The following is a 72,089-nucleotide window of genomic DNA, read 5'->3' on the forward strand; positions in this document are numbered from 1 at the left end:
GGGCCCAAGACTTCATCCAGTAAGTGTTATTTCTACCTTCCAACTCATTGCTGCTCACTATCACATTTTGATGCGACCTTCCTTTGGTGCTAGATCGGCGAGCTTCCAAAAAGGCGAAGGATCCTGTGCTTGCATTTCGCCAGGCGGTGGCCTCGGCCGGGATGCAATTTGCTCTAGTCGAGTCTCCTCGAGGAGGTTAGACTCGAGTTCTGCCAAGGAGGGACTCCACCCCTTAAATTATTACCATGCAGGATGAGATCTCTTCTCATCCTATCTTTCACCTTGTGGACGAGTCATCTTACGGCGAGGCGACATCGTCGAGGAAAAGACGAAGGGTGGAGACCGAGAAGGCCATTGTCGCTGATGTTGAGCCAGAAAGATTCGTTGCTTTGGAAGCGGAATCAGTGCTTACAACAGACGTCGAGCCTATTTCTGCGGTGGGTGCCTCCATAGAGAAGAGGCCCTCTGAGGTTAAGGGGGTTCGTGGTAGCGGAGAGCTTACGTGGGTTGCTGAAGGTGGCTCATCTTCGGTGGCTGGGAGAGGTAGAGTTGTCCCTGCGGGGGACGATGACTCTGGCTCAGACATCGACCCTGAGGTGATACGAACCTTCGTGGATAGGGCTACTCGCGTGAAGATTAGGACGGGGGGTCCTAATCGGCATATAGTCATTCCCGTAAATTATGACATTCTGGCCAACTTAGAACGAGCGGTGCCGGCCTTCGCTCCCTGCGCGAATTCTAAGAATAAGACGCTGCAGACTCTGAAAGATGGAAATCTGTCGTTGGGTATATCTGGCATGGCCTTGCGAGTAAGTTTGCTTTTCCCATGTTAGGTTAAGTTCATTTTGTTTGTGTAACTTCTTTCCACTAACCTCTTCTATTTTTTTTTCATGTCAGACCCTTATCATGGGGATTGAGCGGGATCGGCGGGAAGAGCGGAGGACGGTCATTTTCAAGAAAATGACATCTAAGTACAGAGAGTACCGTTCTAAGCACCAAACACTCGCCGACTTACTCAGCCAGGACGGCCAATTTCAGTCGCTCCGTGATGGGCACCATCAGAAAGATGAGGAGCTGAAGAAGAAAGACGAAGAACTGAAGAAGAAGGACGAGGAGCTTTTGAGGGCCATCAGTAGATTCAGCGTGCTTGAGGGAGCGCTAAAGGCTAAGGAGGATGAGCTCGAGGTGAGCAAGGGAGTGGTGGCTGAGAGTGTAGATCTTCAGGCGCAAGTGGCATCCCTAAAGGTCAAGTTTGAACAAAGCGAGGCCAGGGGCATCGACTTGAGGGCAGAATTGAGCACTAGGGTTGCAGAGCTGAATCTAACTGAAAGGACCTGTTACACCCTGTAAGTTTAACAACCTTGATACCGCTATATATATATATATTTGATATGTCATTGAGTAGAATATTTTTGTAAAGAAATAACCTATATGATATGCTTACAAAAAAATATAAAGTAACAGACCTATGACTTCAAATTCATCCGATTTAATTATTAAAAAAATGGTTGATATTGTTTATGTTGACTTTTCTTACTGAAAATGTTTATTACAAGCAAGTTATATCCATAAGAGTATAAGTATAGGTCCCGTATTACGTCATTAGTGGAGTTGTTCAAGTTATAATAATCCAGTACTTTTGTGGATATAATATCTTTTTCCCAAAATAGTAACTTCTTAGTGTGGATACAAGTATTTTTCTTTTTACAAAAAAGGAGGTTATTTTTTTATCATTTTAAGAATTAAGTGTACTAAAATTTGTACTCTTTATATGAGATTAGAAAAATTTGAAGTTAAGAAAATATATGTATTTTGACATGAATATTTTAATAAAAGAATAGTGTGTGTATTGATTTTATATGGTACCATAATTTATAAATATTTTAATATTTAATAGTAGTACTTTAGGATGAGGACAAGATTATTTTCGAGATTATAAGTATTTATGGTATTACAAATAAGTGATAAGTAAATTCGGTGGAGGTGAGAGGGTAAGCAAATTGGAGAGAATGAGTTTTGTCGAACTTTGACAATTTGAAATAAAATACGATTCAAGCTATAATACCTCGTATTTATGGGCCAATTATATACCATATGACTATGTTAGTAAGATGTATAAAGTATGTTAAAAGTGAGTAGCATTTTAAGCAATTTGAAATATTTTTTAATTGTGTGAATAATAATTATGGTATTAAGTAAGATTAAATAGATAAGGATCTTTTTGGGCTGCCACATGGCATTAAGGCAAGCCAAAGTGGCACCAAATTAAAAAGATGAGTCATAAGATTTATGCTGCCTTGATTACACGTAAGGTATTACAAATAAGGATAGAAATAAACCATTGAGGTTTGGATCAGTTATTGGTAACATACATCCTAACACACTACTTCTGCGCCTAATGCCTATACACTTCAAAACCATAATCTCTTCATTTTTTTCAATTCCACCCGATCATGACCCAGCACCATTCTTATTAATTCTTCAAAAAGTTTTTCTCCATTTGATAATCTTCAATGGCTGAGTCTAATTCTAAAAGTTACCCTTCACTCCCCTCCAATTACGTCTCCATAGCCCAACTCCAAGAACGATGACTCAAGGAGAAACAAAGAAAACAACAAGAAGAGAAAAAAAATAAGGTAGATAATGAACATGAGAAGAGAAAGGGCTATTTCGGAAAAAGGGAACCAAGGGTTGAAAGAGATAGAACGGGAGATATGGCTAAAATTTCAAGAATTAATGTGGCCAAGGAAGAAATCATGACAGTGGATAGTGAGAAAATTGGTGGAAGAGAATTATCTAAGGGTAAATATAAGTGGAATGGTGAGTATAAGGAATTTAAAGAAGTGGCTATTGTTTGTATGGTGGAGGTGGTATGTGAAAATAAGATAGAAAAGAAACACGAGAAATAATCAGTTGGGTTGCATATAATGTTAAAGCAAAGCTGTTATCCAAGGATGTCCGTACCTGGGACCTTAACGTATATGCTTTTGCTAAATTACTAGAATATAGGAGAAAAATACATACCCCTTACCGAGCATCAATATCAGATGTAGTAATTCATGAAAAGAATTGATTACCACACCAAGTTATTGCAAATCCACTTTTAAAAAATTTTAGGTGGCAAAGTCAAGTAAAATATCTCCTCCTGCTTGTAGTGTATTACCACCTTTTCTTATTTGATGTGTTGAGTTGTAGTTGGCAAATGGACAAGGTAGACATTATGTGGGTATATTGCTCCCCCATTTTTTCAAGCGGCCTGACCTCATGTTCTTAAAAACTGCGTTCTTTTTCTCCAACCAGGTATGTTAAGGCTAATCCTTCCTTCTTTTTGGCATGATCCAAGAAACGATACGTAAATGTAATGTTATTCCATAAGTGATTCTACTCTTAGAAGTTAAGGATATCTACATTATTCATTCCTATAAAGTGATATTCAAGCATATCTAATGTCATGGACTGCTTCCAGACATGCCCCATGACCCCTTGGTCGTGCCCCATGGCGGCCTAGCAAGCCTCACAATGCCTAGCGCCATGGTCGGCCCCGTGGTCTTGGCTGCGCCAAGTGACAAGCGCGCATGCGCCTCTGTCACCCCACCGATGCCTCTCGCCAGCGGCCAAGGGCTGGCCAATGACAACAGCGCCGCGCGCCCTGACAATGCCGCGCGCGCAGATCCTGATGCCTCGCCAGCGCCCAGCTGCAGGCCCATTCCAGCAGCGCCTCGCGCACAGACCCTGATGCCAAGCACCAGCGCCCAGCCTCAGGCCAGCACATCAAGTGTCGCGCGCGCCCATAGCAACGCGCGCGCAGACCCTGACCCGCAAGACAAAGTTGCTGCCATCGGACTTAGTTTTACCTTGTAATAATCTAAGTCCTTTTCATTGTAATCATAGGTTAGTTTACATCATTTTCATTTCAGTGTGCTTCTACAGCTTTATTAAGACTAGTCATGTAATGTTGGTTTATTTTTTTAAGCATTATTAAGGGGGACCAAACAATCAAACATTTTCAAGCAAGCATTTTCTGGTGTCTCTCCCCTCGACACCGCATCATTGTAATCATCATTTTCAGTCATCAATAAAATCATCATCATCATTCAAAACCCAATTCTCTCTCAGCTTCCGCAATTGCTCACGACATTGGTTTTCCCGCACGGCACTGACAATCTAGTCTAGCGTGCGGAGGGGACCTCATTGGCGGACAGCAACCGCACTGACATCGGTTGCTTAGCCTTACGTTGCCCTTCCAAAGAACATCAGGAAGGCGTTGCGTAATAGTTGGTATCAGAGCCTAGGCTCGACATCGGACGAGGGAACACATTTGCATCATCACCATTTCTGACCATGGTGAATCATGGGGAGCGTCTAGCATCCCTAGAAGAGACAGTTGACCGATTACGACCCATCGTGGATACGGTGCCTGATCAAAACAACAACCTAGTGCAAAGGTTGGACGACCTGGACCGCCGAATGCGGCAGGCCGAAAATGACATTGCAAACATCAGTCGTGACTCTGACGACGACCGACAAGCGGCAGCCATCGAAACTGCCAATATTCATGGCAAATTTGAGGACCTCCAACAGGAGCGTGCCGACGATTTAGCCCATCAGCAACAAGAGGCAGACAGACTAACTGCCATGCAGCAAACCATAAACGACTTGACAGACAAGCTCAACGTTGTCAATGCTGCCTTACAGAGCCTACTTCGAGAAGGCGACAACCACATCAGGGGTGCAGCAAATCTCACCCCCATTCCACAAAAACTTAAGATACCGGAGCCAAAGCCATACGACAGATCCCGTGATGCTAAAGAAGTGGAAAATTTCATCTTCGACATCGAACAATACTTCGATGCCGTGGGCCATTTGGAGGAATCCAAAAAGGTAGCGACTGCTGCCATGTATCTTCAGGGCGATGCCAAACTTTGGTGGCGGATCAAATACGAAGCCATCAAGGCCGGTGAAGATACTCTCCAGACATGAGATGAATTGAAGGTAGCCATACGCCTGCAGTTCTTCCCCGAAAATGTGGAATACAATGCAAGGAGAAAGCTACGGGACCTCCGCCACACCAAATCAGTGAGGGAGTACGTGCGCGAATTCTCCGCACATGCTAAACATATGCGACATGGGGGACAAAGACAAACTCTTCGCATTCATAGAAGGTTTGAAACCTCATGCCCGTATGGAACTACAAAGACAACGGGTAGACACCCTGCCCAAGGCCATTCAAGCTGCAGAATGCCTTGGCGATTATCATTTGGGAACTCAGAAGGACAGGACCCAGCCGTCTGTCTGAGGGGGATTCAACGGGCACCATCCCAGCAATGGTGGCCCAAGCAAAAGTGGGGGAGATCGGAGTGCATCCAAAACTAAGACTCCTCCCTCCAACAGCAACAGTGTTGCATCCATCAACAACAATCAGGGGAGAAAGCCTCCCTCAGAATGCCGTCATTGCGGCGGGGCACATTGGAACAATGAATGCCCAAACATAAAGGTCAATGCTCATCAGACTGTCGAGGATGAGTCAGATGCATCAGACACATCAGAAGACAACCAGGTAGGCGCCTTCAATGCAATTGTTGGCTCTATCCCACATGCCTTAGCGGGGACCAGTGCATGTCCTCCTAAGAAAACATCAGTCCCGATCACCAAGAAAGGGAAAGAAAAGATGGACGAGAGGCCTCCTAAACAAGCGAGGACCCTAATGTTCGTCGAATTGAAAGTGAATGGCAAGCCCCTTCACGCATTGATAGACACGGGTGCCACCCACAACTACTTGTCATCAACGCAAGTAGAGCGCCTAGGTCTTGTTGTACAAAATAGCAAAGGCCGCGTCAAGGCTATCAACTCACCACCCCAGACATTGGGTGGAACAGCTAAAAATGTCCCAGTGAAACTTGGCCCATATAAAAGAAGCATCGACCTGCGCATCGCAATCATAGATGACTTCGACATCATAGTGGGTTTGGAGTTCATGAGGCAAACCAACACCATACCGGTACCATATGCCAACATGCTCCTGATGTTGGGAGAAAACGGGGCCAAGCCCTGCACCATACCATGTTTTCCCATAAAGATGGCCGCTGAAAACATCTCGGCCATGCATTTGGAGAAGGTAGTCGACAGACATGAACCCCTGGTTCCGGCTACCCTTCGCAGTAACAATCAGCCATCATGTCATCGGCCTCAAAAGACTGGTGATGCTCCTCATCGTGTGAAGACTTGTCAGTCATGCCACAAGGACAAGTCGGATCACTCATCACAGACGGGACCCTCGCAGCCATTACATGTCCCTCAGAGACCATGGGAAAGTGTTTCCCTCAGATTCATCACGGGATTGCCCCAAGTCGGTAATCTTGCATCCATCATGGTTGTCATAGATCAATTTTCAAACTATGCAACCTTCATAGCAGCCCCGCAAAATGCATCAGCAGAAGATACAGCTCGACTCTTCTTCTCGCACATTGTCAAACATTGGGGCCTGCCCAAAGACATTGTTAGTAGGCGCGACTCACGCTTCACTAGCAACTTTTGGACCCATCTCTTCAGGTGCTTTGGGTCAACATTGAGTCACAACTCAGACATCCATCCACCATCGGATGGCCAGACAGACCGGTTCGATGACATGCTGGAGGAATATCTCCGCAACTTCGCAACCAGATCACAGAAGCATTGGGTGAAGCTCTTGGATGCTGCTCAACTGTGTTTCAATTCTCAAAAGAGCCATCATACAAACAAAAGCCCTTTTGAAATTGTTACCGGACAGCAACCGCTTCTCCCGCAAACGGTGAATGCATCAACCATGCCGAAATCTCCTCGAGATGTCAACTTCTCGAGAAAATGGGAGCGCAACATGGGGATAGTGCGGAGCTATCTCGTCAAATCCCAAGAGCAGGCAAAAAGGTTCACCGAACAAAAGCTTTGCTTTGCCCAACATCAACCAGGGGAAAAAGTAATGCTATGCATCCCAAAGCGGTACTTGTTTGCAGAAAGGACCCATGACCCTCGGCTGCAACAAAAATACATCGGGCCCCTGCCCATTGAAAAATGCATTGGGAAGTCCACATACCAGGTAAAAACTCCATCCTGGTGGAAGATCCATCCAGTCTTCCATGTCAGCCGCATGAAATCATTGCGTCGCCACAACATCAAGCTCACAGAACAGGGGGGCGCAGACCTCCCATCTAACAACCATCAGAAACATCATCATCATCATCATCATCATCATAAGGCTCCGAGGACGGTGCCAACTCAGGTGGGGGAGAATGTCATGGGCTGCTTTCCAGACACGCCCCATGACCCCTTGGTCGCGCCCCATGGCGGCCTAGCAAGCCTCACAATGCCTAGCGCCATGGTCGGCCCCGTGGTCTTGGCTGCGCCAAGTGACAAGCGCGCATGTGCCTCTGTTGCCCCACCAATGCCTCTCGCTAGCGCCCAAAGGCTGGCCAATGACAACAGCGCCGCGCGCCCTGACAATGCCGCGCGCGCAGATCCTGATGCCTCGCCAGCGCCCAGCTGCAGGCCCATTCCAGCAGCGCCTCGCGCACAGACCCTGATGCCAAGCATCAGCGCCCAGCCTCAGGCCAGCACATCAAGTGTCGCGCGCGCCCACAGCAACGCGCGCGCAGACCCTGACCCGCAAGACAAAGTTGCTGCCATCGGACTTAGTTTTACCTTGTAATAATCTAAGTCCTTTTCATTGTAATCATAGGCTAGTTTACATCATTTTCATTTCAGTGTGCTTCTACAGCTTTATTAGGACTAGTCATGTAATGTTGGTTTATTTTTTTTAAGCATTATTAAGGGGGACCAAACAATCAAACATTTTCAAGCAAGCATTTTCTGGTGTCTCTCCCCTCGACACCGCATCATTGTAATCATCATTTTCAGTCATCAATAAAATCATCATCATCATTCAAAACCCAATTCTCTCTCAGCTTCCGCAATTGCTCACGACATTGGTTTTCCCGCACGGCACTGACAATCTAGTCTAGCGTGCGGAGGGGACCTCATTGGCGGACAGCAACCGCACTGACATCGGTTGCTTAGCCTTACGTTGCCCTTCCAAAGAACATCAGGAAGGCGTTGTGTAACAGTTGGTATCAGAGCCTCCCATATGTCCTACTACCATATTGTCTATTCATATGTCTCATAACATTCAAAGAGATCATATTGTCTTACTTCATTATGCGTTGCATTCATTTATACATGTGCATTTACCCACGACTCAGACGACGTTATATATGTATATATATATATATATATATATATATATATATATATATATATATATATGTGTGTGTGTGTGTGTGTGTGTGTGTGTGTGTATATATATATATATATTATATACACATATATTATATGTATATGGGATATGGGAAAAGGTTACTGCGTTATATACGCACCACCACCTGATCAGCTGGTATACGATGATGATGTTGCCCACAGTGGCTGAAATATGACCCAGATGGCGTTATATACGTGTATATATGTATATATAAGTATATGGGATATGGAAAAATATGAAAAAAGGTTACGACGTTATATACGCATCACCACCTGATCAGCTAGTATACGTTGATGATTTTGCGCACAGTGGCCAAGATGATATGATGGGATGCCCTCAGAGGCTTGATGATGGGATGAACACATGTACCTATGTACGACATGCCATTCATGCGCATATGCATGGCATTATAAATATTTCATGATTTACAGAGCTATCCAGACTTACAGGTTGAGTCCTTTACTCCATGTTCCTTCCAGGTTCTTTATATACTAATTTACATACCTTACATACTCAGTACATTATTCGTACTGACGTCCTTTTGTTAGGGATTCTGCATTCATGCCTGCAGGTATAGACAATCAATTTGAACAACCCTCATAGTAGATGAGATTGGCATCCAGCGAAGGGTCGGTAAGACTCCATCCCATTCGGAGTGCAGCCGAGTCCATGAGTCATCGTGTCAGAGTTTTACTACCGACTTATGGGTAGGCCAGTACCCTGTCCCATTTTATGTCAAATAATCTTAGAGGCTTTGTATACACAGGTTTATTATATACAGTATGTTAGAGGCCTTGACAACCCACATGTATTCATGTTTTATGAACGAAGGTTCATTGATATAACATTTGCCCACTTACAATTGTATGTTATGAGTTGTGGTCATATTGACCCATGATAGTTACATAAAGATTGAATGAGTTACAGAGTCATTCGCTCGGGCCAGTGCGACGCCGAGTGCCAGCCACGCCTCCCCAGGTTCGTGGCATGACAGGACCAGGATGGCCGTCGTGGCAGAGGTAGCAGCTTTAGAGGTTACCCTAAGTGTTTGTAGGTTTGAGCAGGCTAACGAGGTGGAGACGTCGGCGCTCAAGGTGGCAAGGTTAGAGGAGTGGGTCGAAAGTTTGGAGGTAGAGTTATCTGGGCTGAATGAACAGGTCGTCACCTTAAAGGCTGAGAAGGAGCAATAGCACGCCCAGCAGTCTACTTCCCATACTTCTGCTGATCCTAGTGTATCACGGGAGTTGTACGAGATGTGGGTTCACGCTGAGGCTCAACTTGGCGTATATAAGTCTTTGAAGGCTACTGGGAAGGTTTTCGAGGTGGAGCTTGAGGGCGTCTGTGTCAAGGCACGTGCAGCTCGTGAAGCTTGTGGTTACGACCCTGGTACACCTGGCGGGGATGATGATGACGACGCCGTGGATGGGCTTGCCTCTAATCCTTGGTATGATGATGAGTATGTTGATAGGGATGATGTTGCGTGAAACTTTTGTACTTAGTTTCTTTTTTCTTTGCTATTTTTGTGAGAGCGTCCTTGAGCCCTTTGTAAAAAGTACTATAATGCGACAATTGAAATGGAACAATTGCCTTTTTGCTATGTATTTTTGTATTTCCATTCTCTTTTTTTGCTATGTGGGAAAGTCCCTAATTTTTTGGCCGTTCGCATGTAATGTTGATTTTTGCGGAGTCGAACATAGACCGACTTGAGGTCGAATATTAGTTAGTTCGAATGAGGACAAGGTTTGATTGATTCGAACGAGGTCGAACGTAAAATAATTCGAGCGAGTCGAATGTAAAATAGTTCGAGCGAGGTCGAATGTCAAATAATTCGAGCAAAGTCGAATGTCGAATAATTTGAGCGATTCGAGTGTAAAGTAATTCAAGCGAGGTCGAATGTCAAATAATTCGAGCAATGTCGAATGTCGAATAATTCGAGCGAGTCGAGTGTAAAGTAATTCTAGTGAGGTCAAATGTAAAATGATTCGAGTGAGGTCGAATGTCAAATAATTTGAGCGAGGTCGAATATAAACTAATTCGAGCTAGTCGAATGTAGGATGTAAAATGATTTGGTGGAGTTGTGCAAAAATGTTGCATGTTGCTTTGTTTATTTCATTCATTGGAGAATATTACATGTTTCTATTTTGTTCCATACATACATTTGAGAAGTTCCAGTCTACCTAGTCCCTTCATCGCTCGTCTTGGAGAAGTAGTCGATAGGCGGGGTGATGAGTTACACTTGAACTTCGAGATGTCCCCTTCGTCGCCTCATTAAAAACCTCCCCGATAAAACCCAATTGGGATAAAACCCGGGTGAGGGAAAAAAGAGTACGACTTGGAGGGCGTCCATTCTCAGAAGTTGCAGTATTTGAGGTGGGCGACGTTCCAGTTGTTTGGTAGTAGCTTTCCCTCCATTGTTTCTAGTTGGAACGATCCTTTGTTTGCTGCTGCCATGATTTTATATGGCCCGTCTCAATTGGTTCCTAGTTTACCTTCTCTTGGGTCTTTGCTCGCATGTGTTTTGGCCTTGAGTACATAGTCCCCGACTTTGAGTGGTCTTACTTTGACCTTTTTGTTGTAATACCATTCTGTTTGCTGTTTTTGGGCTATTATTCGTATATGAGCCATGTCTCTTCGCTCTTCCGCTTTGTCGAGATCTTGCGTTCTGTTCTCGTCATTGCTTAGTTCGCTCTTATTGGAGTATCTCAAACTTGGTTCTCCGACCTCGACTGGTATCACTACGTCAGTCCCATAGACTAGTGAATATGGTGTTTCTCTTGTGCTTGTTTTTGGCATGGTGCAGTATACCCATAGCACTTTTGGTAGTAGTTCCGTCCATAGTCTTTTGGAGTCTTCTAGTTTCTTCTTCATGATATTTAGTATTGTTTTGTTATAGTACGCGTCTTGGCCGTTGCCTGCAGGGTGATATGGCATGGAGAGTATTCGCTTGATATGCTATTTCTCGAAGAATTCGGCAGTATTATTCCTGTTGAACTAGGGTCCATTGTCACAGCTGATTTCTTTGGTGATGCCGAAGCAGCATGTGATGTTCCTCCATATGAATGTAATAGCTTCTTGTTCGCGTATTTAGGCGAATGAAACTACTTCTACCCACTTGGAAAAATAGTTAGTTAAAACCAAAAGAAATCGTATATTACCTCGTCCTGCTGGAAGGGGTCCGACGATATCCATCCCCCATTTGATGAACGGCCAAGGCGAGGTGACCGAGTGCAGGTGCTTGCTCGCTTGGTGTATCATAGGAGCGTATTTCTAGCATTACTTGCACTTCTTGACGAAGTCGGCAACTTCCTTCTTCATGGTGGTCCAATAATAGCCATCTCATATGAGGCATCTGACGAGGGCTCGGTTGCCGGTATAGGCACTGTAGTGGCCTTTGTGTACTTCCTTGAGGATGCATCTTGCTGGTTTGGCCCTAGGCATTTCGCCAAAGGACTGCCAAACGTTTTTTGTATAGGTCGTGATTTATAATGTTGTATCTGGCCTGCATTCGAAGCTTTTTGGCTTCTTTTTTGTCTGATGGGAGTATTCCCTCCTGCAAATATGTTATAATACAGTTGCGCCAGTCCCAAGTTAAATTTACAGAGTGTACCTCAAGTTGGTCTATAAACGAGTGGAGGAGGGTAACCACGTTTTCTTTTCTGCTCATGTTTTTGGTGGCTGCTGCTAACTTGGCGAGGCCATCTGCCTCGATGTTTCACGCTCGAGGTATCTGGTCGAGCTGACATTCATCGAATTTCGGTAGTAGTTTATGAATTTCTGCCTAGTACTTTTGTAGCCTCTGCTCTTTGATTTGGAAAGTCTCCGTGACTTGGTTGACAACGAGTTGTGAGTCGCATCAGAGGATGACTCGTCGTGCTCCATACTTGAGAGCTAGCTTTAGTCTTGCAATTACGGCCTCATACTCGGGCTCATTGTTAGTCATATCGGGGCACTATATGGACTGACGGATGACTTCGCCTATTGGGACCTCAAGTACGAGTCCCAGTCCAGATCCTGATGCATTGGAAGCGCCATCAGTGTATAGGACCCATAGGTCAGGTAACCTGGAGAGGTACGAGAAATTTCCTGCTCGACCTCAGGCATTATTTTGGCACTGAAATCGGCGACGAAATCGGTTAGTACCTATGATTTTATTGTTGTTCGCGGTTAATATATTATATCGTGCTAGCTCAATTCTATGGCCCACTTGGCCAATCTCCCCGACAGCTCAGGTTTATGTAGGATGCTCCTCAGGGGGAAGGTTGTGACCACCGATATGAGGTGACATTGAAAATATAGTCTAAGATTTCGTGAAGCTATGACTAATGGCAAGGCCAACTTTTAGAGGTGGGGGTACCTTGTTTCGGCATCAACCAGGGGTTTGCTAATGTAATAGATTAGAGATTGCGTACCTTTGTTTTCACGGACCAGCATTGCACTTACTGCGACCTCTAATACGGCCAAGTATATCAGGAGGCGCTTGCCGGGTTCTGCTTTGGCGAGTAGCGGGGGCGAGGACAAGTATGCCTTTAGTTCTCTTAAGGCCTCGATGCATTCTGAATTCCACTGGAGTCCATTGTCCTCTTTAAGCACGTTGAAGAATTTGTGGCATCTATCAGAGGATCGTGAGATGAACCTTGACAGGGCAGCTATACGGCCGGTCAATTTTTGTACCTGTTTCTTGCTGGTCAATACTTCGGTATTCCCTCGATGGCTTTGATCCTGTCGGGGTTGACCTCGATGCCTCTTTGTGACACCAAAAAACCGAGGAACTTGCCCGAGGTTACACCGAAGGCATACTTTTCGGGGTTCAGCTTCATGCCGTATCGCCTTAGTATATCGCTGAGTCCATGTATGTGGCCTGGACGTCCCTTCTATATGGAGAAGAGATGGTGGGATGGTAGTTCTGACATATGGTTGGTGCATATCCCGGTTGAGGCGTGACCTGGATGGTCTCTTCGACCATCATTATGGCGGTCTTTTCTCGACTCTGTTTAGACTAACGTTAGCCATTGGGTTGGACCGTTAAGGTCATCCTCATCTGCTCTCACCTCGGCGCAATAGGCATTGTGAATTTCTTCCCAAGTGGTGGGAGGGTATTTCATGAGTCTGTTTAACAACTTTCTGGTCGCCCTCGACCCATTCCTGTTCAACCCATTTTAAAAAGCTGCCACCGCCATCCCTTCTGATACGTTTGGCAAGCTCATTCTAACTCTGTTGAACTGGGCGAGGAAGTCCCTAAGTCCCTCGCCAGGCGATTTTCTGACGACGAATATGTCATTCACCCTGGCCTTTGCCTTCTTAGCCCCGGCGTGAGCGGTGACAAACTTGTCGGCCATTTCCTTGAATGTTGTTATTGAACGTGCTGGTAATTGTGAGTACCATGTTAAGGCTCCCCCTGTTAGGGTTTCACCGAACTTCTTCAGCAACACAGATGATACCTGCTCTTTTGAGAGGTCGTTGCCTTTTACTGTTGTGACGTAATGGATGATGTGATCTTCGGGGTCTGGTGTGCTGTCGTATATCTTCAGATATGGTGGCATTTTAAAGGTCTTGGGTATGGCATGTGGGGCTGGCTCCTCGCTGTACGGTTGTTCGATAAACCGGCCGACGTCCCATTTTAGTAGCAGTTTCGGGGCGCCCGGTATCTTATCAACCCTTTTTTTATGCTCCCTCATTTGGCCGCGGAGCACTTTATTCTCGTTCTCCATTTCTTCCATTTTCTCCAGAATAGATGCAAGTGCGCCATTACCTGCATCAATAGCGGTGTGAGTGTTACCTGTTGGGAGAGGAGTGGGAGCAGGTTGCTCGTTGGCGGTTGTTGTGGTATCCGCTCGTGCGGCGCTTCTACTCGCCCCTTGATCGAGTTTATCGAGTATGTTGTTTAGAGTACTTTTCAACCACGTCTCCAGTAGTTTTTTCACTGTTGGTGGCGCTTCCTCAGTTGTGGACGTGGAGGCTCCCCTTTCGCGTGAAGCGGTTACACTTCCATGAGGGGGAGGTGAGTCACTCCGCCTGGGTGTAGCGCTCGGCATCACATTCTCCTCGTCTTCTCTGTCAGCCTCGTTGATGGTGTTCAAGAGGTTGGCAGTTATGTCCACTACTAATTTCAGTCTTTCATCTCCTTTTCGTGCCATTGTTAGTTCGTGCAAACCAGAAAAAGATGGTTGTTGTCGTATTTTTTTTTTATCTAGAAGAAACTAAAAACTCCCCACAGACGACGCCAAATTGTTTTACCAAAAAAGTGCTAAACTTTTTCTTAAAACGAATTAATGAGAGATAATAGAGGGTGAATCCTAGTTAAATATAATAACAGCTAGATCTAACGTTTAGATGTATTAATGATGTAGGGCTGAATCCAAAAATGTTGTATACCAACTACAAATGCTCAATGATTGTCAATGAATGTAGTAATAAAAGCAAGCAATAAATGTAGCTAATGCCAATAAAGGTAATAAGGAGGAATTTATCACCCAAATGTTAGATGACTTGGATGATTCTCCTTCTTGACGATAACGTGGAGTAAAAGAAAATGAAGATGGACAAGGAATCTTTAGATTTTGTGAATAAAAAGCGTGTATCGAACAATGTAATCAGTGGACAAGACAAGCTTTTGTATATTTTTTGTAATCAACCCTTTACAATATGTTCTTATCTGAAAAGTGAAGAAGATCCCGTTTTTGTTCTTTGTCTCTTCCTAAGAAACCCTAAAAAGTACTACAAAAAGAATATCCAATGGAATATTCCTTCTTTCTATTCTAAACTTATTCTACTGTTGCCTTCGTTCATTCTTTACTTGACCTCGGCACTAATCCTTCTTAAGACGACTCCTCGCCATTATGTTGTGGTCGACTTAATCCTCGATCAATTGCAATTATTAAGTTTAGTCCAAATTTTGATCAATTCAGCTAGTGCATCCTTAATACTTCTGGGGCTTGATATTTCGTTTAAGGTATGGTCGAATCATGAATCAATTGTTCGATATTAAACAAGAAAAAAAATTAGGTTTATTAATCTATAAAAATAATAAAAAATGGGTGAAATCACCAAATTCACATTAGTATTAGGCCCGTTTTAAGCCATATGAAACCAACAGAATAATCAATCTGCACAAGATGTGGGATATGTCCAATAGGAAATTTCCTTTCTTTCTACGTGTGCTTCTATTTGTCCAAATTCAAACCCAATTTGGTTTTACGAAATCAACAAGCACAAAATAATGACAAAAAAAGTAAAGACAAACAAGAATGTACATAGAAATGTGTCGGAATAGCATTATCCAGACTGCAAAAAGAAGCGTAGTAGTTAGTTAGTTAAGTCTGCCCACATGTACGAGTAATAACAGGCCGAATGTATATAGAGAAAAGCCTAATGGCACAAAACATCTTAAAGACCAATTTTGAAACTTGCAATATAATAACTGTAATTGGTCATTTTAATATGACAATAGAAAATATCTGCCGACAAAAATGGAGGAAGTATTTCATATTCTTTTCCATGCTCCTTAAGAAATAAATATTAATTAAGAAAGTGATTGGATCATTCAACCCTTATATATGTGTCAAGATTAGATATTTATTCTATTTATGTGTTATCTTCATCTTCAAGAACAATTATTATTAAGGGTAAAAAAGAAAAAAAATATTAATTTTGTCTTGAACTTCTAAAATGACAAATAATTTGAGACAACTATTTTTAGTAACCACGACTATTTATAGCGTGAATAATTCACTATTTATGACACTCATGATGGAGGACGAACTGACTAAAGGGATAAAGAACTTTAGCAAACTTGTAAAAAAAAAAAAAAGATACACATAACACGTTAGGTGAATTTCACATAATGATAAAAGGAAAGTGCTAAGATTTATCACAAATTTACATGATATGCACGTTTTTGAACGGAATGGCGTAGCTAAGGAACAAATTTGTAAGATATATTTGGCAAAGCGGACAATACGTGACATAAACTTGTGTTAAAATTTAACACAACACAAATTATATCACTATTAATTTAACTTGTTGTACCATATTTATTCTTATATAACGATCAGAAATTTAATTATTATAATTAATTAGCCATAAGTTACTTTAAATTTGATTCAGCATCAAAGTTAAACTAAAAAATATATAGTAGTATATAAACGGCTTTCAAATTTTAAATTCAGTGATGATGCATAAGCTAATTTGACAACCCAAAAAGGCAACAGAAAAGCGTGGGTCAATGTTCCCCCGCCTAAGATCCAGCTTTCAATCAATCATCTCTTCTTCTGTACACATACATATACCCCACTCATCACATTTTAATACGTCAATTAATTCATTTTAATCTTAACTATTTCCAATTTCAACTCTTTGATAGCGATTGATCCAATCAGATATATACAAGTACAATCGTACACAGATTTTTTCACAAAATTATTTCTATAATTCAGAGGAAGAGCAATAGATAGAGAAAAGGAGAAATGGCGATTCTGTATGCCCTGGTAGCGAGGGGATCGGTTGTATTGGCGGAGTACAGTGCTACGTCGACAAACGCGAGCGCAATTGCGAGGCAGATATTGGAGAAAATACCAGGGAATAATGATTCTAATGCTTCGTATTCTCAGGATCGCTATATTTTCCATGTTAAACGTACCGATGGACTCACTGTTCTCTGTATGGCCGATGAGGTTGCCGGAAGTAAGTTGACCTTTTCTTTAAAAAAATGTCTTTTTCGTATTTTTAGGTTGTGATGTTTGATTTTGGAGTTTAATAACTTGGGATTATTGAATTTGATGTTTTATATACTTTTCAAGTGCCTATTTTTGGTCAATTTAATTATGAAAAAGTGAAGAGTGGTAACCAACAAAAAGTTAAAAAAAACTTGCAGTTTTGAGGGCGTAATTGACTTAGAAATTCAGGAATGTTTTAATTTTGGATTTATTTCCAGAAATTTGAATCCAAAATATAGGATCGTTCTGTTTGCTAGATTTTGGATTGTACTGAGACCTTGCCTAGGATAACAGGGCACTATTGTATTTTGGGGGGTTTAAACAGTTCTTTTCTGTGATTTTGAAATGTTTTAAACCAAACTTAGATTTATAACATTTTATATGTAGTTTCTAAATATCTAAATTTTATTTCAATAAAGAAACTTGTACCAAAATCACAACGAAAATTAGAAATGCTTACTCTTGTGTGATCAGTTGTTTCATTCTTTTTGTGACTGATGGACTATTAAACATTGTTGAGGACTTTTGGTGTGGAATCTGCAGTGTGCACTAGAGATTAATAAAGAATTTTGTGGTAGTTTATAGTTATTGGTCCTTCTCATTACCTCAGTCACTAGCTTCCAACAACATTAGATACTGTTAGATTATTTACTTTGTTCTCCCTCTGGACATCTTGAACTTCAGCATTGTACTCATTCTCTAGAATATGCATTTTTAACTTCGGGTACTTGTTATTTTCTAAGAAAAAGATTTAAACATTATCAGAATTCAGACATCTAATTGAGTTTAGTTAAAACGTTTTAAATTGTGAAGTTGATCTTGTCAATGAATCAACTGCCTCAAGTCCAAATTAGTTGGGAGCTATATGAATCTTCTGTTTTTGTTCAGCTCTATTCTGGTCTATTTCTATTCAACACTAAATAATCAGTCTTTTAAGGCACATTATGGATTTTGAAAATTGAAGTTTTCTAAATCTTACACAGACTGATCTACTGTAATATTACTGCACTAGGAGAAACTTCATTTTATATTCTTGACTGTTAGCTCAGAAGACTGTCATCTTCCATGGATATTTTACTGTATTGAAACTCCTTACAGGAAGAATCCCTTTTGCATTCCTGGAAGAAATTCACCAAAGATTTGTGAGAACCTATGGTCGGGCAGTTCTCTCTGCACAAGCTTATGCCATGAATGATGAATTCTCAAGGGTCCTTAGCCAGCAAATCGAGTATTACTCTAGTGATCCAAATGCAGACAGAATAAACAGGCTAAAGGGTGAAATGAGCCAGGTCAGTTCCCATATATTGTTCAGGAAGCTAATGTGCTAGATGAATGCACATCAGCAATTTTCTCAATTTGAAGAGGGATGCCGCATATATAGTTGGTTACCTCTAAATGACTCAACAAAATTGTTACTGGTACCTCATCAATACCATGGAAAACATACCACTCGCCAACCCCAATTTGTTTGACACTCTTTCCTTTTTTGTCCATCCCAAAAAGGTTGGCACCTTTGTATAGTTAGACATTCTCATTTTACCATTGACATGTCTTGATGTAAGTTGGATAGATAAAAATTATGTGTGACATAATGGTACTTGGGGCCTTTTATATATATTTAGCTTATTTGTCAAAAGTCTTTCTTACCTTTTTATACTCTATTTTATAGTCAAAGAATGCCAGACAAATTGGGATAGGAATGAGTTATAGACCAAATAAAATAATGGTGTATTGATGCAGTTCTTCAATTCCCTCAGATTATCTGTCAGTATTAAGACATTCCTCGTAATCCATGTAGTAGTGACTTACTGATTTAATGATTTTTGTAATGTCATACATCTTTTCTGTAATGTTATACATCTTTTCATACAAGCTAGAAATTGCATTCAATCACATGATAACAGCCTTATTTTGTCATTTACTGAGAAGTTTGAGGATATCCCATGCCTTTAACAGGTGCGTAATGTCATGATTGAAAATATCGATAAAGTTCTGGAGAGAGGTGATCGCCTGGAGTTGCTGGTTGATAAAACTGCTAATATGCAAGGAAATACATTCCGATTCAGGAAGCAAGCTCGGCGTTTCAGAAGCACTGTGTGGTGGAGAAATGTCAAGCTCACGTATGCAGCTTAAACAAGAGCTCTTTTCTTTTCTTGTCTTGTCTTTTTCATTCTTTCTTTCTTTCCTTTTTATTTTTTTTTTGGGTGGGGTGGGGTGGGGTGTGGGGGGGGGGGGGTGATGGTGTCATTTATCTAAAATGAAGTCATGCCTTTTCTTGGATAGGAGTTTAAACTCAACTTCAAACATTTAGGGTTGCATGTCTGACGCACTTAATTCCCTTTAAGAAATAGGAAACGAAAAGAAAAAGGAAATGCACTTAATCCCTAGTTACATCGGGGAAGCTATAGTGCTACTGACTACCTAAATGACTTGAAACTGTGTGCATCTCAAAGGATCAATCTAGAGAAATATTCTTTAAAACGTCAATAAACCCCATTCTTGTAGTATGATAAAATGTCTAGTATTTTATTAGCATGACACATTGACACCTTGTTATATGTCCCAGTGTGTTTTGTCTGTTTGCTGCTTTAGTTGACTTCGGAGTTGGTGACAAATTCTTCTTTGACATTTCAATATAGCTAGTGCCACTTGTTGTTATATTATTATATAGCTGCTACCTTTTGCTACTTTAATTTGGATTTTGAGATTGTTCCAAGGGTGTGTGGTTTGTGAAGTAGTTCTAATGCATATGGCTGATTGCATATACTTATTACTATAGTCATTCTCTTGAAAATTCATATTGCTCTATCCTTAAGTGGCTAATGATTTGCTAGCATGATTACGATATTATGTACTACTCCAGCTTCAAGTATTCCTTTTTATTTTTGCTTATCTTTCTTTGTGATCTTGACAGGATACTTATACATGATGTTTGATTTTTTGCAGGGTTGCACTAATATTCCTTCTCCTTGTGATAATATATGTTATTTTGGCTTTCATCTGTCATGGGCTCACACTTCCAACTTGTTTGAAGTGAGCATCACTGGATCAACATCTACTGGGATTTGGTTGTTGTTTTCTCGCTCTCTATTGTGGTTCTCATACGTGCAATTCTTTGATCTTAGTTCTCTAGAGGTAAAGCTTGAATTCATGCTTTGACATTGATCTTGTGCTTGCAATGTAGTATCTGTACGACTGTACCAATTGCTAGAAGTTATTCAGGTTATAAGTTTGCTTAAACTCTTGCTTGAGAAACGTGGAGAGAGTTTACTTTTGGAATTGAGCTCATGTAACCTATTCAGATTTCAACGTTTTGTGAAACTGATTATGTAGTATAATGATACACCATTGACTCTCGGCTTAACTCTGGTGGAATATATATTGCTGATTGTATTTTGGAATGTATTCTGTGGTGAATGGTGATGTATATTTTGATATTTTTTTCATCGATCATGTATATATTCTAGTAGGAGGGAGAATATGGATCAGAAGGTTTCAAATCTAGGAATGTTCCGTCTCAATGTGTTGGTGCAGTCTCCTTTGGTGTCACAATGGGGGCATTTGCATCTATACACGCTTTTTGTGTCACGTTTTAACTTGTGCCCGCTTTGCAAAAAAAGTGCAAGCGTACCCGCTTTTTCGCATAACTTCAGCATACGGGGCTGAAGTAGCAAAGTCAATCACGCAAAACTTCAGCATTCTAGTAGACGGGCCTGAAGTTCAGCTCTAGAGCTGAAGTTTTTGTTTTGTAACTGGCGAACTTAAGAAGTTTTGTTTTATAACTGGAGCTGAAATTTTTGTTTTGTAACTGGCGCAAGCTGAAATTTTGTTTTGTAACTGGCGAAGTTTTTGTTTTTGTAACTGGCTAGAGCTGAAGTAGAAGAAGAAGATTTAGCTGTTGAAAATCTTTTAATAGCTCCTGAAAATGACCTTCTATGTCTATCTCTATGATCTTGATCAACAACATTTTGTTTGTTCATTCCTTTTGAATATGCACCTTTTTGAATTTGTACAAATGGTTCTGTTTTCGCTTCTTTGACATTATAACTATGTTCTTTAGCCATTGGTAGAGACCCTTTGTCAAAGTTTGCTGAGTACTCATTTGAACAACCAGATTTGGAAAAGGACTTGACTTAAGCGCGGGAGGATTTAAGTTTTGAACCAAACGAGGAATTTTTAATCAGCTTGAGTTTTCATGTCCAAGACTTTTTTGAATTTTCATCTGTTGGATTAAAGCTACTGGTTTGATCTTCTGTTGAGTACTCGAATATGTTTTCGTAGTAAAAAGGGCATCCTCTATATGATTCGAGCCAACAACTGACCTTAAGATTGTGCAGAGTAAATAAAATCTTAAATAACGAATTATACCTCTAGCATAGCAACCATGTTGTTGCAAAGTATGTGGACTGTAGGGCTTTCCTTGTTCAGTGCTAGAATATAGATGCTTGCACCTAAAAAGAAAGAAAGAAGAAGAAAATGAAGGAGAAGGAGGAGAAGAAAGGGGGCTGAAGTTGTTTAAAAAGTGGATAAGTTAAACATTTTAAAAAAAAATAGGTATATGTTAAATGGGGGCGACTGTCACAAAGGAAAAATCAAAAGATGCTCATTTCCTCTTGTATTTTGGTAAAATAGGTCAACTGACGAATTAGTTAGCTTTCATTTTGATAGTGTCACTATAACTAGACTTTCGAAAAAAAGAATATATCATGTTTCCTATTAGGTAAATACAAAATTGAACCTGTTACAATTAGGTGATGATGATAAATATCGGGAAAAAATAAACATGTTACAATTAGAAGTTCGGTCCCTGTAAGATACTTCATATTTTATGCAAGCAATTGTCCATTTAATGCTGTCATTCAAACTGATAAACTGGAATTAATCAACGGCCTAAGTTAGAGCTTGTCGTATCGGGCTTGTCTAGTACAATTTACCTTTCTTGTATGATTTACGAGCTATTGTATAGTAAACAGGTTATTCAATACACACCCAAAAGGTAACAGCCACGGGATTCTCTTGGAATCTCCCCGCCCCCACAAAAAAAAGACTAATAACGTAAAAGCGACAAAAAATGGAATCAGAAAGTTGCAGTAGGAATGTTATTTTGGGGAAGTTGGCTGGAAGGAATGTTAGACGAGTCACAGTCCTATTGGTTGGAAGGTTAGGTTTCAAACTTTGGCAGATTTGAAATTAGAAATAAAACAAGTTTGCGTTATTTGATGTTGAAATCCCGTAGTTCCTATCTTGAAATGAGATAGTACCATTAATTTTGTAGCATATAATTTTATCTATAATTATTTCAAATTTGAAATAATTATCAAACAATATTGATATGGTAAAAGTTCGTTTTCTTACTTTTGTGTTAGCTCATGACCTTAAAGAGTTGTATCTAGGGCTGTACAAAGGAAACCGACAAACCGCTTCAACGCGATAACCCGAGTTAAATCGAGAAAAAAAACTCGATTATGGGTTGGTTTGATTTGGTTTGGCATTGTAAAAAAAATCCGACCATAATTGGTTTGGTTTGGTTTTAACTAAAGAAAGTCAAACCGAAACCAAACCAACCCGACATTACATATATATAAATTTTAGATATATTTAATATATAAATATACTTATTGTGATGTAATTTATAAATCTTTCTTAAAAGATTTTATAATTTTAGTTTTTGAGGTATTATTTTAAGGTTGGACTTAGAACTTTTGAATGTTCCAATAAGTTTTATAGCCATTAATATTAGTAAATTAAATAGTGCTAACAAAGCCCAAACCAAAATCAAATCAATACTAATTCTAACAAAAGACATTTAATTCAATACTACGAACGGGAATGCATTGAATATCTATTTTTTGTTTTGTAATAATTTAGATAAAAATGCATAACCTATTTTTATTTTTTCTTTAGCGTTTAGTCATGTATTTAATAATTCCTTATTAGTCTACTTATTTTAGCATGACTTAGTACTTTTAGATTATGTTTATTTTTATTATGGCTTTTTAATTAGCAATATTTATATTACATTAATTTTATTGTCTTTATTGTTGAATATTTTAGGATAATGTCATGACATATCTCATATTTCGTATTATTTTCTTGGAAAATACTTTATATAGTTGTATCTTACTAGGACTAAAGAAATATTTTGAGCATAATTTATATGTTTTGTTCTACGAAGATTTTACCGGAAAAAAAAACCCTGAAAAAACCCGAATAACCCGAAAACCCGAGAGTGAAAAACCCGAGTTTTATTGGTTTGGTTTGGTCTTTAGATTCAATAATCCGACACAATTGATTTGGTTTGGTAATTGTAAAATACGAACCAACCCGACTATGTTCATCCCTAGTTGTAACACATACACTCTATTAACGTTTTATAACATTTTTCATTTATATCTAGTAATACTAATAAATTATGTAATAATTGACGTATTGAATCGTATCCATATAATAAATCTCTTGCTATGCAAGTAACTCCACAAAAAGTGAAGAAATGATCAAATATTGGTGTAAAAATCAAGCAAAATTGGTTGGTTTCCCAAACATCAACCATAAGAAGAGAGCTAAATATAGTAAAAGTGTAAATCCTGCTATTGACTTGGGTGCATCTTTCCCTCTTTTTCTTTTCTATTTTTAGAATTTTATTACCAATAATTAATATTGCATAATTCAAACGAAATAGCATTTGTTATGTAATCTCTTTCGTGTAACATATTAAAAATCTTATCATTCAATTTACGATATGATACTAAAAGAATAAAATCAGCACAAAGTAAGAAAATCATGCAATAATTTAGCCTACGAACATATAAAATTTGATATTGAAGTGAATCACATTTTTTAATCAGCTTTAATAGGTTAGCAAACGTATGTTTCTCTATTATATAAGCTATTAAATAAAAAAATCTCAAAAAAATAAATGAATATACATAGTACAATATTTTTCCTTTCAGGTAGAAGCTCACCTCATGATAAGCATAAAATTTCAGAAAAAAAAAAAGAAGTCAAAAGAAAAAAATTCGAACTTTGGACATCACCTTTTTAAATTCTTAAAATGAAATTTTTATTATTTAAAGATTACAATAAAAATACTATAAGTCTTATAAAAACAAATCAATTTACATCTTAACATTCAATTCAGATACAACTATTCAATTTTCCAAAATAATAATAATAATATTATATTCAAATAGAGCAAACGAAATATTAACTAAAAAATGGAAAAGCAATAAAAAAAGAAGGGCTCGCCCACGATAATTAACGTGCACCCTCGTTCGTACTCCTCTGCTGTCCTCTCTTTCACTCTCTCACCCACAATCACATACATTTTTGGCAATAATCACCATACCTCTTTCTTCTTCCTATTTCTTCTTCTCCGCCATTGATGATCACAGAAACCACACTATCATATTCATAATACACGTAATTGGTATATAATATTACTAAGAGAGAAGAAGAAATTTTGGAAAATATAATTTTCAATTTAAAATAAAAGTAAAAAACCTTATAGAATCTACCAGAAGAAAAAAATTCCTAAGCAGAATATCAGCTAAAAGTGCACAGAAAATGAGAAACCACCATAAGAATTTGGCCTCCGCCGGAGAGACAGCGGTTTCATCGTCGGCCGAGCAATCACAGCCGTCCACCATCATGGTGCCGAGGCGTCCGATGATGTCATCATCTCCGGCAGCCACGTCATCGTCGGAGAAACCAATGGCGGCGTTGGAGGATCCGGCTGCCTCCCGCGACCCTACCTCTGTCACAGCTACTGTGGCGGCGGAGTCCGTGATTGTGGAAAGGCGAGGTGAGTATGCGGCGGTGTGTAAATGGGCAATCAGTAATTTCACACGAGTGAAAGCTAGGGCGTTGTGGAGCAAATACTTTGAAGTCGGCGGTTATGATTGCCGTTTGCTAGTTTACCCTAAGGGTGACTCACAAGCATTGCCGGGTTATATATCCGTGTACCTTCAGATAATGGACCCTCGAAATACGGCGTCGTCTAAATGGGACTGCTTCGCCAGCTACCGCCTCGCTATTGAGCATCCAACGGACAGCTCAAAGTCTATCCACAGGGACTCGTGGCATCGCTTCTCGTCGAAGAAGAAATCTCATGGCTGGTGTGATTTTACTCCTTCTAATTCCATCTTAGACTCAAAATTAGGATTTTTATGCAACAATGATTGCATTCTTATTACTGCTGATATACTTATTCTTCATGAGTCAGTTAGTTTTTCGCGTGATAATAACGAAACGCAATCTAATTCTGCTTCGAATTTAGTAGTTACTAGCCCAGCTGGTGATGTTTTGAGCGGGAAATTTACTTGGAAGGTTCATAATTTTAGCTTGTTTAAGGAAATGATTAAAACTCAGAAGATTATGAGCCCGGTTTTTCCCGCTGGGGAGTGTAATGTAAGGATTAGTGTGTATCAAAGCTCGGTAAATGGGGTGGATCATTTGTCAATGTGCTTAGAGAGTAAGGATACTGAGAAGACTTCGAGTTCGGATAGGAGTTGTTGGTGTTTGTTTAGGATGTCATTGTTGAATCAGAAGCCGGGTCTGAATCATATGCATAGGGACTCTTATGGAAGGTTTGCTGCTGATAATAAGAGTGGGGATAACACGAGCTTGGGATGGAATGATTACATAAAGATGGCAGATTTTGTGGGGTCGGATTCAGGGTTCTTGGTGGATGACACTGCAATTTTCAGTACTTCGTTTCACGTTATTAAGGAGCTTAGTAGCTTTTCCAAGAATGGCGGATTGATTGGTCTTAGGAGTGGCAGTAGTGCCAGGAAATCTGACGGTCATATGGGCAAAGTTTACTTGGAGGATTGAGAACTTCACAAGGTTGAAGGATCTTTTAAAGAAAAGAAAGATTACAGGGCTTTGCATAAAGAGCAGGAGGTTTCAGATTGGCAATCGGGATTGTCGGCTGATTGTTTACCCCAGAGGTATGCCTTTATGCTGATCACAGCAATCTCTTTACATGGGATTTTTTTTAAATATTATTGCTGTAACTACCTTTTATAGGCTTCTGAATTTCGATATACAGATACCCTTAAATTTTGGTCAGTATAATTAGAGGTCAAGGTTCCCTAGAAATAAGAGGATCATATTCATGTAATGTGGACATTTCTCTGGTTATTGCCTTTTCTTACTTCTTAAGAAATATGTCATAGTGACTTTTTTATTTTATAAAATACTGGTGGTGCCCATGGCAGCTTGCGCTCACCTTGCCTAATCCACTGAGCACCTACTCCACTAGTGGGGATTCTGGTACCTCTCTACACCAGCGATTTAGATATATCGAAAGAAATTACCTAACGTTTGGAATTGGAATCCTGGTCTCCCATGGTCCTTTCCAGCTTACACCCTTGGGTGCCCCTTTCTGTTGTCTGTTTGTCGATGCACTTACAATTGCCTCAAAGTGTCCTAGTCATGAGCATGTTAATTGCTGAGCACTTTGAATGCTTGACTCCAAAATATATGAAATGTGTAGATTCCTCATTCATCTTCGTGCATCAGTCTTTCATTTGGAAGTATATGAGCTTCTTTGAGTTGCTTGTCTATTGCTCCTCCACTAAACTAATATGTAGTACATTTATTCACGGTATCAGGGCAGTCTCAGCCTCCATGCCACCTTTCGGTATTTCTCGAAGTCACAGATACAAGGAATACTAACAGTGATTGGAGTTGTTTCGTGAGCCATCGGTTGTCTGTTGTAAACCAAAAGATGGAGGAGAAGTCTGTCACAAAGGAATCTCAGAATCGGTATTCTAAAGCTGCAAAGGACTGGGGTTGGCGCGAATTTGTGACCCTTACTAGTCTCTTTGATCAAGATTCTGGATTTCTTTTTCAGGATACTGTTGTGTTCTCTGCCGAAGTCCTTATTTTAAAGGAGACATCCCTCTTTCAGGAATTGATCGATCAGGATAATGAGTCAGCAAATGGAGGTTCCCAGTTGGACAAAGGTGGGAAGAAAAGTTCTTTTACATGGAAGGTGGAGAACTTCTTGTCCTTCAAGGAGATAATGGAGACACGGAAAATATTTAGCAAATTCTTTCAAGCAGGCGGGTGTGAGCTTCGTATTGGTAAATTGCTATACCCTTCTCGTCCTCTTCCTCCTCTCCACCCCTTTTACTTCTCTCCCTTATGATTCTAAACATCGTTGTTGAATTCCACGGTTGACAACTGGCATTTATTTATTTATTTTAAAATGCAGGTGTATATGAATCGTTCGACACTATATGCATATATCTAGAGAGTGATCAGTCTGCTGGTACTGATCCAGACAAGAACTTTTGGGTTAGATACAGGATGGCTATTCTAAACCAGAAAAATCCTTCTAAAACAGTGTGGAAGGAGTCCTCCATTTGCACTAAAACTTGGAATAAATCCGTTCTTCAATTTATGAAGGTCTCAGATATGTTGGAACCTGACGCAGGATTTCTCGTACGTGATACAGTCATCTTTGTCTGTGAAATTCTGGATTGCTGTCCTTGGTTTGAATTTTCTGACCTTGAGGTTAGTGGTTGACGCACTTGTATAAATTGGTTTTCCTTGATTGTTGGTGGGAAGGTATCTGCCACTTCTTTCTGTCTGTGGCTTATCCAATTTACATGAAGTGTATTTTAACAACAATATCTAAGACACAGAGACATGCATTTCAACTGCACTCCTTATCCAATTTACACGAATTTATCAATGATGTTCATTCTCCTCCTTGTCTCTTTTTACTAAGCACTGAAATATGTGCCTCTGGAATTTAGGTTTTTGAGTATTAGGTACTGTCATGATGCAATGTGTAGCTTGAGACAAACGCTTCCTCTTTATGAGGGGTGAAGATGCTCCATCTGCACTTTCGCTGTAAGATATCATATGGCTTACCAATGAATTATTGATTTAACTAGGTTTACTTGTAAATCTTCTTTATTGAACTGTTTGGATTCTTTTGGAGAATGTCCAGGATGTTCATTAGACTGATCCACTGGTGGATTCTTTCTGGTAATGTCTAGGATGTTCACTGTGTATCCAACTTAAACTCTTTCCCTTCTCTTTCCTGTCACTACTATTGGTGGAATTAACAGGGGGTAGGGGTTGTGGATGCATAAATCTAGACACAAACATAGACACCTCCCAAACAAGTTAGTACCTCTATCCCGGAAAGCTTGACCCACTTTGTCTAGTGTGGAGAGTTAGAGAAAGTTTAAATTGAGTATTGTATTCAATCGGGACTCCAAAGGACTGACTATTTCCCAAAAAGAATTTAGAGGACCGACTTGTCTCCAAAATGAAAAGAGTGTAGATGTTAAAAGAAACTTACTGGTAGACATATTAAGTTACATATGTTGTTACTTTGGATCGAAATTACTCCCGTCAAAAACTTATATACGTGCTCTGATCAACAAGTATCTAAGGACTATAACTTTTGTTAATGTAAGGAACAGAGAACTCTTCTGCCACTGGATAGATCGTGGCAGGAGGATGAAGAGTGTTGGCCTTTTTGTGCACCATGCAGGGGGGTGGTTTCAATGAGGGTAGAAGAGAGGAAGAGCAAAGAGTTTGGCTGGAAAGGCAAAACCTAGTTGGAGATACCAGAAGGAAACAACTTTTTGTATGACTATGTACAACCAAAAAGGGGGGTCAGGGATCTGCAGTTGACATTGAGGCAGAGAAGTAGATTCTTTATGCTCACAAAAGGAAGTTGTGCGTGGCTTTCAATTTGTTGCTCTGTTGGTGTGCATTTTTTTGTTTGTATGTGAAGTTTAACTTAAGATAACCTCATATTTAACGTATCAACCTAGCTATCATGCAGTAGTTATGTTAATTATCTATAACAATCAGAAAAATTATGTTAACTATCTATAGTCAACTGGTCACTAGCCAATCTTAATTGTCAACCTAGCTGCTATGGACGTGTTCTTTCTGTAATTATAATTTTATTCAGCATTTTCCGATCTTTCCCTTCGCTCTCCCTTATGTTGAGCTAACAGTAGGTTTGGTTCAAGGGACATTGCTCTTCAGCATCTTTTGTTGCATATATTTTACTAATAATTCATGTTATAGTTGCAAAAAAGATAGTGGTAAATGCAAGGGTATTTGGTAATCATATCATGATAGTTTATTTTTCATGGTAGACGGTTTCCTCCTGTTTTTGGTTGGTGGGGGTGGCGGGGTTGAGAGTAGCGTATTTTTTGGGGGTGTGTGGGTATCGATGGACCCATTACAGTACTTGTAAGCATTTTTAGCTTGGTGTTTATATCTTTTCATTTCCATAATGTGAGCCCCTTTTTATTATTAACTCATAGGAAATAGAGGATATCGTATCATTTTTAACGATCTCCAAAGTCCGAGGCTTTATGTTTTACCACGAGTTCCGCTTTCTCTAGTTATTTAAGGACAGTTGCATTTTTGCAGTCCAAATGGAGCTGAATATATAGAGGCTAGTTTGGAATTGAGATGTAGTTGATTGATTGATGTACCTTTGTGGTCAGTGGACATATTTGAGTGCCCCATGCCATAACTCTCTGTCTATTTTTGTTCCCCATGGAATTTTATATATTGATCTAGTAATTTCACTTGTTATTCCTCTAGGTATTGGCATCCGAGGATGATGCTTTGACAACTGACCCTGATGAACTCATTGACTCAGAAGATAGTGAAGGAATAAGCGGAGATGAAGAAGATATATTCCGGAATCTTCTTTCTAGAGCAGGGTTTCACCTCACTTATGGAGATAATCCTTCACAGCCACAAGTCACTTTAAGAGAAAAACTTCTTATGGATGCTGGTGCAATAGCTGGGTTCCTGACAGGACTTCGTGTTTATCTTGACGACCCTGCTAAAGTAAAGCGCTTGCTCCTTCCTACTAAGATATCTGGCTGTAATGATGGAAAGAAGATAAATAAGAATGAAGAATCTTCACCAAGTTTGATGAACTTGCTGATGGGTGTAAAAGTCTTGCAGCAAGCAATCATTGATTTACTTTTGGATATAATGGTTGAATGCTGTCAACCTACGGAAGGAATTTCTAATACTGAGTCATTTGAAGTGAGTTCCAAAGCTATTCCAAGTGGCAGTGGTGCAAATGAACCTTCGCAACTTTTAGTCCATGACAGACTGGATTCAATGGCGGATGAAAGCATGAATTCATCTGCTGTGCAAAGCTCTGACATCGGCAGGATTGATACTCCTGAGAAGGCTTTCTCTGTACAGCCTATTTGTTCACCAGAAACATCTGCTGGTGGTTTCTCTGAAAATCCTCAGCGAGCAAAGGTACTACTATGTCTTGCTCTTGAAGTTTTATGCTTAAGTTGTTCTTGTATAAACCTTTCAAAGCCACTGTAATTCAGACCAAATGGCCAGAGCAGTCTGAGGAGCTTCTTGGGTTGATTGTGAACTCCTTGAGAGCACTTGATGGAGCTGTTCCCCAAGGGTGTCCTGAACCAAGGAGGAGGCCCCAGTCTGCGCAGAAGATAGCGCTTGTACTGGATAAAGCTCCGAAGCATTTGCAAGCCGACCTAGTTGCTCTTGTACCGAAACTGGTTGAGCATTCAGAACATCCTCTTGCTGCTTGTGCGCTTCTAGAACGACTTCAAAAGCCAGACGCCGAACCTGCACTAAGGATGCCGGTAAGATAATCTGAAGTTATCTTTCTTTACTTCATCTGAGATGTGAAAATGTAACTTTGGTCTTTATAGATCATGTATAGCATTGGGAGAATACAGATTTTTGATTCATAATGTCACTTTTCCCGATGATCTGATTGCTAAATCTTTCAGATCTTTGGTGCACTCAGCCAATTGGAATGCGATAATGATGTATGGGAACGTGCTTTTTTCCAGTCATTTGATCTTTTAGCAGATTCCAATGATGAACCTCTGGCAGCAACAGTGGACTTTATATTCAAGGCCGCACTTCACTGTCAACATCTTCCAGAAGCAGTATGCCTTGGAATTGGTTTTTGTATACATTTAACCTTTCATCTTTTTAAAGGTATAATATTTTGATTTCCCCTGCAGGTGAGAGCCATACGTGGCAGGCTTAAAAATTTGGGAACCGAAGTCTCTTCATGTGTTCTTGATTATTTGAGTCGGACTGTAAATAGCTGTGCAGATATTGCTGAAGCTATTCTGAGAGATATAGATTGTGACAGTGATTTTTTTGACAACCACTCAGCTGAACCTTGTGGGCTTTTCATATTTGATGAAAGTTGTCACAATTCTGATAGGCCACATACAGTGGATGAACAAGCTTTCCATTTGACGCATCATTTTTCTGATATTTATATGCTGATTGAGATGTTATCAGTTCCGTGTCTTGCTGTCGAAGCTTCCCAGACATTTGAAAGAGCTGTAGCTCGAGGGGCCATTGTCGCCCAATCTGTAGCCATAGTTTTGGAGAGGCGTCTTGCTCGGAGATTAAATTTGACCTCTCAATACATTGCTGAAAATTTTCAGCATACTGATTTGGTTGTAGAAGGGGGAACCATTGAGCAATTGAGAGCCCAGCAAGATGACTTTACTTCAATTCTTGGTCTAGCTGAGACATTGGCACTCTCTGGAGATCAGCGTGTAAAAGGTTTTGTAAAGTTGCTTTACACCATTTTGTTCAAATGGTATGCTGACGAGTCTTACCGATTGAGGATCCTCAAGAGGCTTGTTGATCGTGCCACAAGTTCGACAGAAGGTGCACGTGAAGTAGATTTAGATTTGGAGATTTTGGTAATCTTGATTCACGAGGAGCAAGAAATTGTTAGACCAGTTCTCAGCATGATGAGGGAGGTGGCTGAACTTGCAAATGTTGATCGTGCTGCACTTTGGCATCAATACTGCACTAGTGAGGATGAAATTCTACGTCTTCGTGAGGAAAGGAAAGCGGAAAGTTCCAATATGGCTAAAGAGAAAGCTATCATTTCCCAAAAGCTTAATGAATCAGAGGCTATTAATAATCGACTCAAGGTATTTTGATCATTAGTGTTCCATGTTTGGGCTTTCTTTTCTTTTCTTTGTTATTGGTGGATGTTTGCTTGAAAAAATATCTTCTTTACTTGATATTTTTCCTTTGATGAAATTTACAAACCTTACGGCACAGTCTGAGATGAGGGCCGAGATGGATCGTTTTTCTGGGGAAAGGAAGGAACTCATGGAACAAATACAAGAAGTTGAAAGTCAACTTGAATGGCTACGCTCTGAACGTGATGATGAAATTACTAGGCTCACAGCAGAGAAAAGGGCTCTTCAAGATCGCTTGCACGATACGGAATCACAACTTTCCCAATTGAAATCACGGAAACGTGACGAATTAAAGGTATGCAGTTCATTTTCTGAATTGGCACCAGTTATTATTTTTCATTAAGGCTTGATTTTGTATATTTTTCTGGATGAGCTCATTAACGCTTTGAAGCTATCTAAACAATGTTAAATAACTTTAAGCCCATCTAAGCAAAAGTAATGTTTAATTATGTTTAGATAAACTTAATGCTTTACTTAGCCCTTGCTCAGTCCTCTGCCATTTCCGCAGTCGCTTGGTTTTCTTTAGATAGCTTCAAAGCTTAATGGCCCTCACTCCATCCTCTGCCTTAATTTCCATTGATCTCGTTTTGATTTATTCTTATTAAGCTGTCCGTTTTCATTACTTCCACAACCTCATTTGGTATGACACTTTATCTTGGAGGATTTAAACTTCTTTTTCTTTGACTATGGTTTTCTTAAATATTTAAAGAAGATTTTGACAAGTGTGGTTAATTACACCTTTCAGTGTAGTGTCAAAATATACAAATTGTTAATTTCAACAAAAATATCAGTATCCTAAATCAACCTGAAATTTGGACACCTTAGCACTCATACTCCGAACTATGTTGCGCGGACTCTCCAAAATGTTGCCGCACCCGTGTCGGATACTTCAAAAATACACTACTTTTGGAGTATCCGACACGCACCCAACGACATTTTCGGAGAGTTCGAGCAACATAGACTCCGAATAGTAATAAACGTATCATGCATTTTGGGATTGAGGGAGGGAGTGTGGGATTCATTTTGAGTTGTGAATTTTTGTTGTTGATTAAACAAACATATGTAACTTGAGATGTCATACATCCCATGGATTTGAGATTCTTGGTCTTACTGAACCAGAATTTATAAATGCATTCAATTGGTTTTAAGAAATAATTACGAGTACAATAGTACGCATTCAACTCAAACAGCAAAGGCAGTACATTGTTGGATGTGTGGTGGGCACATATCATACATTCCTTTAATTTGAGATTCTTGGTCTTATTGAACGCGAAGTTATAAATGCATTCAGTTGGTTATACGAAATAATTATGAGTACAATAGTACAGAGTGGTTCAACTCAACAGCAAAGGCAGTACAACAGCGAAGGCAGTACATCGCTGGATGTGTGGTGGGCACATGTCACGGGTTTGAACCTAAGAGCTACCGATAAGCCTTTAGGCAAGCAGCAAAGTTATAGCTCACCCTCGGATAAGGGGATACCTTAAGTCAACAGCTTCCTTTGAAGATAATCTGGCTGTTGCAGCAACTTTGGTATTTAAGTGGAGAAGGGTAGAGGGGTGGGGTCATTTAATATCAGAGTTTCGAAGCTGCTCTCTCAGTCATTTAACAAAAAAGGAATTATGGATACAATAGTTTATGTACTTCCAGTCTCTAGTTGGTTCAACTCGTGTATTTAGCTTATCAGTTTGAATTTGTCAGTTTATCACTTAGATAGGGTGTAATTAGTCCTTTCTGGCATCCTAGTTAGGTTTATCATCCTAAATGGTGTGCTCTTTTTATTGCTGTTTGTGGCTGGAAAACTGTGACAAAAATAAGAACGGAAGGAAATAAAAGTTTAGATCCACACATGCTTTCTTAGGAGTCACGCTATAAGAGTCCTTACTATGGGAATCTCCTGACCTATGAAGTTGAAAGGGAATAATTAAAAACACTGAATAAAGCTCTCAAATGCCATTTGGTTCACAAGCAGTTATGCAGGAATTATGATCTGTGGGTTGCAATAATACATTGATTGGGATTTTGGTAAATAATATGTTATGCTGGGCTTGCATTATCAAATGTAAGAATTAGTGTTAATTGTATTTTAGTATTTTTAGTTGCTCTTATGTCAGTATTAGTAATATACATGTTTTTATTCCACATCCTATTCCACATAAAATAATACGCTAATTCCCATATAAGTTGTGCAGGTATTATTTGTGTGGAGTTTTATAGTGAAACTGAATATTTTATCAGCAGTGTGAATTTGTATTATTTTTTTCTTATATGTCTAATAAAATAACCCCTTAAAGATGTGTCAGAAGACTCAGTTTGTTAGTTGCAAAATAAAAATAAACAAATAATCAATCAATCAGAGATCTCAAAACAAAAAAAAAAAAAGCTCCATATTTGGTTAAATCTTGAACTTGCTTTTCCTTTAGTATTTTCTTGTCCGTATCTTACAGCTTGTCCAAACGATCAGTATGTTAGTAATCTTTTAAAAGGACCACTGATGACATCAAACTTTGTATATTCAGTTAAATTTTGTACAGAATTTGATCTCTTTTATTATTCTTTTACTCCATCCATGTCCGTAGTTTCATTTTAGTCTTAATCTGTCTCGAAATTATGTCCAATATAGCAAAACAGTTTCACATGGATGGAGTAAAATTCAAACGTGGACATTCAAATTGAAGTGGAGGGTGAGTTTTGGTTTAGAAATATCCAGAATTGATTTCTGTTTTCGCTACTGCTGAAAGGTCCAATCTCCTTCTGGAACTGCTAATATTTTCATAAGCTTTGATGTTTATGCTCTGAATGGTTGATTTGTATGCTTTTTATTTATGTTGTTCTTGTTAGGGGGTTGCCCAATTCTTTTTCCAATTCTTAGTACGTGTTACTTTTTGGCCACTAAATCTAATAGTAACTTTTCAATCTTCAGAGAGTGACAAAGGAGAAAAATGCTCTTGCTGAAAGGTTGAAAAGTGCTGAAGCTGCTCGAAAAAGATTCGATGAAGAATTGAAACGTTATGCGACAGAAAAATTGACTCTAGAAGAAATACGAAAATCACTTGAGGATGAAGTACGCCGGTTGACTCAAACAGTTGGACAAACGGAAGGGGAGAAACGTGAAAAGGAGGAGCAGGTTGCTCGTTGTGAAGCATTTATTGACGGGATGGAATCCAAATTGGAAGCCTGCCAGGTTTTTGCTCTTGATAATTTTTCCCTCTTTTTTTGATGCTGCATTTGCTGCATGATATGGTTACATGGAGTCTTTATCTCTTGTTGTTGTTCCTTGCATCTATTGCTTGAACTTCCTCCCGACAAGTGGCATAGGAAGAGGTGGAAAAAGCAAGAAAGCTGTGAACCTCTTTATGATATTTTTGGGGGTTTCTTTTTTCACGTTACAGATAATTTGAGGATTTACTTGTTTGCCCTTGTCCTTTGCATATTTATCTTTCTTTTTACCATTTTCTACGTCCGAGCTTAATACATTCCTTTGTAAAATTTACTTGTGATTAGAGATTAGGAATCAGAACTGATGCCTTGTCATTTTTATTGGTTGTTTCATCTTTCAGCACTACATCCGTCAGCTAGAAGCATCACTTCAGGAAGAAATGTCTCGGCATGCTCCACTGTATGGGGCTGGTTTGGAAGCTTTATCGATGAAGGAGTTGGAGACATTAGCACAGATTCATGAAGAGGGACTTAGACAGATCCATGCTATCCAACAGCATAAAGGAAATCCAGCTGGTAGTCCTCTAGTAAGCCCCCATAACCTTCCGCCCACTCATGCACTGTTTCCTACTGCTCCTCCTCCGATGGCTGTTGGACTGCCCCCTTCCCTGATACCAAATGGTGTTGGGATCCACAGCAAGGGACATGTAAATGGTTCCATCAGGCCCTGGTTCAACCATTCTTGAATCTGGGTCTCAGACTCATTTTGCACCGGTGACGATGTGGTTTGTCGTCTCATTCTCGAGCCTTTCTCATCTATTAGGAGCTTGGTAGCAGTTGAATGTGTACGGTGGTAATCTTTTTTCCATTTTCTAGATCTCTAGGCATTATGGCTGGTAGGACTGTTGGAGAAAGGGAAAAGTCATTAGAGTCTAATAGCACTAACAGTTGCAAATGCCACACTCATTCGGAGTTTTTCTCCTCAAATCAATTAAAAGCGCTAGAAAGTTTTGTTTACTGCTCATCTCATTCTGCAGAAACTTTCCACGATCCTCATATATAACTTTCAAGTTACCTCTTCTCTAACATCTAAAATACAGTTACTACTTCTCTAACTTCCATTGACAGCCTTATAACTTGCATATACCCACTTTTACCACTTGTGATAGTTTTCTTGGTCTGTCTTGAAATCTTCTTACATATTTGCTTCAGTTGTATTTGATAGGTTCTGGTTTACGTTGCATATTCTATATGTAATACATGTAGCTTCCCTGCACATAATAGAGGCTCATTGATTTAGAATCATGATAAATTGCTTCATTGCTCATTTGTCATAAGACCTGGCAAGCTTCGATTCACATCTCTGGATTTGAGCTTTTGCTTCTTGAACTCAACGGTATGGTTTAGTGGTCAATGAAATGAGTGAAAAGAATTGTAGATCAAAGTTCAAATTTCAGTAGACAAAAAATGCACAGTAATTTCTTTTCATTTGCCTAAACCTTGATAGTAGAGTTATCCCGCACTTGTGCCGGTGGGAGGTAGCAGTGTGTGTGCTGGTTTGGACACCAGTATCAACAAATTAGAAAAAGGAAATAAATTTCATTTCGTTCTGGTGATATCATAATTAGTATTGGAACCCTGTACGTGTATAACGATGGGTCTCCCAACTCATTTGCTCCAAAAGGAAAAATAGTTTTCTAAATTTTGAAATAATTTAACTTAAATTTTATATTTTAATTTAATTATAAATTTTATAGCCATATATAAATGTTGTAACATATTCAAGACCAAAAGTGTTAATAGTTTTTATAATTATACAAATATTATGACATATTTAAAATAATAAGTTTTAGAAGTCTTCTACTCATTCTTAAACTCTGTATCACTACAAACTTTGCCATATACATTGTAAGGGAGGATAATTACTCAAGGGTGTCCAGGAGCTTAGCTCGGTTGATACTTAACTAGATTAAATTTGTTCTTAAATATATAAAACTAAATCGAACAAAATAGAATTGACTTTTTGGTCCCGAGTTTTGTTGGTTATTTTAGTCGCACTTAATTTTAATTCACATCATTGAATTTACTAGAGATACGAGCGAAAATTTTGTATGGATTGTAGATACGTTTTCTGTTGCTATATTATAGATTATAGATACGTTTTCTGTTGTTATAAGATGTATTAGATATATTTAAGCTACTGTATTTATGAATACAATAGTAAAAATAGGCGTGAATCAGGGAAGTCCAGCTAATCAGTTGTTGTATTCGACTGTATTCATGGCGTGAAACATGTGATTACAGTTGGACAAATTAATGTATTCGACTGTATTCACACCGTGAAACAGGGGATTACACTGTTTTTAAATGGAAAGTGAATCAATTAACATAATAAACTCATAATATAACTCAACAAACTCAATTATAACACATAAATTTTGTATTTCCAGTTATAAAAAAGATTTTCAACCGAAAAATACCCCAAAAATATAGCAATCTTCAGATAAATTATATAATACATCTGAATACATAAATTATATTAATTCAAAAAATATATGAATACATTTATGGAATACAACGAGACAGTGAATACAATGAAATACATGGAATACAACAAGATACATTGAAATACAATGAAAAAAAAGACAATGAATAAAATGAAATACATGGAAATACCGCGAGATACATTGAAATATATTAATAGAAAATTCAAGTTGCCCAACCCCAATCTCCGTCGTCTTTGTTAAAAAACAAACCCTAATTTCCGACGAATTCGTCGTCGAGCAATGGTGGCAGAATAAGGACTCTGTTAAAGCTTGAATCTTGTATTGAAGCAGTTGTAGGGGTGTGAAAGAATCCATTACTGAAACAAATTGTTTGTATTCTTAAAAAAGCATAAATATAGTGATAAATGACCGTCGAGCTTGAATCTGTTAAACTTTATATAGATGTGTTTGCAGTTGCAGCAGCTCCTACGCAACCGATGACCCTAGTGCTATCTGTCCAAATTGTCGAAACCATATGTCAACATATTTGACGTGGTAACATATATGCATGCTCCGATGGAATTGGGGAAATTGGGATCGGAGAGAACGTAGGTGATGTGGGTGAGAGGAATTTTGAGATTGAGCATCGTATTTTCAGGGAATGGGGGAAGAGAATGTCATGTATTAAAGTAGAGAGAGAAAGAAAATAGTGTAACTGAATAACGTATTTAGTGGCTTAGGGTTAGGAGGTAACCAAAATTAGATATTTTGCTATAAACATTAAAAGGTATCTATAGAATATAATTTTTTAAATAGTATTTATTTAATATAAATAAGGTATTAACATTTGCTATAGGAGGTAAAAATTCCTAACAAATAGGTCGGGGTATACCCATATTTGATTTCTGAACGTGGAGCCACGTGACCCAATAAAAATATATCAGTGCATTAATTTGAAGGCCCACATGTTACACCGTTAAAACGAGGGGCAATTTTATTAATAAAAATAACGTGGTATATATTTTTGGACTGATAGATGGACGGAGGGTAAAAACAAAACATTTACTTACCAAACAATAGGGGTAGTTTAGGCCCTTTTCCGTAAAAAAAAATAATACAATTGATATCCACGTCTATTTTTATCAATTTTATACAAAGCTCTACCTCATATATATATATCCAGGATGGTTTTGGAGTTTTTACATCTTCATTGTGAACATGGAAGAACAAGAAAATTGAAATATTTCAACAATATTGGATTAGAAAGTAAGTATATTCATTTGGATCAAATACCTAAGAAGGATTTTTTAAAAGTCTCTTATTAGACATTACATCGCAAGAAAGTATCATATACCTTCCCATATTTCTCTGGTTCTTAGGTAAAGCTCTATGCCGCAAATAAATTTGAGCTTGCAAACAACATATGTAGACATGGATATGTAAATTGGTCAAGACGAATTCATTCCTTGCACATTTCACTTTTGACAAAAATTTCAAGGATATATATTATCTTGTAGAACAAACACTGATACTTCTCCCGTTCCAAAATGAAAAAAAAAAAAAGATCAAGAATGTTTTCATTTACATTGTCTTGTTGAAGCAAGAGGACTTGTTTACTCCTATAGGCCAATATATATATGGAAGAATGCGCCCATCTGCAAAAGATGCTATTACAAACAAATTCTAGAGAATGAAAGAATTTAACTCAAAAAGCATTTAAATAAACCCTGGTAACATTTGATATCGATTCTATTCACTCCAACCCCTATGCCTCTCCCCCCTAGTTCTTCTTTTGTAACTCATATATATATGTATAGCATGTTTCCATCTAGAGCCTTAAATTTAGTCTCCTGAGCCATATAGAGTGTAATATCATATGAAACACATCAAACTTCAGAGCAGGCCGGTTTAGTTCAAAATGTTTCCTCACAGCTCTTCAAACCTTCTTTGAGCTTCATGTATTTGTCTTCTGGAATAGCCAACAATATCTCCTTTAGCCTTGGGATATCAGAAATGTTAACCTGTATTGAGAATGCATCCCAGTTTAGCACATCACTAAAAGGGAAGACGTAATGATCTGATAACATAACAGGAACACATTCGGCATAAATGGCTTCAACGGCTCTTGGGCTAGCAACTTCATAGCCACTTGGGCATAGGCAAAACTTGGACCTCAACAATTCCGAGGGATAATCCATGTCTTTAGGCAGGTATTCATATACACGAAGATCGGAGTCTTTCCCTTTCCAGTGTTCGAAGAGGTTTTTCCGGATATCGCCATGAAGTCCACCAGCAAAGAATCCAAGATAAGGCCTTGAAATGTTGGCTGGTGGAGGAGACTGTAGCTTTGGGGACACTCCACCATTGTAAAGGTAGATTTCAGGAAGGCTCACATCTTTCTGAGGATTGAAACCTTCTGAGGAGTTTGCATTACACAAAACCCTTATTGATGTATTGTACAAAAAATCATTGCCTTTTGAAGCAAGAGGAGCCTGCAATAAGTGTAGCAACAGACCATGTGTGAGTGATAGCACTTTTCACGACATACTAATTGTCAGGAACATTTAATTTTGCTAATCCAATTTATAAATTTTAATGGAATGATCAAAATTTTGCTTACAACAATAACAACAAAAAACCTAATGTATCCAACAAATAGGGGGTCTGGGGAGGGTATTATGTACGCAGCCTTACCCCTACCTTATGCAGGTAGAGAGGCTATTTCTGGTAGACCCTCGGCTCCAAGCAAACATGCAATTTGCTTTCAACAAATTAGTACAAAACTAACAAAGCTTACCCAATCATGGCAAGAAAGCATGAAATGATCAGCTCCATGAGTTTGATTCCAGAAAGGGTATTTTGTTGAGATAAGTCGAACATAATCAGACACAAACTCTTTAAGAGGAGTAACGTTATATGAAAGTGGCTTGTAGAGAAACTTAACCATCCAAGTAACACTAAAAGGCATGAAATAAACATGGGCTGAATGAGGGTCTCTTGTCCTGAATTTACTGTTACCATGTTCCATCTCGCTAATGAACCTTCCTTCACTTGCATATATATCTTTACAAGGCCCATTATGGACTATTATGAAGTCTCCATCTTCATATACATACGCTTTGAATCTCCTCTCCATCTCCTTGTAACTCCTACAAACAATAATTATTTGTAATACAAAATGATAGTCAAGTCCACTAAGATGTTCAATGATAGCAATAGTACGTAATTATAACAACAGCAGCTTGCCTACAAAATAAAAGTGACAAAGTGGGTACGTATCTTAAGTCCCAATAAAAAAATAATGACTAACATAAGTATTAAGTATCAAATATATGTTGGTTACGTGAAATCCCAATCGCTTCAACCGCAAGGCAAATTATTAGAAAACTAATATATAAGCAATCATAGGAAACTCAATCACACTAATCTTATTTGCTTAATCCTTAATCTTATAATATGGAATTATTTTTTCTAACTCCTTTTGGTTCATTTACTTATGATCAATAATATGAATTGAGATACAAGAAAAAATAAAATGTACAGAAAGAATTTTTCCGTGTTCAATGCTGAGTAACTAAACTTCCTAGCTTAGCTTTTAATGTATGTAGGTGAAGTATTAATGTATCAATAGGAAAAAAGAAAAGAAAATGAAAGGCAAAACCATAAACGTATTGAGGAAATAAAGAGAGAAATTACTACATCACATGACCTATCAATATAAATTACCAAAACTGCCGAGAGAGGTACGTTTTTTTCATTAGACTGGTAGCAGTGGTGCCATTCTTACAGCTGATATTTTAAGGAAAAGTAAACATCTTTGTTAGCTGGCGTTCCATATGCAAACACTCAGAATGAAGACGTGGACTACCAGTTTCAATATTAATTTGATCTCATAAAGCCAAAGCTAGCTATCAGTAAGATAGTTACACTATCTCACAGTTACGGCTGAGCTGACTCTCAAAGCATCACTTTACATGGGTAGGTGACGGAGTTAGTAAAAACAGAATTGAATCTTTTCGATTCCATGCAAAATTCTGCAATGCTACGCTAAACATTATGTCCAATTTTAAATTTATGGGAAATAATCTTCAAACGCAACAAATTACGTAATTATTTCCCGGGGTATGCAATAAATAGACGACACTTTTTTTTTTATGACCAATCGTCAAATATTCGGTCAAAACCAAACTACATTTTTTGATCAAAGATCCGATTTTTTGCTTAATTTCCAGATAAGATACATTTTAAAGGAGGCTTTATTGTCATTAACGATTAATAAGCACTCCTTGTGTGCTAACAAGGACTACTTCCCACGTCATTTGTAAGTATAAAGTTTTAACGTTATCTATTGCGTATAATGAATTTCGAGATATATTAGGCATTTCTTTTCATGTTTTCTTGCGGTGGGAACAAAAAACTTTGGTCTCAATTACAAAAAATCATAGATACTAGTCCGGATGCATAACAAATTCTCAAACCTATATTAGGAATCAAAGAAAATATAACTTTAATATGCAATCATAAGAAGTGTAAATGGTAGATACATAACGTGACAAACTAGTCAACGGCGTATCAGTTAAGTACAAGGACTCTTAAAATTCGATATGTAACACATGATAGAAGAAGCGTTTCATCTTTCGCTTTTTATATTTTAAAAATTTACAAAAGCCAAACTAAAATTTTAAGGTAAGATGAAAATGCAGAGCCGCCCAAAAATTTGAAGGGATACATGCCAGCCGCATATAAGAGGAGTATTTTTCACGACCAATGAATATAACAAAGCGGCTTTTCCACAGAAGGCAATCAAGTGCGACCTCTGTAGGAAACATTGATTGTGCGCACTAGACATACCATGCGTCAATTAGAAGACTTCCTAACATTCCACTTAATTGACGTCCTAACTGGGGCGGAGCTAGAGCGTCTCTTATGGGTTAGGTTAATTCTTTAATTTGGGTTCAAATTTTATATTAGGATTTTTATATATATATATATATATATATATATATATAAATTATTAATTTTTTAAAAAAATGACACTGTATATATAACCGCTTTCAAAATAATAGCGAATTTTTTAATATTTTTTTTGTATATATATATTCTGTATGTCATATACAAAAATTATATAGGTTTTATGCACTTTTTTGACTACCAAAGTAAATAGTTTTTGGCTCGAACTAAAAGTGATAATACCCTAATCCGAGTCTGCCTCTACTGGCTAATACTCCACTCCCAAAGCGCACCCTCCCATGGGGAAGACCGACCTAGTACAGGTCAATAGATGCAGCCTCACTACTGCGTTGAACTAGTAAATATATAAGTCAATTGTTTTTGAAAAGAGGAATACTATATATCTTTAATAATAAGTATTATATTAATAAGTATATCAACGATCTAAATCATCCACTAGTTTAATAAAAATCCTACATCCCTTCTTACCCTCCACTCTATGCTGGAGTTTGGGAAAAACTAATTATGACTCACATTTAATATTACTCTCGACTTGAACAATATATTCTTGTTTCTTTGGCCTGAATTATATAGTATTCAGTTAACAATATTTTATATACGTGCGCGTGTGCTAATACTAAATTTGTACATATAGTTTAAAAACCAATACTTCGTCCAATGATCAAGACTTTGGGTCAGTCTTTACATTAAACTTCACGTCGGAGTATAGAAGGGAGGTGATAAACAATAAATTATAAGAGAACACAATTGGAATGTGAACTGTAGTGGTTCTGGTGAGTAACTTAGAAGGAAAGTAGTTATGACTTGCAAAAAAGCTCCTTTTAGAGCTTTAATCTTAAATAAATTTTATTATTTTTCCATATTTTTTCCATATATATTGAAATTGAACGAGACTTACTGATAAAATGCGCCTGGATTACGGTAGATTCCACCGGGGTTTATGATCGACTGATTTCGAACACCAGCAGCTTTTCGAATCGCCCCTCTCGCTCGTGCCAATCCTTCCTCTTTCTTATCAACTTTCCTCTGCCGAATATAATGTTCCAGAAATAGCATTCATATTATTCCACACTCAAAAAACTCACCAATAACAAACGTAAATGAAGAAAACTTTAGTTTCAAAGAGTTTCACGTATATACAAATTCCTAGAATCAGATAATCTCTCAAAAACTGATACAGCACGTGATGCTTAGAGTTCCACATATTCAAAAACTTCACAAAAATCGCTAAAACTTCAAAATTAAAGCTTTCTTCTGAATCATTCAGTGAAGCTCTATCAACAGGACTACTTTCACCAAGCACAAACGTAAATGAATTAAACTGAAGTTTTATTGTTCTGTTCATAAAAAAACTCCACAGATTCAGAAAATCTCTCGAACAAATGACGTTTTCTAAAGCATTAAAGCAAGCTCTATCAATAAATCCAAATTCACAAAAAACAAAAAAAAACTGTAATCTCCGATGAAATTTAAGGAAGAGCATTGAAATAACTCACAACAACGGCAGATTTTCTATGAATCGGAGCGAACGAAGAGTTCTTCCGATAGAACGAAATATCAGAAGCGATGGCTCGCGACGGATTCTGATTAGCCACGGCGGCGGCGATCACTTTCTTCTGCAACTCAACAATCGAAACAGTACTACCAGAATTCACAGCAACCGCAGATGATCGGAAGCCGCTTCCGAGAAAAACTGCTATCACTGATACAACAAGTACACAACAGAGTACACCTAAATAAGCATAAAGTACTCCTCCACCACCACTACTACCACCTTCATTATCACCACTCTTTTTAAAAATCATCATCCTATATATATGTGTATATGTGTGTGTGAGAGAGAGAGAGAGAGCGAGAATTTTCAAGGAATGTGAAGAGGCGGTTATGGCGGGGAAAGAGAATAGAAGAGAATTGAGCAGTTTTTCTCCTACTCGGCTTCTTCTTCGTTTAGGGGTAATTTATAAATGGCGGAAAAAAAGGTGAATGGCGTGATAGCTAATGAAATTGAAGTTACAGCTGAATTTACTTTTTGGCCCTTACCCTTTTTGGATATTGACAGCGACATTTTTTCGAAAGGGTCGCAATGAACTAGTATGAGTTTGGTAAGCTCGCTAGCGCCTCGCTTAGGTGATTATGGGATGAAACTACTTTGTTCGATATAGCAAGACACCTTATTACTAATTTTATTTTATTTTTAAAAATAATAAAATAAATATTACTGCCTCAAATAACCTTTGGAACTATTTTTCGAAAGGAATTATTTGGTGAAAAGCGTTCATGTAAAAAAAAGCACGTATTTCAATATTTCGTAGTTTTTTATTTTTGAAAATTTGTAAGCTCGTTGCAATAAGTGGAAGAAGATGTTTTGGTTAACAAGAGGAACTTCTCCGATTTCTTTTTTTTTCTTTTTTCTTTTTTCTAGAGGAACTTCTCCGCTAATCTTTTAAAAATTTAATCAAGTAACGGTTTTCTTTTTTGTATATACTACGTTTTACCTGTGTCTAATTTAGAACATGGGAAGCAATTATAAGATACATTCAAATCTTAGTTCTCTGTGTTTGTTTCATAGAAGGAAATTGGATCAATTTCTTTTTAGAGAAAATTTTTCCATTTTTTCTTACTTTCTTCTTTGTACTACACGCTAGGTTAACAAAGTCTGAGCTGGCGCGAGAAGAAAATGCAAACACTTCCCCCAAATGAGAATGAACAACGACAAAATTAGAAGATGATCGAAGTGCCTCAAGGATCCCCGTTTAGAAAGAAGGATCGAAGGTTTTGGGCCACTTATATATATCTTTCTCCGTCCTCCCTTTATTAGATGGTGCTTGTGTGGAGGGTGCGCCACCAGAAATTGAGCTTAAAACTCTCACCTTACTAACAAGTCGTGAGTTGATGGTTGTTGGTCACGATTACTACCAAAAACCTAGCTCCTATGAAGATAAATATTTCATATGGAGGAATGTTCATCTTTATGTTTGGTGTTATTCTGTTATGTGACAGGATGAGTTATGTAAGGCCTATGACGCACGACTCAGTGTGGGACCTCACCTCAGGTTTTACTTCGTACACTAATCTCCCTAGTGGTTTACAATGTTACGTTTTTATTTCTTTTTGTAGCTATTCTTTTAATCTGTTATTCTAATTATTGCGAGAAAATTTGCAATCTATCTAATTTCCCCTTCTAATGTTAAGATTTTTTTTTTTAAATTTTGTGATGTTTGTCAGTGAAAGAGTTTGTTTTATCATGATGATTGTTCATTCATTTTATTTTTATTTTTCTTTTCTTTCTTTCCTGCTTCACTTGGGGAGTATGAGTTGAAGGATCACTTATTATAAATGGTGTTTTTGCAGAAGGCTCAACAATAATCTGCCGCCTACCATTCTTAGCACCTTGTGATATGGAGTTAAGTAAAGCTGCATATATATCAACGTGAGATTAGACTGATAGCTCCGCACTTCATACTTCATATATAGAGCAAGCAAAATTAAACAATTACAATGTCCCTATTAATTAACTTGATATAGAACACGAGAAGTTAATGCTAATAATGTCTAGGACCACGGTCAGATTACAATTTTCTTACATTAATGATAAATAGGTTAATTGTTATAAAGAAATTAAAAAAAATGGTGGTAAGTGTAGTATTATAAATACGGAAAAGGGCCAAAATTATCCCTCTCGTTTGCTAAATAATTTATAAATACCCTCCATCCACCTATCCGTCCAAAAAAATACATTACGTTAATTCTATTAACAAAAATACCCTCGCGACTAACAACAAAATTGGTGAGTCTTTCATTTAATGACGTGGAGATTTTTAACTGGGTCACGTGGCAATCTTTGACTGAAACAAAAAATGGATATTATTTCAATCCATTTACCTTATCCGAACCATTTACAAAAATGGGTGGAATCTATCACACCCATTCCCATTAATCTGACCTCCCACTTTCTTCTTCTCCAATCATAAACCCCATCTTTGGACAAATTACAAAACAGAAATGGACCAAATTTACACTAGTAAATTTCAGTTTCAGCTTCCTACAACGGAGCCACAACAGATTTTGAAATCATAATCGCATCACTGTCAACAGGCTCAACTTTCGCATCTTCATATACTGGATTCACATTTACAGCTCTAGAGTCATTCATCACCACAAGCTTAACCTCAAACGCCTGGGTAAAAAGTTTGTTCACCTGCACAGGTGCGACTGCCTCAAACACTTACTTTACTTCTCTTTTGACTGAGTGAAGCTCCGACTGCATAATCGCTATCAAATCTGACTGTGGAGGTATTCTAGCAGTCAACAGTTGAAATCAATCGCTCGATGAGTTGGGCTCCTTATGGTTCGAGGAACAAGAAGTGGCAGTGATGACGATGATTATACCATTGATAAAAATAAAGAGAAACAGAGGTTTAAGCCAAGCTATAACGATACTCCAAATAGTTGGGAATTCGTTAAAAACCCGTGGAATTGGCGCTTTTAATACCAGTGCTAAGGAAAGTGCCCCAATTGATATTAGCACAACCTTCAGTGATAGAATTAAACTATTCGTCGATGGTGCCATTTTAATTTCTCCGATAACTTTAACGAAATTATTTGTTTTTCTGGCTAGTGTTTTGAATTTTCCGGTGAGTGATTTAATTTAGCTGTAAAGTAATTTAATAAAGGCACAATGTTTACACACAAAATCAAGCTTTGAAGGAAAAGAAAATTTTGGGGGAAAAGCTCATATGAGCTTTGAAGGAAAAGGAAATTTTGGGGGAAAAGCTCATATGAGCTTTTCAGATGACCAAGATTCTAATTGGGAGAAGAAGACTGAAAATCGGTAGGGTTAATGTAGTTTTATGACCCATGTAACAAACTTAGGATCGGATCAGGTAAGTGGGTCGAAATAAGTTATTTTGGCCTGAAACTACCACGTGGTCTAGTAAAAAATTGTCATGTCATTAAATTGAAGGCCCACAGGTTCTTCCGTTAAACGTGGGAGTAATTTTAATAATAGAATTAACTTCGTGTACTTTTTTGGACGAATATATGGACGAAGAGTAATTTTAAACCATTTAGCAAACGATAAGGGTAGTTTAGGCCCTTTTCCGTGATAAATACACAAAAAGTTTTTTGTAGTAAACTGAATATTATAATATTATCAATAGTGCTGCAAAATTACATCGTTAGTACGGGAATCGGAGTTCCCTTGAGTAGTAACAAAACTAGTAAGTGTATAAATATTACAAATATTGACTTTCCTCTTAAAAATAATTCCTAATGTTTGCCCACACTGCCTCGTTAGAAAACACCAGAGGAACTGCCAAAAATTAAGTATTTTCAAAGCATCCTTTTTTTGCTCATTCCTTTGCGAAGAGGTCCGCCACTTGGTTCTGCTCCTTGTAGCTATGCCATATGGCTGGATTCCCCAGCTGCTCCATCATTGACCTGCAATCATAGATTATGGGGTTGTGAGTCAAATTGCCATTTTTATCATGTTTATTACCTTAGTGGAGTCAGTATCAATTACAATTAGAGATAACATATGATCAATAACAATTCTTAACCCTTGCCAAAGAGCTTGAAGCTCCGTTGTAATAGGGGATGTGTTAGTTAAATATTTCATGTAGCTAGCCCATAAACCAGTCCCCTCTATTGTTCCTAAAGACACCTGTTATACCCCCTTGCCTAGTTGAAGCACAAAAAGGTCCATCAATGTTAAGCTTTATCCTAACCTCTAGTGGCTGCCATTTGAGGTATTGAGTAACTCTTACAGGGAGTGACTTCTGCCTAGCAGCTACGTGGCAGTATTCAACTGCCATAGCAATTGCTTGATGGATAGAGATGTGGTTCTTTCTTTTTTCAGGCATATTAGTGTTTTTGGTTTTCCAGATGACCCAGAAACAAAATGGGAGCATTATTTTCCAGTCAATACATGCATTGAAGGGGATATGCTGAAGTCTTTGCCAAGTATCCTCCCATTTTTGCATTGTGAAAGCATTTTGGGGGAGTTTCTGGCTATTGGTGATGGCCTTAGCCAGGTTAATCTAGAAAACTTTGGCATTGGGACCATCAAAGAAGATGTGGTTGATGTCCTCTTGTCACGACCCAAAAACCACTAGACGTGATGACACCTAACTCGATCCTCTAGGTAAGCCAACTAACAGAAAATACAATTCAAATGAGATTATAGGAAATATAGTGAAGAATTTTATGAATATTTACAAATTGACCCAAGAACTGGTAGTACAAATTATGAACATCTAAAATTTGGAATTTACAAAGCTGATACAAATAATTACATGACATGTTTGAAATTTATATAACAGATTAGTAAGATCTAAGCTACCAAGGACAAGTGACAGCTATATCTGAAATCATCTCTCGACATTACCAGCAGCTCTGCTCAAAACCAAAATCTGCATGCAAGGTGCATAAGTGTAGTATGAGTACAAGCGACCCTATGTATACAGTAAGTATCTTGTCTAACCTCGTCGAAGTAGTGATGAGGTTTTTTAGTTAAAAAATACTCATTAATAAATCATGCACCGTAAATCGGCAATAGAACTATACCACGATATAACAGAGAAGAATACATGAAACAAATACGGAAAACAGTAACTGAGTGCTAGCAGAGATCACAATTTAGATCTTCCAATACCTCGACCAATTCTTTCCTTAGAATGAAACCAATAAACCACGACAGTCACTTCATAACTTTCATAACATGAGGAATGTACTCAGATATTAAGTCAATTGCACGGCAACACCCTTCGTGCTTTTATCTCATCCTCACCCAATATATGTATAACAATACCAACCGATAACATGAATTATAAAGTAGGAAATACTCAAATAATAATAATGAACGAGGATATATATGTGGGCAAGAGAAATAGACTAAGCAGAAGGCATATAAGTAATGACATCAATTAGGAAAATACAGAATATCAACTTCAGCTAACTAGTACGGTGGAGGCCTAGGTACAAGCATAACAAATAAGAAAGGACACATGATCTTTAAAAGTTAACAAGTAGAGGCATGAATGGTTAGTATGGTGGAAGGCTTGTATTAAAGTGCAATAGAATAGATACTACATGAGTGTAATTATAAAAGCAAGGAATAGGCATAGTATTTGCAAGTTAATCAAGTAGGACGTATGAGCAACACACCAACAATTGAGATAGAGATAAATGATAGAACAATAGCAACAAGTCACATCGGATCTGTCACGACCCAAACCAATGGGCAGTGACGGGCACCCGATACCTTACTTAACCGAGTACCAACATAACGTATCTGTCATATCATAATATCATGGGCAAATAGCCTAGAAAGGTCGTCATGAGATAACAGAAATAAAATATAAGGGAATACTAAATATTGGACGACCTGACATGACATGAAAACTTATACATGTGACATACGTGCCTATAAAACCAAAGTGATAACTCATACACTGAACATAGGCCGATAAGGCCATATGATTTTCATATACATAACATATGTCTACAAGCCTCTAAGAGTACATAAAATCATAAAGGTCGAGACAGGGCTCCACCATGTCAATCAATATATATCTAAAGCATACTGACCAAATAGGCAACTCCGAAGCAAGTGGAGTGCACCAACACCTCCGCTGAGCTGATAGCCTACTAGGAGGAATGTCAACCTATCAATTGGGACCTGCAGGCATGAAACGCAGCGTCCCCAGGCAAAAGGGACGTCAGTACCAATAAAGTACCGAGTATGTAAAGCAAGAAAGCATAAACAAGAATAGTAATATAAAGAGAGATAGAGGAGATACAACCTGTAACATCTGCGTGCCTCTGTGAGCTGCTGACATGAAATGCGTAATACATATATATACATAAACTTTTAAAAATATACGCGTCTGTAGGCATCATCATCATCATCATATCGTACCCAGCCTCAAAGAGGACTCGGTAAAAACGTACCCGGTCATCATAAGGCTCGGTAGAATCGTACCCGGCCACGTGGAGCTCGGTAAATCCAACTGATCAGTGGTTACACAATATATATCGTACCCGACCTACTATAGTGCGGCTCGGTAGAGTAAAATAGATATTATATATAATGCATGCTAAACTCATGGAATCACGTTCTAAACCTTTTGGAGTGACTTAAGGTCGTTGCACCTTCGATTAACATTATGGACATCATACCATCAATATGAGCTTCTATAGGATTCAAGGATCATACATACTTGCTTAGAATAACTTTATAAGGAAAGAACAACATGGGCAACCTTAGTTTCTAGGAGTAGATCTGTTACGAAATAGTGTATTCATTTCACTTTAGATCATGCCAAAAGAAAGAGGGAAGTGCCTTAACATACCTTAACCATGGTGAGTCCTTAATACATCTTAAGCAACTCTTCAAACAACTCAACTCAATCTACCATTGCATAAGGAGATTCAAAATTAGTGTTGAATAAAGGCTAAGTTTGCAACTTAAACTTGTAGCTCATTTATATAAATTTGGGCAGCATCTCCCCAGTAACAAGAGCCTCCTCCAATACCATATACCAACAACAATTACCAGAGAAATCCATCAATACCAATTATCAATAACAAGACACCATAAAACTACAACAAGTCATAACTATTTTACGACGAGCGACAAGCTCCAATTGGAATTCGTATATCCTTTATCATCCCTTATAGACTTTTTACTTTAAATTAATAGTATCATTAACATGATAATGAAGTCATTCATCAATAATTCCAACCTTATACCATATATCCATAACAAAGAAAATGATCCACAACTCCAATTATTCTTAATTAGCAACTTTATTCACTAGTTCATGTCTAGTTCATCCATTTAACTCAACCGATGTCAATATAACCTTAAGCACTTGTTGGAACACAATATAATTGCCTCCTACAGTAGTTGCAAGTCGAAATCTATATTATATTTAGCTTACAACAGCCCAACACACCCCAATCAATTCATACCAAAAACAACGACTATAGTAGTGTCCAACACCCCGAAAATATTACAAAGAATGACTAATCCATTATTTCACAAATATGTGGTATTTCTTCAAACCATTTATCCTCCAAAAACTCCATTAAATATCAGCAAAAGATACAGCCCAAAAGCTACACGAAATAGCCCACAAAACAGTCCATTACAAATCAAATAACTCGAACTCACGGCTTCCGATCACCTTCCCGTGAGTTCTAAATATTATGAAATGAATTAATCAACCTTAGTTGATATTTAAGAGCTTAAAACCAGAAATTAAGAATTTTCTTAACTATTAAATACCTTCCAACACTCAAACTATAAAGAAAAAGAAAGGTTATATAGCAATACTTACGTCATGGGGATCGTTCTTGTGTTATTGCTTCGTGATTTCGTGCCCGGGATGATGGTATTATTTGAAACCCTTGTAGAGACCTTAAGGGTGATGTTAGGGGTATTATTTGGTCGTGCTCTCTGGAAATATGCAGAAAGAGATGAGATAAAGGAGATAATCTCCATTTTGTTGAAAAGTCAAAAGGTGCTACTTGGCACCCTATAATTGGCTCGTCTTCCAATACTTATAACTTTTTATCCGGGTGTCGTATGAGCAAACGGTTAAGAGCGTTGGAAATTAAATTCCAAGACCTTCAATTTGATATATAATATGTCCCAAAAAGATCTCATATAGCACACGAAATTTATTACTCAAAAAGCTTCATTACAAGACAAATCCTTAGTCGGTTTTTTCGCAACTTAAATCCAATTTTTCTCAAACTTTATACTCCATATACAAACATCATATATAGTCATATCATGGCTTTAAACTCATTTAAATCATGATTAACAAGTCTCATATTTATCTTAACTTGCATAACACTTCGGCAAACCTTTCTTGTCCTTGTAGAAGGATTTCATCCTTTTTGAGTTTGCATTAGATAATCCTATAATGATAGTAACATCTGAAGTACGGGGTGTAACAACATGTACCCTTGTAAATATTTATCCTTGAATATTAACTCTCAAAGGCTTGCAAGAAAAAAATGGGATGTAACACCATTAAATCACTTTATATACTTTCCAAGAGGATCTCATTTCTGAGCTTACATCAACGGACTTACGACGTACTTTCCCGTACAAAAATATGGGTTGTAACATTATTCCCCCCTTTAGAACATTCGTCCTCGAATGTTGACTGATGCGCTTCTCATTATCATACCATATGGCTCTTATGAATACTTTAATATTGTCTTTTGCCATCTAGGAAATTGTTCTATGAAGAAATCCAAAAACTAGGGCATTCCCCCTTTTAGGCCTATTCTCACATCGCGACTTATGGCCGGAGTTCTTCCAATCTCGTAACTTCGACTACCTTCTATAATGAGTCCTATATGACTATGTCCTTTTATGCACGACTCTTCTCTTTTTTCCTCCAGCTTTTTGCCAATCTCTTGGCTTCACATTGTGAATACATATATAGAACTAAGACATGATGTCCCTCTAGGCATATATAGGTATACTTAAGCTCTTCGCTTGGTACTTTGCTGAATGTACGACTATTGCTATAATTCGTTCTATAGCCTTGGTATTATTACCGAGGTGTGCTACACAACTATAGGTTACTTTCTCATTGCTTGTCCCATAACCTGCCGGCGCAACCCTGCCACATTAGGAACATATAATCGACCTCAATATCTTAGTACTCCATCTCACCCTGCCACATTAGGAACATATAATCGACCTTGATATCTGAGGACTCCATCTCCTGTAATCTCAAATAGTGTTTTCTCCTTTTGAGGGGTTGTATCTCTTTAATGATCTAGCACATGATCTTCATACTGGCATTCCTTCACTTCAGTTACTAAAGATGGGGTTTCCATGTCCTAAGTAGTAACTTTGGTACCACCTGCATCTAGTAATCGAATTCCAAGATTAGCTGGCAGATGAAGCTCGCAAGCTATCTCACTCTTCTATACCTTTAAATATAATAGGCTAAACATAGATCTACGATTGAGGGCGTTGACTACTACATTCTCTTTCCCTGGATGATATAAAGTATAAACGTCATAGTCTTTCACTAACTCCAACCATCGCCTCGGATGTAATACATTGTCACTAAGGCTCGCATCTCATCAAGGAACATCTGAAGTGATATTCTTGATGCACTTAGGGATGATACTATACTTCAATAACTGCATTTTCATAACATCCCAACGTATTAATCTTATGGGGGCATTCTAATACCGTGCCATCCATAAAATCTCTTTTCTTTAAATCATTACTCAATCGAAGGCCCAAACGTTATTCTCTTAACAATCACAATTACACCCTTATTCTACTACCAGGGCAGTATTCCATCTCTTCTAATTGCTCATGTTCTTATACTCCTCTAAGTTCATTCAAAGTGTACCGAGCTTTCTATAGCTCATGGAAATCATCAGACCTCTTGTTTTGACGGGTTTAATCCTGAGACCTTGCCTATTATTGCCATCTTCTCACTCATATTTACCATACTTACCTTTAAATCTCGCACCGTATATTCTATCAATTTCATAACCTCCCTTCTACATTAGTGGAATTCACATCCATACCTTAAAGCTCTACTATAATACTTGCAACCCTGGTGCATACACAATCTGGTGGGAGCTTCGCATTAACGTCTTATGAGGATGGTACTCTTCTAATTGATTTATCGTAGAGCTTTTATAGAATATGATTGTTGTACTATCTCTTTTATACCTCTACTATTAAAAGTATTCCTGCTATGGTTTGAGTCACGATTTCTATAATCATCTGGGTCTAACAATCGGACTCGTGATGTAACTTTCGAGCTTCCTCTTCCTTATCAGCCTTTAATTAAGCTTAGGCTATCTTCCAATCTTCAGCTTATGGTATTAGCTATTACATTAGCCCTTCATGGACTCTATGTAGCATCCATGAGATAATCTTTTAACAATTCAAGCCTTTATAGGTGCGTGGACTTAATTCTTTCTTTTAACTTATACTAGAGTCTCCTATAGCTGTATGAATGTCAACATATATGCTGCATGGATATAACTCTGAAGTCTTAAGTGCATTCACAACGTAATTAACTCTGGATCATTGATTGAATAATTCCTTTCGTGCCTTCTCAGCGTTCTTTAAATGTAAGCAATCACTTTTCCTGGTCGTTTTGCCACTTGTTGCATGAATACTTGGCTTATTTTATTTCCCATCAATACTTGAATTTCCTATAACTCATTTGATCTCAAATATCACTTTTGACTTCCCGTTCATTAGTCACGATAGGTGCCACTTTCGTATTGAGTGCATACAATGTTGTAGTGGGACTGTTGTTACCCAACCATATCTTCTTTATGTCATTATGCTTAAGTTGAAGCCTTCTTCCTTATTTCCTCAGCTAGTATTTCTTTGTAGTACTTAAGGAGACCTTTTGGATCTTGTAAAGTTACGATCTTTTTATACTATATACCCGAAGGAATTTTCGATATTCTTACTCGCCTACAAACATCCTTAGTTACATACCTTCGTGCCCTTGTACTCGTTGTGTTAATTCTAAACTCAGATTTTGATTATCTCCTTAGTGGCGCTCTCCATTATTTCCGTAACACTTATACAATACTTTTAAATACTCCAACTCCTATCTGAACATTTCTCAAGGTTACGACATCATATCTGTGAGACTGAATTTGCTAGATTATGATTCACTACGTTTATCTTGCATGATCTGCTGATTTGCTTATAACCTCTTGTATAGCCATAACTTGGCTCTTCCTAAATCAACTACAAACTACTCTTTGGTCCATTCTCATATCTATATTCTGTGTAATCTCTCTTTAGTTAATTACTTTGTCTTAAGTTACCTCTCACACTGACTCCTTATGTATCAAGTGTTCATTTGTACTTCTTTATCAATCATCGGGTGTGCAACCCTTACCGCTTCTCTCCGGTATCATGCTTGCATAATGTTCTGGAGTCATATCATATCTATAGGATCTGAATAGATGCAATCTCATTCCTTTCACCCTTTTGCCGCATTCCTCATTTACTATTCCATAGTTACCTCTTCATTTTGTCATTTTTTTCACATCTTCACTAACATCTTACTCGCCTTACGGTAACCTCTCTATACCGGGGATAATTGAATTTATTATGCATAAGGGTGACACTTAGTGTAACTGGCACACTTACTCCCTTAGGCTTAACTCTGCTCCACGTGCTTGCTTTGGGAAGCATCTTCCTGAATGAACCTTAAATGTTATTATTTTGTTGTCCATTCTATTATTGTCGGAATGCTATCTCTGAAATTCTCATGATATCAACCATTATAAAATCCTTCAGTCCCTAATTCATGTTCAGTTTATCTTGTTCACCAGCCCATACTGATTTTTATTACTCTGGGGTCTAACCTTTCCTCCTTGTAATCACGCTGAAGTCACCAACTCACTTCTCGAAATAAGGATATGACTTTATGGTTTATACTCTTTTATTGCCTCAAGGACTATCACCTCTTGTATTTTCCTTCACTTGACTATAGACTCTATCATCGTGTCATATTTTGATTTACTGTTATCACCCATATATCACATCTTACTCATAATGCTTCATTTACTCTCTTCTTATTCTCCGGATAATACTTTTTGTCTATCACTTTATTCTGAAAATTCCAACAAAAAGTTCTTTCCCTTTTTGCTCCCCTAGCTTCATCTTACTGGCTCTTTGGAATGCCTAACATTCTCCTATTTTGTTTTTACTTAGGGCTAGAGTCATACTAAGGTAAATATTTGTCCCTTTTAGGATCCCACTGCCTATCTTCTGAAATTTCTGAATATTCCAGTATTTATATTTGATTGTACTACTCTAGAGTTCACCATTTGGGTATCTCATAAGGAGATCTATTACCACATTTGCACCATCTTTCGGAAACATTAGTTAATGATAACAATCCATCCATAATCTTTGGGTTACTCAAACCCGAACTGAATCTTGATATCACATTCTTCTCTTAAACTATATTTGTTAGCTCCCATATGGCATAACTCAGATGGGTTTGGCCAATTGTATATATCTCCATAATATTGAAGGTAACACCAATACTTACATTTCTCTGCCTGAATTGTAAATACTGATAATCTTCATTAACTAGGTACCTCGTACCCTTCAGCATCTTGCTTGTTTTACTTGGTGAAACTTGTGTCTACTTTCCGATTCTCTTATTCCTTTTTACCATACGAGTGGATAGATATTCTTGTCTTAGGGATCCTTATCAAGAGCTTTACACATCTAAATACACATATGATCTGCTGAAGACCTCATATTTAGTCATCATAAGCATGATGCAAAATCGAGTTCCTCTGACTCAACTCTTTCGCATCAAAATTCAACCTCTTACCAACTATCTTTCTGGATGTAAGTATCACTGTATTATGAATAAAACAAAATTTAGGAGTTTGAATTCTTATAACAGAGATCTAGCACACGATCTAGAACAAGAAGAAAGAGTGACAATCCTATATGCCCCGTAGCCTCATGCTTATAAGTGTGGTGCACAACACACCTATAAACAAGACTCTACTAGACACGGCTTGTAGACTTCCTAGGACAGAACTGCTCTGATACCACTTCTGTCACGACCCAAACCAATGGGCAGTGACGGGCACCCGATACCTTACTTAACCGAGTACCAACATAACGTATCTGTCATATCATAATATCATGGGCAAATAGCCTAGAAAGGTCGTCATGAGATAACAGAAATAAAATATAAGGGAATACTAAATATTGGACGACCTGACATGACATGAAAACTTATACATGTGACATACGTGCCTATAAAACCAAAGTGATAACTCATACACTGAACATAGGCCGATAAGGCCATATGATTTTCATATACATAACATATGTCTACAAGCCTCTAAGAGTACATAAAATCATAAAGGTCGAGACAGGGCTCCACCATGTCAATCAATATATATCTAAAGCATACTGACCAAATAGGCAACTCCGAAGCAAGTGGAGTGCACCAACACCTCCGCTGAGCTGATAGCCTACTAGGAGGAATGTCAACCTATCAATTGGGACCTGCAGGCATGAAACGCAGCGTCCCCAGGCAAAGGGACGTCGGTACCAATAAAGTACCGAGTATGTAAAGCAAGAAAGCATAAACAAGAATAGTAATATAAAGAGAGATAGAGGAGATACAACCTGTAACATCTGCGTGCCTCTGTGAGCTGCTGACATGAAATGCGTAATACATATATATACATAAACTTTTAAAAATATACGCGTCTGTAGGCATCATCATCATCATCATATCGTACCCAGCCTCAAAGAGGACTCGGTAAAAACGTACCCGGTCATCATAAGGCTCGGTAGAATCGTACCCGGCCACGTGGAGCTCGGTAAATCCAACTGATCAGTGGTTACACAATATATATCGTACCCGACCTACTATAGTGCGGCTCGGTAGAGTAAAATAGATATTATATATAATGCATGCTAAACTCATGGAATCACGTTCTAAACCTTTTGGAGTGACTTAAGGTCGTTGCACCTTCGATTAACATTATGGACATCATACCATCAATATGAGCTTCTATAGGATTCAAGGATCATACATACTTGCTTAGAATAACTTTATAAGGAAAGAACAACATGGGCAACCTTAGTTTCTAGGAGTAGATCTGTTACGAAATAGTGTATTCATTTCACTTTAGATCATGCCAAAAGAAAGAGGGAAGTGCATTAACATACCTTAACCATGGTGACTCCTTAATACATCTTAAGCAACTCTTCAAACAACTCAACTCAATCTACCATTGCATAAGGAGATTCAAAATTAGTGTTGAATAAAGGCTAAGTTTGCAACTTAAACTTGTAGCTCATTTATATAAATTTGGGCAGCATCTCCCCAGTAACAAGAGCCTCCTCCAATACCATATACCAACAACAATTACCAGAGAAATCCATCAATACCAATTATCAATAACAAGACACCATAAAACTACAACAAGTCATAACTATTTTACGACGAGCGACAAGCTCCAATTGGAATTCGTATATCCTTTATCATCCCTTATAGACTTTTTACTTTAAATTAATAGTATCATTAACATGATAATGAAGTCATTCATCAATAATTCCAACCTTATACCATATATCCATAACAAAGAAAATGATCCACAACTCCAATTATTCTTAATTAGCAACTTTATTCACTAGTTCATGTCTAGTTCATCCATTTAACTCAACCGATGTCAATATAACCTTAAGCACTTGTTGGAACACAATATAATTGCCTCCTACAGTAGTTGCAAGTCGAAATCTATATTATATTTAGCTTACAACAGCCCAACACACCCCAATCAATTCATACCAAAAACAACGACTATAGTAGTGTCCAACACCCCGAAAATATTACAAAGAATGACTAATCCATTATTTCACAAATATGTGGTATTTCTTCAAACCATTTATCCTCCAAAAACTCCATTAAATATCAGCAAAAGATACAGCCCAAAAGCTACACGAAATAGCCCACAAAACAGTCCATTACAAATCAAATAACTCGAACTCACGGCTTCCGATCACCTTCCCGTGAGTTCTAAATATTTTGAAATGAATTAATCAACCTTAGTTGATATTTAAGAGCTTAAAACCAGAAATTAAGAATTTTCTTAACTATTAAATACCTTCCAACACTCAAACTATAAAGAAAAAGAAAGGTTATATAGCAATACTTACGTCATGGGGATCGTTCTTGTGTTATTGCTTCGTGATTTCGTGCCCGGGATGATGGTATTATTTGAAACCCTTGTAGAGACCTTAAGGGTGATGTTAGGGGTATTATTTGGTCGTGCTCTCTGGAAATATGCAGAAAGAGATGAGATAAAGGAGATAATCTCCATTTTGTTGAAAAGTCAAAAGGTGCTACTTGGCACCCTATAATTGGCTCGTCTTCCAATACTTATAACTTTTTATCCGGGTGTCGTATGAGCAAACGGTTAAGAGCGTTGGAAATTAAATTCCAAGACCTTCAATTTGATATATAATATGTCCCAAAAAGATCTCATATAGCACACGAAATTTATTACTCAAAAAGCTTCATTACAAGACAAATCCTTAGTCGGTTTTTTCGCAACTTAAATCCAATTTTTCTCAAACTTTATACTCCATATACAAACATCATATATAGTCATATCATGGCTTTAAACTCATTTAAATCATGATTAACAAGTCTCATATTTATCTTAACTTGCATAACACTTCGGCAAACCTTTCTTGTCCTTGTAGAAGGATTTCATCCTTTTTGAGTTTGCATTAGATAATCCTATAATGATAGTAACATCTGAAGTACGGGGTGTAACAACATGTACCCTTGTAAATATTTATCCTTGAATATTAACTCTCAAAGGCTTGCAAGAAAAAAATGGGATGTAACACCATTAAATCACTTTATATACTTTCCAAGAGGATCTCATTTCTGAGCTTGCATCAACGGACTTACGACGTACTTTCCCGTACAAAAATATGGGTTGTAACAGGATCTATAATTACTGTTATATCCCATATTTTAATATTAGGATGAGTCATAATAATCCATAAGAGCTTGAAGGGGTTAAGACCATTCATGAGATTATAGAGGATTTGTGACTATATTATTGTAAGATCCCGTAAGTTTAACAACCTTGATACTGTTATATACATTTGATATGGTATTTTGAGTGGAATATTTTTGTAAAAAGTTTGAAAAATATGATTTTATTATACTACTTCCGAATATGCTTTAAATTATACGTATAATATGAGAAAGTTTATGAGATTTTCTTTATTGTAAAGATAGAAACTTTTTTCTCACAAGAAAAGAAGGTTATCATTTTACCATTTTAAGAATTAAGCGTACAAAAATTTGTACTCTTTATATGAGATTAGAAAAATTATAAGTTGAGAAAATATATGTATTTTTACATGGATGTTTTAATGAAATAATAGTGTATGTATTGATTTTATATGGTACCACATGACCATGATAATAAGATGTATAAAATGTGTTAAAATTGAGTAGTATTTTAAGTAATTTGAGATAATTTTTAATTATGTGAATAATTGAATAATTATGAATTTTTAGTGGAGGATTAATTAAGTAATTAAGATATTTTGGATAAGCTCTTGAACCCCAAACGTGGCAGCCCAAGGAGTCTTGGCTAAAGTGACTCTTAATTCATATTTCAAGGTGGCAAAGTTAGGGTGTTTAGTGGCTTAGCTATCCCAAAGAAGTGGGGCCCACACCTAAAGACTTAAAAACCATTCTAATTCATTTTGTGTCTCTACAAAATAATAAAAAGCTTTATGAATCCTACAATATGACCCTATAATATTAAATAAGTTAGATTGGTGGGATTCTCAAATATGATTTCATGTGAATCCTTTACAAAGCAAGTTAGATGTCAACGTGAGTTACTTCATCAAATTCATACGAGACTACAAAGTAACAGATGGAATTCAAGGATTTATATGATTCCTTACAATGCTTAGCAACGTGAGAATTGCGATTTTAAGGGAGTACGGTTCAATCTTTCTCAAGAATATCATACGAATTGTTTCCTACTCCGATCTTGTCGTCATGTGTTTTGTCGCGATTGCCGTGTGTTAGAGGGATTATTCAGAGAACCAGCTCATGTATGTTAAGACAAATCCTTCCTTTTTTTGACATGATCTAAGTAACTATACGTAAATGTAATGCTATTCCATAGTGGTTCTACTCTTAGCAGTTAAGGATGTCAATGTTATTCAATCTTGTAAAATGATATTCAAGCATGTCTAAGCATGTTCCTTAGTCTCTATTGAGGTATATGATAAAGATATTAATGTTTATAATATAGTGATACATACATCTTCATGCATATTCATTTACCATCGTGCTACGGCCGATCGGGCAGTCATGCATTTACCACCGTGCTACGACCGGTAGGACAGTTACCACCGGTTAGGCAGTTATGTATCATTATTTACCACCGGTTGGGCAGTCATGCATTTACCACCGAGCTACGGCCGGTTGGGTAGTTACATATTTACCACTGAGCTACGATCAGTGGGGCAGTCATGCATTTACCACCGTGCTACGACGGGTCGGGCAGTTACCATTGATCAGTTAGGCAGTCATGCATCATACGATATGGATAACAGTCTCAAAGAGAAGCATTATATATATAAGTATAATAAGTATATGCATATACGGTGACACTTCAGAGATTCAGGTTGATTCTTATATGCCTTTAATTAATGTTGACTTATTGTTATATTTCAGTTTCGCCTTACATACTCGGTACATTATTCATACTGACGTCCTTTTTGTTGGAACGCTGCATTCATGCCTACAGATGTAGATAATCAGATTGACGAGCTCTCATAGTAGACGAGGTTAGCATCAGCGAAGGATCGGTAAGACTTCACTTCATTCGGAGTGCAGCCGAGTCTATAAGTCTTCGTGTCAGAGTATTGCTACAGATGTAGGCCGGTACCCTGTCCCATTTGATGTCGAATAATCTTAAAGGCTTTGTAGACAGAGGTTCATTTTGTACAGTATGTCAGAGGCCTTGACGGCCCATATATATTCATGTTTTAAGAAAGATGGTTTATTGATACAGTATTTTCTCACTTATAATTATACATTACGAGTTGTGTCCATGTTAGCCCATGATAGTTACAAAGAAAAAAAGAGTTACAGAGTTGAAAAATCAAAGAAGAAAACTAGAGTTGAAAAATGCTAAACAGTTTTATTGCTGGGTTCCAAGTTCCAACGCATATTTCGGTAATTTTGTAAATTTGGTCAAATTCCATTTGATTAATAGCGTAATCATGTCCAGATTATCTCGAACGTACTTATGTTGACTTATTGACGAAATTCAATATTTATGAAGCAGTAAGACAAAAATCTAAATCTTTTATATGAGCATTTTCCTTGACTATTCAAACATTTTCAGCTTCCATGTTCTTAACGAAAATTTTATTATTTCTACAACAGAGAGTGTGCTCACTGATTATAATTAATTAATTATCGCTGCAACTTAAACTGACATGTTTTTTTCCTTTTTTTTTTTTGGTTTTTCAATTCTTAAATATAAAATGCTTAATTTAGTGAAAAAATAAATCCTGTGATAAGCGTCAGGTTATAAAAACTTATTCCAGGAGGGCCAAAAATAACAAATTGAAAGCTTAGTAACTGTCTGTTGACAATTACTCATGTAGTGGGCAGTTTTATCTGGAGAAAGAAGGAAGCAGTAGGAAAAAAAGGATATTCAACAGAAAAATATAGAATCCTTGGGAGAGTTCTAGCCCCTCGAATGTCTAGAAATTTCATGTCTCGTAATCTTAGTAATATGTATTTTGGCTCTATGTCACTAGTATATTGATTTCAATCATTTTCTATTCAATCTAGAATACTATATGCTGTAATTTAGGAGTTAGCAGTGTTGGAGTGATTATTCTCAGACTTTGTTGAAGTAGATCCTGTGTTTTTCAGTGTAATACATTAGTATTTCTTCCTGTTATTTTCTGTTTCTGTAGTAAACTCTATCAATTTGGTATCAGAGCGGTGACGTTCGGGTATGGTAAGGAGTAAAATGGAGGAACGAGTTGAGCAAGTGGAAACTAATTTGACTGGGGTAAGAGAAGATGTTAGAAGGCTGGAAGGATGGTTCCAAGAAATGAGAGAGTCTCTTGCGAGAATTGAAGCACAAGGGAGAACTGTGATTGCAGAAGCATCCCCTTCTCCAACCAGAACTTTGGGAAGCCAAGAAGAGGGAAGTAATGTTAACTTGGCTGGAGAAAAAGATGGGAAGAAATTTTGAAAACTACAACTACCGGTTTTCGAAGGAGAGGACCCTATGGGATGGATTTTTAGAGTGGAACGATACTTTGCAGTGAATGAAGTTTCTGAAGCAGAAAGATTGCAGGTAGTCGGTGTTTGTTTAGAAGGAAAAGCCTTAAATTGGTATTATTGGTTAGAGTCTAGACAACCCGTTCCAACCCGTTCCCCAGTATGCCGTCTTAATGGGGTTAAAGCAGAACACCACTGTTGCAGCGTTTCGTGAAGAATTTGAGAAGGTGACAGGTTCTATGAGGGAGGAATCTGATGGACTGTTATCTGGAGTGTTTTTGAATGGTTTTAAAGAGGAAATCCGAGCAGAAGTGATGCTTTTGCGGGCTCAAACATTGAGGGAGATAATGGAGATGGCTCAAAAGGTAGAGGATCGAAATTCTATTTTGGAGCAAGTTCAGGTGTTTAATTCTGAACCAAATAGAGGCAGTTCAAGCAACAAACAAGTTGGATTTAGACCCAGTTACTCTCGGGTCACAAACGTACTTGAAGCACATGATTCAAGAGCCGGAGCAGCAGGACGCAACATTGATTCGCAATTTCATGCTCCATCAAAGCCAACTGGCTTCAACGTGTCTTCTGCAGCAAAATCCGAAGGACGATTCAGAAGGTTGTCTGATTCAGAAATTGCCCGAAAAAGAGAGTTAGAGTTATGTTTCAGATGTGACGAAAAATTTGGCCCTAACCATCGTTGTAAGAATAAGCAACTTAACCTCTTGATTGTTTCAGAGGCACCTAACATAGAGGAAGAGGAAACAGAAGAATTCTTTGAGGTCGCCAGAGAGGCTGCAGATGAAGGAGAACAAAAGGCTACTATGATGGTGTTGAATATGAATTCGGTTGTGGGCCTTACTAGAGAAAGAACAATGAAACTTGTGGGAAAAATTCATGGGCACGACGTGATAGTTTTGGTGGACAGTGGAGCAACCCATAATTTTATATCTTCCAACCTTGCTCGTCATCTGCAATTACCTATTGAGAAGACCAACAGATTTGAAGTAACAGTTGGTAATGGTCAACAAGTCGGTGGGAATGAAGTATGCAAAGGGGTAAGGTTGGACGTGCAGGGAGTAAAAATTCACCAACAATATTTTCTGTTTGATTTAATTGGAACTGATGTGGTATTGGGGATGGAATGGTTAGCCACTTTGGGTGAGATGAGGGTAAACTGGAAACGTCTTACCATGAAATTTGAAGATGCAGGAAGAATGGTGTTGCTTCGGGGGGATCCAGGTATGGTTCGGACAGTTGTATCATTAAAAGCTATGAACAATTTAGTAAAGAAAGGGAACCAAAGATTCTGGATTGAGTTGAATCAGGTAGTACATGAAGGTGCAACAACTATAACATCAAAGGAGATCGAGGAGTTGTTATCTGATTATCCAGAAGTATGTGAGCAAGCTTCGGGTCTACCACCACGTCGTTCTCAGGATCATGCTATTAATATTAAGTCCGGAACACAACCACCAAACATTCGTCCATATCGATATCCTCATTCTCAAAAAGCTGAGATTGAGCGTTTGGTCAAAGAGATGATGGCTGCTGGAATCATTAGGGCTAGTACTAGTCCATATTCTAGTCCAGTATTACTTGTTAAGAAAAAGGATGGAAGTTGGCATTTTTGTGTGGACTATCGGGCTCTTAATGACATTACAGTCCCTGACAAATTTTCAATACCATGCATTGATGAGCTACTTGATGAGCTAGGGGGAGCCACCATATTTACCAAGTTGGATCTCAAGTCGGGATATCATCAGATTCGCATTCAAGCTGGAGATGAAGCGAAAACAGCTTTCCGCACCCATGAGGGACATCATGAGTTCATGGTCATGCCATTCGGCTTGACCAATGCACCTTCGACTTTTCAATCATTGATGAATCATATTTTCAGAGATCATTTGCGGAAATTTATTTTAGTATTCTTTGATGATATTTTGATTTACAGTAAGGACTATGCTTCTCATCTTGAACATTTGAAGGTTGCTTTAGATATTCTCAAACAGAACCAACTGATAATCAACAAGAAGAAGTGCGTGTTTGGGCAGCTTAAACTTGAATACTTGGGCCATATCATCTCCTCTGAAGGAGTGCAGGAAGATCCCTCCAAGATTGAGAGTATGATATCTTGGCCAGCTCCTAGAGATATAAAGTCTTTGCGGGGATTTTTGGGACTCACTGGCTACTACCGAAAGTTTGTCAAAGACTATGGTAAGATTGCTGCCCCATTAACAGATCTATTGAAGAAAAATGCTTTTTTGTGGGGGGAACGAGCTCAACAAGCATTTGAGGCATTGAAGTTGGCTATGACTCAAGTACCCGTCTTGGCGATGCCGGATTTTTCTCAACCATTTGTTATTGAAGCTGATGCTTCAGGATTTGGTGTTGGTGCAGTTTTAATGCAAAAAGGTAAACCTATTGCATATTTCAGTAGAATGCTTTATTCTAGAGCAAGACAATGCTCTGTATATGAACGGGAGCTAATGGCCATTGTCTTGGCCGTCAAGAGATGGAATCACTACTTGATGGGTCATCATTTCATCATTAAAACTGACCAGAAAGCCCTTAAATTTTTGCTGGAACAACGAGTTATGGATGAGAATCAGCAGAAATGGGTTTCCAAACTCATGGGTTATAAGTTTGAGATCAAGTACAAACCGGGTGCTGAAAATAGAGTGGCTGACACACTGTCCAGACGCGGGGAATCTGCAGAGTTATATGCCTTTTCGGTTTGGAAATACGAAGACAAGGAGGAATGGGACCAACAAGTAAAAAGAGACAGTAAAATGGCTTCAATCTTGCAAAGGTTAATTACAGGACAGCAAACAGACGACAAATACAGCTTGAAGAATGGATGTCTACTGTTCAAGGGACGTTTGGTTTTGCCAAAAGGATCATCGAGAATCCCAGGGTTGTTGAAAGAGTTTCATTCTTCTCCAATAGGTGGCCATTCGGGGTATCTTCGCACATATAAGAGGCTGTCCGAAAATATTTACTGGGAAGGTATAAAAAGCGATGTGCAAAACTTCGTTGCCAAGTGTGAAATTTGTCAAAAGAATAAGTCTCAAACTTTGAGTCCAGCTGGATTACTTCAACCTTTATCTATACCTCAGCATGTGTGGGAAGATGTAAGTATGGATTTCATTACTGGTCTTCCTAAATCCCATAAGTTTGACACCATAGTGGTTGTGGTAGACTGTCTTACTAAGTACGCACACTTTATCCCACTTTCTCATCCTTTTAATGCTAAAGATGTGGCTGGTGTTTTTGCTAAGGAAGTGGTTAAGTTGCATGGTTTTCCTAAATCTATTGTGTCTGATCGTGACCATTTGTTCATTAGCCAGTTTTGGAGGGAGTCGTTTAAAATGGCAGGAACTACATTACGCTATAGCTCCGCATATCATCCAGAGACTGATGGGCAAACGGAAGTGGTGAATAGGAGTTTGGAGGCATATCTTCGTTGTATGGCTAGAGAAAATCCTAAACAATGGTTCCATTGGCTAGCTTGGGCTGAATATTGGTTTAATACATCCTTTAACATATCTGCCGGCATGACACCCTTTAAAGCATTATATGGGAGGGATCCACCATCGATTTTTCACATGGATGACACTACTTCTGCAGTGGAAGAAGTAAATGAACAAGTTCGTACTAAAAATTTGATTTTAACTGAGCTCAAAAACCATCTATTACAGGCACAACAAAGAATGAAGAACCAAGTTGATCGACATCGCATGGAAGTGAATTTTGAGGTTGGAGAAATGGTGTATCTCAAACTACGGCCATACAAACTACATTCTCTAGCTAAGAAGATTAATGAAAAACTCAGTCCCCGTTTTTATGGCCCTTTCAAGATTCTAGAGAAGATTGGTCCCGTAGCTTATCGGTTGGAGTTACCTGTTGGAGCACGCATTCACTCAGTGTTTCATGTTTCACAGTTGAGACAATGCTTGCAACCAACTACACCTACTCAAGACCTGCCTCCGTTTCTTACAACAGAATTGGAGCTTCAAGTTGAACCTGAAGCAGTGAGGCAGATCAGGAAGCTACTTAATGATAAATGGGAGGTGTTAATCAAGTGGAAGAACCTGCCTGAATTTGAGAACACTTGGGAGGACTATGCAGTCATTGATCTACAATTTCCTGACTTTCACCTTGAGGACATGGTGACTCATATAGGGGAGGGTAATGGCCGCAGGTTATAAAAACTTATTCCAGGAGGGCCAAAAATAACAAATTGAAAACTTAGTAAATGTCTGTTGACAATTACTCATGTAGTGGGCAGTTTTATCTGGAGAAAGAAGGAAGCAGTAGGAAAAAAAAGGATATTCAACAGAAAAATATAGAATCCTTGGGAGAGTTCTAGCCTCTCGAATGTCTAGAAACTTCATGTCTCGTAATCTTAGTAATATGTATTTTGGCTCTATATCGCTAGTATATTGATTTCAGTCATTTTCTATTCAGTCTAGAATACTATATGCTGTAATTTAGGAGTTAGCTGTGTTGGAGTGGTTATTCTCAGATTTTGTTGAAGTAGATCCTGTGTTTTTCAGTGTAATACATTAGTATTTCTTCCTGTTATTTTCTGTTTCTGTAGTAAACTCTATCATCCTGCCTCACAAACGAATTAATGTTTGTACAATATATCGCAAAAAATATTTGAGTGCAACAGTTCAAACATTAGTGGGAGTAGGCACTAATACTTGCATTACAATAAATTGTCTACATCACATGACTTCTAAGGGTGCGGTCATTCTCCAAACCCAATGTGAATATGAGATGCTTTGTATGCCGAGCTACCTTTTTTAACGGTTCAAACGTATTTGGATATTTAATTCCTAGTTTCCTTTTCTGGAAACTTTTCTGAATAAAAAATATCATATGCTTCTCCCGTTCTCCGTCCAAATGACTTTTTGAACAGACTTCCTAAACAAAAGAATAAACCGAGCAAAACTTTTCAAAAAATCTTCCAATTTTCAATAAAAAATTTCTAAGTGGGGACTTGAAGCACGCCACGTTTATCTATTTCTGATCTAGAACAAGCGAAGCAGATGTTGAGTCTCCAATTTATATTTTGATAAAATGTTCCACGTTTCCTGTTATCCGATTTGGAAGGTATTTTTTTTTTAAATTGGTTTTAAGGAATATGTTACGTTGTAGAACTGTTCCATATAGTAAGGAAGGAGTTCAATTGAATTATGTTAGAAGTGTAAAACCATTTCATCTAAAAGTTTAAGCGCTTAGAAAGAGCCTACTTTTATTTACTTAATTTTCTCGTTGACCTCCTCACGAGCTTAGTTCTTTTTGATGCATGTGTCAAGCGCATGGAAATTCATTAATCCTCCGCTGCAAAAAGAATAATACACCTCGAATTTCGAGAGTCAAAATGAGTTGTTCTTTGACCGCCACTTTTTTTTATGCCTTTTAAATATTTTGAAATCGTTAAGTATTGTGACTTAACGTACTTTTTCTTTAGTTTCCATATATGTTTTTTATTTAAAAAAACTTTAAAGATTCTATGTTCGGATTTGCAATCAAATTTAAAAGGTTTGACTCTCGAAATCCGAATTGTATCATTCTTTTTGGGAGAGATGAAATATCTGATGGGTAACATTGAGACTCGAATCTAGGATCCCTACCCGCTCTGCTATCATATTGAAGTGTATGACTATCTCATCTAACCAAAAACAAACACACACAAAAACATACCCAAAACATAGATAATTAAAATAGCAAGAGTGAGAGTAAAACATACCCAAAACATAGATAATTAAAATAGCAAGAGTGAGAGTATTTGTAAAATCATATACATTGATCTAGTGATTACTTATTCTGAGAGAGACAATCAGTTGCTAATCAAGAACTCTAACATTGAGCCTTCTAAGCCAAATGGAATGAAGTACCATATGCAACAAATCAAAAGGCTTAGCTGGTCTATTTAATGTAAAATGTTGCCTTACTTGCATGACAATCTTCTGCTTCTTTAAGTACTCTTCCATTGACACACCTTCCAAAATCTCTTTAAGTTCAGGTATCCGACCAACTGATATCTGAATCGAGAATTCCTCCCAATCAAGAACATCACTAAACGGCAACACATAAGTATCAGAGATAATCACAGGTACACATCCTGCATGAATAGACTCCACGATTCGAGGACTTGCTACTTCATAACCACTAGGGCACAGACAAAACTTTGCTCGTCCCATTAATTCGAAATAATTCGAGTTTTTTGGGAGGTATTCATGGACTTGAACGTCAATATCTCTGTCTTTCCAATGTTTTAAAAGTTGTTTTCTCACGTAACCATGAGCTCCGCCCGCGAAAAAACCTAGGATTGAACGATTTGTTGGTGATTGGCCGAGCTCAGGTGGGTTAAGTGATACTGTATCGATGATTTTTACTTCTGTCAAGGAGACATCTCTAGATGGTATGAATCCTTCTGAACTGTTGGCATTGCAAAGAACTCTAATAAAATTTTTGAATAGCTTGGGGTTGGCTTTGGTTGCATCAGGTCCCTGAAATACAAATAGAAGTTAGTATCTATACGTTATGTTATTACTCCAAATTGGTTCTATTTAGACATGATGTAGGTTTGAACTACACTAGTATTTACCTCAATACTAGATCATCAAAATTGGACAAACTTTATTTTCATTTTATTTTATAAACTAATAGTTGAAACCTCCCATCTTTAACTCAAAAATTTCAATGTCCTACAATGTATGGGAGGGGAGGAGGGGGGGAGGGGTAAGGGGTTGATAGAAATATTCTACTCTTCAGTTTATCAACTCAAGGCACTAATCATGAAAGGAAGGAGCTACCACCAAAGGATACAGTGCAGCGGATGTAGCTGCTCTTCCCTTAACCAGAGGTCTCGGGTTCGAGTCCTGAGTATGGAAATATCCTTGGTAAGAAGCGTTTCATCTCGAATGGTGCCCTATGCGGCGCAAATCCGGATTTCGTCGGACTCCAATGAGGGTACCGGACACCGAGTGGGAAATTAAAAAAAAAAAGAAAGGAAGGAGCTAAAAATAGATATAGCTTAAATTAATATAACACTTCTTTTTAATAATATAGTAACACATTTTAATGACACTATTGCTATTAAGAGTTTAAAAAAAACATTCTTATTAGTGATCATCTTCTTTTACGTATTTTCATGCTTCAAAGTTCAAATCTATTGACTTTTACATAGTTAGTGTAATTTATGAATAACCAATGCCACTTCTTAAAAGAAATCAATCAATAGATTCTTGAAGTCAGCCCACAAGGTTTGATCTTCCAATCCCGACTTATATTTTGGAGAGTTTAACTTCTATATACGGACAGGGTAATAATAAAAACTGACAATCAGTATTAGTGGAAGAAGAATATATGAGACGTACCCAATCATGGCAGCTAACATAGAAATGATCAGCACCATTGCTTCTGCTCCAATAAGGATACTTGTTGGAGACAACGTTAACATAATCAACAAAAATATTCTGCAGCCAACGAGAACCACAACTGCATCTTGGATTGTAAACGTATTTGACTGCCTTAGCTATGCTGATAGAAAGGAAGAAGGCTGTGGCATTCTCAGGACTGTTAGTAAGGAAAGGACTTTCTCCACTTTCCATTTCATCAATGAATTGCCCTTCGATGGAGTATATTTCTTTCATTGGTCCTCTGTGAAATAGTGGTGGCTCTCCTTCTTTGTACACCCATATTTTCAACCTCTTCTGCATTTCTATGTGGCTCCTGTCATAAATAATTTGATATGTTTTAAGTAAGTAGAGACCAGCTAGAATTTGAACCTTATCACTTCGGAATTACAATGACCTTACAAAGGTTTTGAACCCCTTTGACCACTAAGCTATGCTTTTGGGTTGTGTCAAGGGGATTCAAAACATAATATATAGAGGTAAAGAATAGATTTTGTCTTACATATACAACATAATTTTTCGATGAAGAGGGCTCGGGTGGACACCCTTCCGCCCCCCTAAATCTGCCCCTGGCAGAGGCGTCCTCTTATACTCTGTATCTCTGTCCAAAATATGTACAAATAATAAATTTTGAACCCATTAAATTACATGAGATATAATAGAATAATCTGAACCAATAAAGTTCAAATTATGGATCTGCCTTTGTGAGTATGTAGACCTTACCTCTATCCCGAGGGATTAAAAAAGTTATTTCCGAAAGACTCTAGGCTCAAGAAGATGGGAGGGGGGAGGCATAATTGATCCGAAATAAGTAACCACCCCAATCGTCCTAAATAGAGTAAAAATTGCGTAGTCTATATTCCAGAGGTGAGCCCAAGATTTAGAGGTAACGGGTGCACATTACATTCAACAAAAATTTATTTTATATACAGGGTGCCACTACTAATATGCATTACTATTTTGTAAAGGCATATCAATATATACATAGAATTTTTTCGGAACACTACGGATGCTAGTGAACCCTCGTTATATAACATAGGCCGCCTCTGCCCTGTCCACTTTTTTGGCGTGTTAATATGTAGCCACCAAACGCCATGTAACTAAAATATAGCCAATTTTCAATACAAATAATAAAATTTAATGAAAAATATCACTAGCTAAAACACGGGGAAAAAA

The 72,089-nt window shown here is 37.9% G+C and overlaps 4 protein-coding genes and 1 long non-coding RNA gene across 8 annotated transcripts in view; 2 read left to right on the forward strand and 3 right to left on the reverse strand.

Moving 5' to 3' along the window:
* The first annotated feature begins 16,451 nt into the window (after positions 1-16,451).
* On the forward strand, positions 16,452-20,425 carry LOC107802228 (vesicle-associated membrane protein 711-like). Its single transcript, XM_016625684.2, has 4 exons — positions 16,452-16,966; positions 18,097-18,287; positions 18,955-19,118; positions 19,945-20,425. Exons 1-4 carry the CDS (start codon positions 16,750-16,752, stop codon positions 20,033-20,035), a joined length of 663 nt encoding a protein of 220 aa, XP_016481170.1. The 5' UTR covers positions 16,452-16,749; the 3' UTR covers positions 20,036-20,425.
* Positions 20,426-24,423: 3,998 nt separating this feature from the next.
* On the forward strand, positions 24,424-36,185 carry LOC107802227 (uncharacterized). Its single transcript, XM_016625682.2, is given in 11 exon segments — positions 24,424-25,809; positions 25,811-25,946; positions 26,613-27,086; positions 27,218-27,519; positions 29,590-30,270; positions 30,348-30,626; positions 30,777-30,938; positions 31,017-31,955; positions 32,089-32,304; positions 34,933-35,193; positions 35,570-36,185. Coding segments are annotated over 11 exon segments (5,043 nt in total). The 5' UTR covers positions 24,424-24,561; the 3' UTR covers positions 35,915-36,185.
* Positions 36,186-39,094: 2,909 nt separating this feature from the next.
* Positions 39,095-44,577, reverse strand: LOC107802225 (putative glycosyltransferase At5g25310). Its single transcript, XM_016625680.2, has 4 exons — positions 44,122-44,577; positions 43,524-43,651; positions 40,452-40,803; positions 39,095-40,146 (listed from the first exon to the last, which is right to left on the reverse strand). The coding sequence occupies exons 1-4, from the start codon at positions 44,431-44,433 to the stop codon at positions 39,568-39,570; spliced, it is 1,371 nt and encodes a 456-aa protein (XP_016481166.2). The 5' UTR covers positions 44,434-44,577; the 3' UTR covers positions 39,095-39,567.
* A 4,240-nt stretch (positions 44,578-48,817) lies between these two features.
* On the reverse strand, positions 48,818-60,091 carry LOC142179541 (uncharacterized). Of its 3 annotated transcripts, XR_012708012.1 has the most exons (6): positions 59,355-60,091; positions 58,365-58,423; positions 57,602-57,692; positions 50,977-51,035; positions 50,213-50,303; positions 48,818-49,035 (listed from the first exon to the last, which is right to left on the reverse strand). It is a non-coding gene; the product is annotated as an uncharacterized LOC142179541 (long non-coding RNA). The 3 variants fall into 3 exon arrangements; XR_012708010.1 differs by having other exon boundaries at positions 50,213-51,035; XR_012708011.1 differs by lacking the exons at positions 57,602-57,692; positions 58,365-58,423; positions 59,355-60,091 and adding an exon at positions 51,967-57,591 and having other exon boundaries at positions 50,213-51,035.
* A 9,185-nt stretch (positions 60,092-69,276) lies between these two features.
* The window catches only part of LOC107802226 (putative glycosyltransferase At5g20260), an 8,051-nt gene continuing 5,238 nt past the window's right edge, over positions 69,277-72,089 (reverse strand). The window contains exons 3-5 of one of the 2 annotated variants that reach the window (XM_075250174.1): positions 71,416-71,514; positions 70,875-71,229; positions 69,277-70,004 (exon numbers count right to left, since the gene is read on the reverse strand). In XM_075250174.1, the coding sequence (XP_075106275.1) occupies positions 69,339-70,004; positions 70,875-71,229; positions 71,416-71,514 (1,120 nt within the window). In that variant the 3' untranslated portion in view covers positions 69,277-69,338. The remainder of the gene's footprint in view (positions 70,005-70,874; positions 71,230-71,415; positions 71,515-72,089) is intronic. The other variant, XM_016625681.2, reaches the window with a different exon arrangement.

Source organism: Nicotiana tabacum, chromosome 1 (genome assembly GCF_000715075.1).
Source record: "Nicotiana tabacum cultivar K326 chromosome 1, ASM71507v2, whole genome shotgun sequence".
NCBI classification, from domain to species: domain Eukaryota; kingdom Viridiplantae; phylum Streptophyta; class Magnoliopsida; order Solanales; family Solanaceae; genus Nicotiana; species Nicotiana tabacum.

Bases quoted from the DNA above. Each gene is read 5' to 3' on its own strand.
- LOC107802228 (XM_016625684.2), top strand. From the start codon at position 16,750: ATGGCGATTCTGTATGCCCTGGTAGCGAGGGGATCGGTTGTATTGGCG. The intron at 18,288-18,954 runs GTCAGTTCCCAT...TGCCTTTAACAG, and splicing joins TAAAGGGTGAAATGAGCCAG to GTGCGTAATGTCATGATTGA. The intron at 19,119-19,944 runs GTATGCAGCTTA...GATTTTTTGCAG, and splicing joins TGGAGAAATGTCAAGCTCAC to GGTTGCACTAATATTCCTTC.
- LOC107802225 (XM_016625680.2), bottom strand. From the start codon at position 44,433: ATGATGATTTTTAAAAAGAGTGGTGATAATGAAGGTGGTAGTAGTGGT. The intron at 43,652-44,121 runs GTGAGTTATTTC...TATATTCGGCAG, and splicing joins ATAGAAAATCTGCCGTTGTT to AGGAAAGTTGATAAGAAAGA. The intron at 40,804-43,523 runs GTAAGTCTCGTT...TATTGTTTGTAG, and splicing joins AATCCAGGCGCATTTTATCA to GAGTTACAAGGAGATGGAGA.